Below are 72,089 nucleotides of genomic sequence, written 5' to 3'. Positions count from 1 at the left end.
CTTCCTATCCGGCGCCACCGAGTTTCATTTGACATAAGCCACTGCCAAACCCTAGCAAATCGGTTCTACCGATAGGGATCTCGGTCTCACCGAGATGGGGTTGCAAACTCTCTGTTTCCCTTTCGTAACTTTTCGGTCTCACCGAAAGAGCGAATCGGTCCCACCGAGATTGCAATGTAAATTCAGTGTTTCCTTTTTGTAACTTTTCGGTCTCACCGAAAGAGCAAATCGGTCCCACCGAGTTTGCCTGACCAACTCTCTGGTTAGCTAATTACCAAATTCGGTCCCACCGAGTTTGTGTAATCGGTCTCACCGAGATTACGTTATGCCCAAACCCTAACCATATCGGTCCTACCGAGTTGCATGTCAGTCCCACCGAAAATCTCTAACGGTCACTAGGTTTACCTTTCCGGTCCGACCGAGTTTGTTGATTCGGTCCCACCGAGATTGGAAAACTGTGTGTAACGGTTGGATTTTGTGTGGAGGCTATATATACCCCTCCACCTCCTCTTCATTCGTGGAGAGAGCAATCAGAACACATACACAATTCCAACTCATATGTTCTGAGAGAGAACCACCTACTCATGTGTTGAGACCAAGATATTCCATTCCTATCATATGAATCTTGATCTCTAGCCTTCCCAAGTTGCTTTCCACTCAAATCTTCTTTCCACCAAATCCAAATCCTACGAGAGAGAGTTGAGTGTTGGGGAGACTATCATTTGAAGCACAAGAGCAAGGAGTTCATTACCTACACACCATTTGTTACTTCTTGGAGAGTGGTGTCTCCTAGATTGGCTAGGTGTCACTTGGGAGCCTCCGACAAGATTGTGGAGTTGAACCAAGGAGTTTGTAAGGGCAAGGAGATCGCCTACTTCGTGAAGATCTACCGCTAGTGAGGCAAGTCCTGTGTGGGCGATGGCCATGGTGGGATAGACAAGGTTGCTTCTTCGTGGACCCTTTGTGGGTGGTTGCTTCTTCGTGGACCCTTCGTGGGTGGAGCCCTTTGTGGACTCGCGCAACCGTTACCCTTTGTGGGTGGAGCCCTGTGTGGACTCGCGCAACCGTTACCCTTTGTGGGTTGAAGTCTCCATCAACGTGGATGTAGGATAGCACCACCTATCCGAACCACGGGAAAAACATCCGTGTCTCCAATTGCGTTTGAATTCTCCAAACCCTTCCCCTTACATTCTTGCAAGTTGCATGCTTTACATTCCGCTGCCAATATACTCTTTGCATGCTTGCTTGAATTGTGTGATGATTGCTTGACTTGTCCTACAATAGCTAAAATCTGCCAAGAACTAAAATTGGGAAAAGGTTAAGTTTTTATTTGGTCAAGTAGTCTAATCACCCCCCCTCTAGACATACTTTCGATCCTACAAGTGGTATCAGAGCTTTGGTCTCCATTTGCTTTGATCTCCATAGCTTTTGGTAGTCATAGCCTTGGTTTCACAACCTAGGAGAGTATGGCGTCTAGCGAGGGAAATTATCACCGTAGAGGTCCTTACTTTGATGGTACTAATTTTGCTAGTTGGAAGCATAAAATGAAAATGCATATTCTTGGACATAACCCCGCCGTTTGGGCTATTGTGTGTGTTGGTTTGCAAGGTGACTTCTTTGATGGGAAAGAACCAAACCGTGAAGCTACCGCGGATGAGTTGAAGATGTTGCAATACAATGCTCAAGCTTGTGATATTCTCTTCAACGGATTGTGCCCCGAAGAATTCAACAAAATCAGCCGTCTTGAGAATGCAAAGGAAATTTGGGACACTTTGATTGATATGCACGAAGGTACCGACTCCGTCAAGGAATCCAAGTTGGATGTGCTTCAAAGTCAACTTGACAAGTTCAAGATGAAGGATGGTGAAGGTGTCGCTGAAATGTACTCTAGGCTTGCTCTCATCACAAATGAGATTGCCGGCTTAGGAAGTGAAGAGATGACCGATAGATTCATCATCAAGAAGATCCTAAGAGCCTTGGATGGAAAATATGATACCGTGTGCACATTGATCCAAATGATGCCCAATTACAAAGATCTCAAGCCAACGGAGGTGATTGGAAGAATTGTTGCTCACGAGATGTCACTTAAGGATAAAGAGGAACTTCACAACAAGTCAAGTGGTGCCTATAAAGCCTCATGTGAAGCCCCCACATCATCAAGTGAGAAACAAGACTTCAATGAAGAATTGAGCTTAATGGTGAAGAACTTCAACAAGTTCTACAAGAGTAGAAGCAAAGATAGAAGCTTCAAGTCAAGGTCCTACAATGACAAAAGATCTTCTAGTCGAGAGCGAAACTGCTACAGTTGTGGAAGACCCGGACACTATTCCAATGAGTGTACGGCTCCCTACAAGAGAAGAGAAGATTCTCCAAAAAGAAGAAGCAAAGAATCACCACCAAGAGAGAGAAGGAGTAGAGATGATCGTTATGAACGAAGATACTCACGGAGAAGCAAGGATTCGGAAAGGAAGGAAAAATCATCAAGGAGCTACACAAGACGAAGACATCAAGCTCATGTTGGTGAATGGGTATCCGGCTCCGACTCCGACAGCCACTCCGAGAGAAGTTATCACTCCGACTCCGAAGATACTCAAGATGAAGGTGTTGCCGGTCTAGCACTTGTGTCAACCAACTCCTACGACATATTTGACTCACCAAATGAAGGAGTTGGAAGATGCTTCATGGCCAAAGGTCCTAAGGTAACACATCCCGAGTATGTTGATTTCAATAGTGATGAAGATGACTTGTTAGGTGATGATTTGCTTGTTGACAACTCTAGTGATGAATACTATGATGAAAGACCAATTAATCATGCTAATCAAGATAAAACGAATGACAATGATAAGGAGAAGATTGAGGCTCTAACTAAAGAATTAAACACTCTTAAGTTAGCTCATGAAACTATCTTCGAAGATCATCGAGAACTTTTAAGAGCTCATGAGAAATTACGCTTTGAAAAGCTCAATCTTGAGCAAGAGCATGAGTTCTTAAAAGCAATCAATGATGATCTCCGCAAGAAAAGTTCTTCTCACATTGCCAAGCGTTTACTCTTATCCACTTACATGCCTCAAGTCAAGTCTAGTAACAAGAACAAGAAAGATTCTTCCTCTAGCAGTAACAATGATCATGCTAAATCCAATATTGTTGCTTCTAGTAGTTCTCTTGATTCCACTAATGATTCTCTTAGCCAAGTTACACTTGAGCAAGAAAATAGTTTATTGAAGGGAATTATAGAGAAAGGAGTGTACAAAAGCCTTGCCGGGAGTAAGCAATTCGAGGAAATTGTGCGCAAGCAAGGAATGCACCGGAAGAATCAAGGTGTTGGTTTTGAACGAAAGTTCAATGCCAATGGAGTTGAGTGGGAAGAAGATCAATACCCCAAGACAAAGTTTGTTCCTCAACAAGAGAAGTATGATACTTCTTTCAAGGGGACACAAGCTCAAGATGATCTTCCACCACAAGACTACAAGCAAAAAGGCAAGGACAAGCTTCAAGAGGAAATTGATGCATTTGAAGAAGCTCCTAAGACCTTAGTCAAGTGGATTCCCAAGACTACTTCAAGTTCCACTTCATCAAGTACGACTACAACTCCAAGGATTCCCATCAAGATGGTGTGGATCCAAAAGAAGAAGAACTAGAGAGTTCTTGAGGGTGACTCCGCCAACATACTTCACTCTTATTATTTTGGCAAGAACAAGTGCAATCAACTTCCACATCTTGCACTAGTTCAAGGAGTCACAAACCCTCTTGTTGGTAAGACAAGGGACAAGGTAACCTAAAAGTTTTCATGGACATCATCTTGTGTGTGCATCACTCTATGTCTATGGATATCCTTGTTTGTTCCTTGTGGGACTAACCCATGTAGGTATTGAAAGTGCAATTCACTCAAATGGATAGCTCCAAGTGATCTACATCAACATTGAGCGTCCACATCTTCAACATCTACATGAAGTCATCATCGACAAAACCCAAGGTTAGTTCATCCCTCTTAGGGGGGATATCACATCTAGGGGGAGCTTTACTCTAAGACTTGAGCTAAAGCAACTCTAAAGATGTGAACACAACAATGCTTTATGTAAAAGTGGTAACCCCACTTGAGCTTAAACGATGAGTATGACCTATGATCAAGTGTTCTCACTTGACTCCTAAGTCAATATACTCATATATAGATGACCTAGTCATCGCAAATTGCTTGATAGATGCTAGAATTGGTTGTGCATGCCTTGTCACATATTTCATTTGCCATCTTATTGTGTGAGCATGCTGGTTGCATATTTTACTCATTCGAGGACATCCACTTGTTGTTTTGATTGTTCGGTTTTATTTCTTTTTGCCAAGTGGATGGACAAGAATGCCTAAGAACCTCCTCTAGCTATCTATGCTTTTCTCGTCTCAAACTCTTTTCATGCTACATCACAAAATTTGATCAAGTCAGATTCGAACCACTCTGTGTGAGGAGCGCTCGGAGTCCCCGATTCGTCATAGACTTAAACTTCCAAAACCTCTTTATGATTCTCGGTCTGACCGATACCCCACTTTCGGTCCTACCGAGATCATTAAGTTGATCTAGGTTTTCGATCTCGGTGCAACCGATTTGAACTTTTCGGTCACACCGAGTTTCAGTAACTGCTTACAGTTATGAATCTCGGTGCCACCGAGTTGTTCCACTCGGTCACACCGACAGGGTCGGGCTATATATAGTCACGGGCAAAATTTGGAAATTTCTCCGAACCCCTTCGCCCGCGCGATAGCCTGCTCTGCCAACGTGGTCTCCGGATCGTCTTCTCGCCGCCAGCCGCCTCCAGTCGCTGGTCTCCGTCGCCGTCAACGGGAATTCTGCCCCGCCGTTGCCGCCGTAGCGAGTCTCCGCCGAACTAGGGTATGGACTCGATCTTTGTGCTATTCTCCAATCCGATTCTTAGCACATTGTGATCATCATGATTCTTGCCACGATTGAAACACTCCTATCCAGTCAATACGCTCGTAGATTAGGTTTGATTCGAAAATTTTAGGGTTAGGTTTCCGCCGAAACCATCTCGGACCCACCGAGTTGAAAAACTCGGTCCCACCGATTTGGCTTATGCCATTGCACAAGTGAGACTCGGTCTGACCGAGAATTACTTATCGGTGTGACCGATTTTGGAACTCTGTGAAACCCTAGCAGTCTCGGTGCCACCGAACTGTGACTCGGTCTGACCGAGTTCACTAGTTTAGGTGCCAAAACTGCTTCGGTATCACCGAGTTTAAAAATCGGTAGATCCGAGATGATTTCAGTGGGAAACTAAAACTAAGTTTTTGGATCATTCTTTTGCAAAAATCTCTGCATTTTGTGATGCTCATCTATTCTACCTCATCTATAATCTGTTCACAGGGTCAGCAGTCAGCTTGTTCATCATGTCAGACCAGAGTGACAGCCAGAACATGTCAGAAGAGCAGGTGCAGATGAGTGAGGGCACTAGTCCCTCAAGTTCTTCAGATGATGGCAGCAGGAGTACTCCTAGCAATTTGCCAAAAGCTGCCACCAGACAGAGGAAGAAGAGAACTTCTGATTCTGAAGATGAAGATTATGTGGCAGAGGAAGAGGCCACATCAAAGAGAGTTGAGCCAGCTCAAGGCACAAAGCCAGGTTTGAAAATCAAAAGGCCAGCAGGCAGGCAGCCCATGTCAAAGGCAAGAGCTTCAACTGAAAAGCCTGCACCCAAAGAGCCAGTTGCTGCTGAAGGCAAGAAGAGGAAGGAAAGGGTCAAGAAGACCGTGGCCAGAGTGCTTGGAAAGGCTTCCATCATGGAAGAGGAAGAGGAAGAAGAGGTAGCTGCACCAGCACCTAAGGCACCCAAGCTGATGGGTGATGCTATCAAATCAGGGGCTGCTGCATCTAAGCCCAAAGAAGCACCCAAAGCTGCCTCCAAGCCAAAACCAAAGAGGAATACAAGGAACATACCTGCAGCTGAGAAGAACAAGGCCCCAGTGCCTGAGACTGTTGCTGAAGAAGAGGATGAAGAGCAAGTTCTTAGAAAGCTCAAGCCCAAGATCCCAGACCACAACGATGCTCATCCTGTGGCTGAGGATATGAAGCTCAGGAGAGACTCAGGGCTGAGGAAGTGGAGAGAAGCAGACCCGTATGCTTCAAGGAGGAGGACTGCTGTGGACTACAGATTTCACACCAAGGAGCAGCAAGATTTCTATGAGACAGTGCTGCTTGATAAGAAGCCAATAGTCTGTGATATGAGATGGGTTGACTGGCAATACATCAAGGACAATGAGGAACACTACCCTGGAGTGTATGACAGCTTTAGTGCTTGTGGAGTTGCAGACTTTGTTGGGCAGAAGCTCACAAAGTGGAACGAGGAGCTCATTATGCAATTCTACTCCACGGCACATTTTTATCCAGATGGAAGGATCACTTGGATGTCTGAAGGTACGAGGTACCAATCTACTGTTGAGGAATGGGCAAAGTTGATCAATGCCCCAGAGGAGCAAGCAGATGACTTGGACATTTATGCCAAGAAAAAGATGGATCATAACTCAATGTCCAACATGTACAAGGAAATTCCCAATGAAGCTCTTGACACCTTCAAATTTGGGTCTGTGCATTACCTTCTGTCAGGGCTGCCAACTATAAATTGGATATTGAGGCACACTCTCTTGCCCAAGTCTGGAGATCACAAGATGATCAGAGGCCATGCAATCAACTTGCTTCATGTCTTTGATGTGCCACAGAAGTTCAAGGTCATGAGCCTCATAGTAGAAACTATCAAGAGGACTGCAGCAGATCAGAAGAGGAGCTGTGGATATGCCCCTCAGATTCAGGAGCTCATCAACTCTAAGATGGGCACGGGCATATATTTATTGGACAAGGAACACCTGCCCATCCGTCCAGATTTTGAGGACAATCAAGTTGTCATGACTGAGAATGAGCCATCGTCTGCCCAAGCACAAGCAAAGAAGGAGAAGGCAAGAAAGGAGAAAGCTGCCAAGATGCCAACTCAAGAGGAGGCATCTGAGTACTTCTTGAAAACCAAACAAGAGCAGCTTGGTTACCTGATTGCATCCACCCTGCGGATTGAGAAAGGACTAGCCACCCTAACTCAGAACCAGGCAAGCCTAGAGAGAATCATGGAACAAAAGTTCTATGACTTGGATGTCAAGGTAACAGAGATTCAGACTGCAGTGGAGCAGCTCCAAGATGACATGCAGGAGAGGAGAGGCAGGACTACAACTGATGCCTTTGCCAGAGTGCCAAGAGGTCCGAGGTCGTCTGCAGTGCCAGTTCCTGACACAAGAGCAACTGCCTCAGCTCCAGCCACAGCCTCAGTTCCACCAGCTCCAGCATCTACTTCAGCTCCAACTCCAGCGTCTACTTCAGCGTCTACAGAAGCCTTCGTCCTTGGAGTGATCCGGACTCCACCACCACCTGAAGATCAAGCCTGAGCGTCGATCTAGTACTATGCATTTTCTAGGAACTTTTTGGTAACTTGTTGCCAAAGGGGGAGAAAAATGTATAGATCATAGGCTTCGAGAGAGAGAGAGTGTTGCCTTTTTCTCTCTTGCTTTATTTGGTGGTTTTTCGAACTTTGTTTGCTTTTGAGTGCTTGAGATACTACGTCATTATTTGTGAGACATTGATGATCATGTGTTTGATCATAAGCTACACTTAATGCTTGATGAATGCTATTATCTTATCTATCTTATGTGATCATTCACTATTCTTGGTGATGAGTGCATGTATTTCATTCTTATCATTTTAAGCGCTCCACCAAGATGTATGTGACATGGAAGAGTAACCCATGACTCTAACTCTTTGTGCATTTGCAGTCCAAAGCAAATTTTAAATATGCACAAATTTAGGGGGAGCTCTTACTTGTCACATACTTCTCAAAGCGACGATATATTTCATGCTTATTATCATTTGTCGAAGCTTTGATCTATATGTTGTCATCAATTACCAAAAAGGGGGAGATTGAAAGTGCAACTATCCCTAGGTGGTTTTGGTAATTCATAACAACATATAGCTCATTGAGCTAATGCTATTCCAAGATGATTATTTCAGGAAAGCTCAATGATTGGCATGGCATGGATGTGAAAGTGGAACCCTCAAAATGCTAAGGACAAAGGATTGGCTCAAGCTCAAAAGCTCAAGACTCTTCATTTTACATTTTAGTGATCCAAGATCACATTGAGTCTTTAGGAAAAGCCAATACTATCAAGGAGGGATGAGGTGTTGCTTAATGAGCCTCTTGCTTCATGTGCTTAGTGATATGCTCCAAAACCCTCAACTACTTTCCCATATCCACATATGACCAAAACCCTAAGCCAAACTCGGTCCTACCGATTCTTCCTATCCGGCGCCACCGAGTTTCATTTGTCATAAGCCACTGCCAAACCCTAGCAAATCGGTTCTACCGATAGGGATCTCGGTCTCACCGAGATGGGGTTGCAAACTCTCTGTTTCCCTTTCGTAACTTTTCGGTCTCACCGAAAGAGCGAATCGGTCCCACCGAGATTGCAATGTAAATTCAGTGTTTCCTTTTTGTAACTTTTCGGTCTCACCGAAAGAGCAAATCGGTCCCACCGAGTTTGCCTGACCAACTCTCTGGTTAGCTAATTACCAAATTCGGTCCCACCGAGTTTGTGTAATCGGTCTCACCGAGATTACGTTATGCCCAAACCCTAACCATATCGGTCCTACCGAGTTGCATGTCAGTCCCACCGAAAATCTCTAACGGTCACTAGGTTTACCTTTCCGGTCCGACCGAGTTTGTTGATTCGGTCCCACCGAGATTGGAAAACTGTGTGTAACGGTTGGATTTTGTGTGGAGGCTATATATACCCCTCCACCTCCTCTTCATTCGTGGAGAGAGCAATCAGAACACATACACAATTCCAACTCATATGTTCTGAGAGAGAACCACCTACTCATGTGTTGAGACCAAGATATTCCATTCCTATCATATGAATCTTGATCTCTAGCCTTCCCAAGTTGCTTTCCACTCAAATCTTCTTTCCACCAAATCCAAATCCTACGAGAGAGAGTTGAGTGTTGGGAAGACTATCATTTGAAGCACAAGAGCAAGGAGTTCATTACCTACACACCATTTGTTACTTCTTGGAGAGTGGTGTCTCCTAGATTGGCTAGGTGTCACTTGGGAGCCTCCGACAAGATTGTGGAGTTGAACCAAGGAGTTTGTAAGGGCAAGGAGATCGCCTACTTCGTGAAGATCTACCGCTAGTGAGGCAAGTCCTGTGTGGGCGATGGCCATGGTGGGATAGACAAGGTTGCTTCTTCGTGGACCCTTTGTGGGTGGTTGCTTCTTCGTGGACCCTTCGTGGGTGGAGCCCTTTGTGGACTCACGCAACCGTTACCCTTTGTGGGTGGAGCCCTGTGTGGACTCGCGCAACCATTACCCTTTGTGGGTTGAAGTCTCCATCAACGTGGATGTAGGATAGCACCACCTATCCGAACCACGGGAAAAACATCCGTGTCTCCAATTGCGTTTGAATTCTCCAAACCCTTCCCCTTACATTCTTGCAAGTTGCATGCTTTACATTCCGCTGCCAATATACTCTTTGCATGCTTGCTTCAATTGTGTGATGATTGCTTGACTTGTCCTATAATAGCTAAAATCTGCCAAGAACTAAAATTGGGAAAAGGTTAAGTTTTTATTTGGTCAAGTAGTCTAATCACCCCCCCTCTAGACATACTTTCGATCCTATAAGGACGCGTCATCACCCCACTCGACATTGGTAGGCATGGATGGAATCTTATGAACATCCACCACCAAGTCCTTGCTTCCGGTCATATGATTAGTGGCTCCACTATCGAGCAACCATGATCCCCCACCGGAAGCAAACACCTACAAGAGATCAATGCTTGGTTTTAGGTACCCATTTAGTAATGGGTCCTTTGATGTTAGTAACGAGGGTCTTAGGAACCCAAGTAGACCATTCAATGTACTCATAAGGAGAGGCAACAAATTTGGCATAAACATGTCCATCACTAGCACGGCACAACACATAAGAAGGGTTAATGTCGCCGGCTTGGTTGGGAAGGGAAGTGTTGCCCTTCTTGGCATCACCACCCTTCCCGGTGTTCTTCTTCTTCTCCTTAGTAGCACCCTATCCCTCCTTCACAAAGGTTTGCTTGAGAGGGGGAGGTCGTTTGTCCTTGTCATTCTTCTTCTTGTTCTTGGACTCGAGTGCGTACCCAATCCCTTCCTTGGCCACAACTCCCTTTTGATTGTTCAAAAGGTCGTTGAGGTTTTTCTCGCCTTCTATGCAAGAAACAAGGCCTTTCGGAAGTCGCTCCTTCAACTTAGCATTCATCTCAACAAGATGCACATGCTCACAACATGGCTTAGTAGCATTTGCATTATCAATTAACACCATATGAGGAAATGTGGCTTTCTCCTTGGTTAGCTTTACTTGAAGTTGATCATGAGACTCTTTGAGGCTAGCATGAGTACCCTTCAAGACCTTGTGAGCCTTGTCAAGTAGGTCAAACTCCTCTTTGAGTCTAGAAATATCAACCCCAAGCTTGGCCTTCTCGGAGTTTAGCACACAAGAAACAACAATGGCATGATCAAGATCTTTCTTTAACTTAGCGTGATCATCGTTGTGTGACTCCTCAAGACCCAAACAAAGACCATGCTCTTTCTCAAGAGCATTGGATAGATCTAAAATCTCATCAGCATAGTCACGTCTATGCCCCTCCATCTTAGAGATGGTATTTTCGTGAGCTTCGATCATGTCATTGGCTTCACCAAGTTGTTCCAAGAGAGCAACAAAGTGCTTCTTGGATTTACCCTTGAGTTTGCCCATAAAGGACTCAAACTCATTCTCCTCCACATTAGTTCCATCATGTTCATCAATGCAATCCGTCAAAGAAGGATTATTAATTATGGTAGTTTTGATGTTGGGGGTTACCTTGTTGGTGGCTTTAGCCATGAGGCACTTGGCGGTGATGCTCTCATTGGGTGAGTCGAAGAGTGACACTCGTGGAGTTGTCGCAATGGCAACAGAGGCCATGGCACTAACTCATCCTCATCATCATCATCCTCATTGTACTCTTCTTGTACCACCAACGCTTTGGGAGGAGTCTTCTTGGTGAAGTTTCTCTTGTTTGGGAAACACTTGGGTTTGTCTTTTCGGATGAGCTTGCCACCATTGTCTTCCCTCTTCTCATATGGGCACTCCGCAACAAAATGGCTCACATTAGCACAAATAGTGCAAGGTTGGGCTTCTTTGCTTTTTGAGAATGTAGCACCGCATTGTCGGTGGTCTTGTCCAAGATGCTCATGGCCACAAACTCATCCAACACTTAATTTAAGGACAAAGTGTGGAAGTCCAGCCTTTGACAAATGACGGAGGACATGGCCTTGTGGTAAGGCATCATTGCCTTGAGGAATTTGCGCTTGATCCAATTTCCATTCGTGTCCTTGCTCCCATGATCTCGGAGTGAGACCGCGAGTTTGGTTACTGTTCAATAAAGCTCACGAGGTTCTTCATCTTCTTTCATTGCAAACTCATCGGCTTCATCTTGCACTACTTCATAGTTGGAGCATTGAATGCTTGCGCTTCCCCGATAAAGGGAGACAACACAAAGCCATGCATCTTTGGCCAAGGCGAAGGGCCGAAGATGAGGGAGATCTTCGGGTGGAATTGCATCTTGGATGATGAAGAGAGCATTCTCATTGAATTGACTATCCGCGGCATCTCTAGGGGTGAAGTTGCTTGGGTCATGCGGATAGAAACCTTCTTCAATGATTCTTCAATGATTTAAATGACGCTTAAAGCGATAAACCCAATAATCAAAGTCCTCATTTTTCACAATCTTAGGGGGAGGACCGGCATGATTCAAATGAGTAGAGGGAATCGGTCCACCATAAACAAGTGGAGGTTCCACATGGGCAAAGATGCCGGTGCCATTCTTACCACTAGAAGAAGGAGCTTTTCCACTAGTAGCATCCCCCTTGTCAGAGTTAGCATCCGTCACCTTGTTAGTGGGATCACCCACTTTCAATGGTGCGGTGGATAGTTTAAGCCCTTCAATGAATTTATTAAACATGCTTTCAACCTCAGTCATCATGGAGGTTTTCAATGTCTCCAAGGCCACATTGAATTCCTCATGAGAGACCGATGTACCCCCATCGCCCATAGACGAGACCAGATTCGCACCGGAGTACTCCTCCACACCATCTACAACGTCAACCATACTCTTCGGATGGCAAAGTCCTTAAAAAGATACGAGGCTCTGATACCAATTGAAAGGATCGATTTAGTTGACTACAGGGGGCTCACTTCTATTGTCGGAGAGGTATCTCTGGGCCCTCTCGGTAATGAACATCACTATAAGCCTTGCAAGCAATGTAACTAATGAGTTAGTTACGGGATGTAGCATTATGGAACAAGTAACGAGACTTGCGGGTAACGAGATTGAACTAGGTATTGAGATACTGACGATCGAATCTCGGACAAGTAACATATCGATGACAAAGGGAACAACGTATGTTGTTATGCGGTTTAACCGGTAAAGATCTTCGTAGAATATGTAGGAACCAATATGAGCATCTAGGTTCCGCTATTGGTTATTGACCGGAGATGAGTCTCGATCATGTCTACATAGTTCTTGAACCCGTACGGTCCGCACGCTTAACGTTCGATGACGATCGGTGCTATGAGTTTATGTGTTTTGATGTACCGAAGGTAGTTCGGAGTCTTGGATGTGATCACGGACATAACGAGGAGTCTCGAAATGGCCAATAAATAAAGATTGATATATTGGAAGGCTATGTTTGGACATCGAATTGGTTCCGGATGAGTTCGGGCATTTACTAGAGTACCGGGGGGTTACCGGAACCCCCCGGGGAGTCAATGGACCGTATTGGCCCTTAGTGGAAGAGAGGAGGAGACGACCAGGTGGAGGGCGCCCCCAAGCCCAATCCGAATTGGGTGGGGGCGCCCCCCTTTCCTTCCCTCTCTCTCCCTCTTCCTTCTTCTCCAACTCCAACTAGGGAAGGGGGAAAACCTACTCCTAGTAGGAGTAGGACTCCCCCTTGGGCGCGCAATAGAGAGGGCCGGCCCTCCCCTCCTCCACTCCTTTATATACGGGGGAGGGGGGCACCCCATAGACACACAAGTTGATTGTTTAGCCGTGTGCGTTGCCCCCCTCCATAGAATTCCACTTCGGTCATATTGTTGTAGTGCTTAGGCGAAGCCCTGCGTCGGTAACTTCATCATCACCGTCATCACGCCGTCGTGCTGACGAAACTCTCCCTCGGCCTCAGCTGGATCAATAGTGCGAGGGATGTCACCTAGCTGAACATGTGCAGATCGCGGAGGTGTCGTGCGTTCGGTACTATATCGGTTGGATCGCGAAGACGTTCGACTACATCAACCGCGTTTCATAACGCTTCCGCTTTAGGTCTACGAGGGTACATAGACATACTCTCCCCCTCTTGTTGCTATGCATCTCCTAGATATATCTTGCATGATCGTAGGAAAAAAATTGAAATACTGCTTTCCCCAATAGTGGCATCCATGCCAGGTCTATGCGTAGATGTTATATGCATGAGTAGAACACAAAGGAGTTGTGGGAGTGGGTATATACATATTACTTGCTGTCACTAGTTGATTCTTGATTCAGAGGTATTGTTGGATGAAGCGGCTTAGACAAAAATTATGTGTGTGCTTACGGGAGACTGATTCTAACGACGTGCTTCGCACACAGGTGGCTAGTGGGTGTCTTTTTCTCCAACTTTAGTTGAATCAGATTCAACGAACAGGCTTCTTTCTGAAGATCAAAAAGCAATCACTATACCGTGTTGTGGTTTTTGATGCGTAGGTAAGAACGGTTCTTGGTAAGCTCGTAGCAGCCACGTAAAACTTGCAACAACAAAGTAGAGGACGTCTAACTTGTTTTTGCAGGGCATGTTGTGATGTGATATGGTCAAGACGTGATTATATAAATTGTTTTACGATATGATCATGTTTTGTAACACAGTTATGGACAACTGGCAGGAGCCATATGGTTGTTGTTTTATTGTTTGAAATGCAATCGCCATGTAATTGCTTTACTTTATCACTAAGTGGTAGTGATAGCCGTAGAAGCAATAGTTGGCGAGACGACAACGATGCTAGGATGGAGATCAAGGTGTCAAGCCGGTGACGATGGTGATCATGATGGTGCTTTGGACATGGAGATCAAAGGCACAAGATGATGATGGCCATATCATATCACTTATATTGATTGCATGTGGTGTTTATTCTTTATGCATCTTATTTTGCTTAGTACGGCGGTAGCATTATAAGATGATCTCTCACTAAATTTCAAGGTATAAGTGTTCTCCCTGAGTATGCATCATTGCTACAGTTTGTCGTGCCAAGACACCACGTGATGATCGGGTGTGATAAGCTCTACGTTCACATACTATGGGTGCAAGCCAGTTTTGCACAAGCAGAATACTCGGGTTAAACATTACGAGCCTAGCATATGCATATATGGCCTCGAAACACTGAGACCGAAAGGTCGAGCGTGAATCATATAGTAGATATGATCAACATAGTGATGTTCACCATTGAAAACTACTCCATCTCACGTGATGATCGGACATGGTTTAGTTGATATGGATCACGTGATCACTTAGATGATTAGAGGGATGTCTATCTAAGTGGGAGTTCTTAAGTAATATGATTAATTGAACTTTAATTTATCATGAACTTAGTACCTGATACTATTTTGCATGTCTATGTTGTTGTAGATATATGGCACGTGCTGTTGTTTCGTCGAATTTTAATGCGTCCCTAGAGAAAGCTAAGTTGAAAGATGATAGTAGCAATTACACGGACTGGGTCTGTAACTTGAGGATTATCCTCATTGCTGCACAGAAGAATTACTGAAAGGATCGATATAGTTGACTAGAGGGGGGTGAATAGGCAACTAACAATTTTTAGCTTTTCTTTACCAAATTAAACTTTGCATCAAAGTAGGTTTTCTAAATGTGCAACTAGGTGAGTAACCTATATGATGCAACAACAACAAGCACACAAGCAAGCAAGGGAAATAACACAAATAAGCTTGCACAAGTAAAGGTACGAGGTAACCAAGAGTGGAGCCGGTGAAGACGAGGATGTGTTATCGAAGTTCCTTCCTTTTGAGGGGAAGTACGTCTCCGTTGGAGCGGTGTGGAGCACAATGCTCCCCAAGAAGCCACTAGGGCCACTGTATTCTCCTCACGCCCTCACACAATGCGAGATGCCGTGATTCCACTATTTGTGCCCTTGGAGGCGACGACCGGACCTTTACAAACAAGGTTGGGGCAATCTCCACAACTTAGTCAGAGGCTCCCAACAACACCATGAAGCATCACCACAATGGAATATGGCTCCATGGTGACCTCGACCATCTAGGGTGCTCAAACACCCATGAGTAACAAGATCTGCTAGGGATTAGTGGGGGGATCAATTTTCTCTTGGTGGAAGTGTAGATCGGGGCCTTCTCAACCAATCCCGAGCAAATCAACAAGTTCGATTGGCTAGGGAGAGAGATCGGGCGAAAATGGAGCTTGGAGCAATAATGGAGCTTTTGGGGGAAGAGGTAAATCAACCTTGGAGAAGAAGCCCCCTTTTATAGAGGGGGGAACAATCCAACCATTACCCCCCAAAACAGCCCCACAGAGGACGGTACTATCACAGGGGGCAGCGGTACTACCGCTCCCCCTCACGGTACTGCCGTGCAGTCTGGGAGGGCTGACGAATGAGCAGGAGTCAGTATTGGGGAACGTAGTAATTTAAAAAAAATTCCTACGCACACGCAAGATCATGGTGATGCATAGCAACGAGAGGGGAGAGTGTTTTCTACGTACCCTCGTAGACCGTTCGCGGAAGTGTTATATCAACGTGGTTGATGTAGTCGTACGTCTTCATGTCCGACCGATCCAAGTACCGAAAGCACGACACCTCCGAGTTCTACACACGTTCGGCTCGATGACGTCCTCGCCTTCTCGATCCAGCAAGAGGGGCGAAGTAGTAGATGAGTTCCGGCAGCATGACGGCCTGGTGACGGTGTTGGTGAAGAACAATCTCCGCAGGGCTTCGCCTAAGCACTATGAAAGCTATGATGAAGGATAAACTAGAGGGGACGGGGTTTCCGGCACACGGCTTAGTGTTTCTTGATCTGTCTTTGGTGCTATCCCTACCCCTCTTTTTATATGTTGAGCCCTGGGGTTGAAACTTGGAGTAAAAGCCTCCTCAAAGTCGGTTTCACCCAAAAGGCAAGAGTCCTTCTCGGACTCCAGGGCTAGACGCCAGGGTTCCCGGCGTCTACCCCCTAGACGCCAGGGTTCCTGGCGTCTAGCCTCTGGTCTCCGCAAAACTTCCTTTTGCACTTTCCAAAAGCCTCGTGGGCTTTCCCCTTTGGCCTAGATAAAGTGTTCTCGTGCCCAAACATTTCGGGTAACATCCGGAACCACTTCCGGTGAATTCCGGAACCCTTCCGGAGATAAAACACTACTATCCACATATCAATCTTTACTTCCGGACCATTTCGGAGTTCCTCGTCATATCTGTGATCTCATCCAAAACTCCGAACAACATTCGGTCACCAACATACATAACTCGTAGTACTATATCATCAACGAACGTTAAGCGTGCGGACGGGTTCGAGAACTATGTAGACATGACTAAGACACCTCTCTTGTCAATAACCAATAGCGGGACCTGGATGCCCATATTGGCTCCTACATATTCTAGGAAGATCTTTATCAATCAGACCGCATAACAACATACGTTGTTCCCTTTGTCATCGGTATGTTACTTGCCCGAGATTCGATCGTCGATATCTCAATACCTAGTTCAATCTCGTTACCGGCATGTCTCTTTACTTGTTCCTTAATACATCATCCCGCAACTAACTCATTAGTTGCAATGCTTACAAGGCTTATAGTGATGTGCATTACCGAGTGGGCCCAGAGATACCTCTCCGACAATCGGAGTGACAAATCCTAATCTCAAAATACGCCAACCCAACAAGTACCTTTGGAGACACCTGTAGAGCACCTTTATAATCACCCAATTACGTTGTGACGTTTGGTGGAACACAAAGTGTTCCTCCCGTAAACGGGAGTTGCATAATCTCATAGTCATAAGAACATGTATAAGTCATGTAGAAAGCAATAACAACAAACTAAACGATCAAGTGCTAAGCTAACGGAATGGGTCAAGTCAATCACATCATTCTCCTAATGATGTGACCCCGTTAATCAAATGACAACTCATGTCTATGGTTAGGAAACATAACCATCTTTGATCAACGAGCTAGTCAAGTAGAGGCATACTAGTGACACTCTGTTTGTCTATGTATTCACACATGTATTATGTTTCCGGTTAATACAATTCTAGCATGAATAATAAACATTTATCATGAAATAAGGAAATAAATAATAACTTTATTATTGCCTCTAGGGCATATTTCCTTCAGTCAGACCCAGCGCGGTACTACCGTGGTGGTAGGGCGGTACTACCTCTCTCGGGCGGTACTACCGCTTCTACTGCCACTGCTTAGTGCCGCACAATCCGACACGAGAGGCGACCCCCTTGAGTCGACATGGTAGGAGCCCGATACTGCAGTGGTACTACAGCTGAGGGCCCATAGGCGGTACTACCGCTGGGACCAAACGATACTCATAAAACAGGGAATGAAACCTCCATCGAAGCGGGAACGCTCAGAGGGTGTGAAAAGGAAGTGTACGTGTTGATTCCACCCTAGCCTTACCAAAGCGGACCCTCTCTTGATAGTACGGTGACTCCTACGAAACAAGTCCGTTAAAACAGAAACGAAAAAGCTACACCATCTTGATTAAAACCCCGAGGGGAAAGAATCGTCTCGTGCCAAAGGATGAATCTCTGAAACACTCAAAGCACACTATTAGTACGCAAAAGCATTGTCATCAATCACCAAAACACCTTAGGGATAAATATGCCCTTACAATTATGTCATGGAAGCACCGTTGGGTGACAAGCCTGCTGCAGATGCTGCTGATAATGCTAAGAACGTCTGGCAGAGCAAAGCTGATGACTACTCGATAGTTCAGTGTGCCATGCTTTATGGCTTAGAACAGGGACTTCAACGACATTTTGAACGTCATGGAGCATATGAGATGTTCCAGGAGTTGAAGTTAATATTTCAAGAAAATGCCCGGATTGAGAGATATGAAGTCTCCAATAAGTTCAATAGCTGCAAAATGGAGGAGCATAGTTCTGTCAATGAACATATACTTAGAATGTCTGGGTACCAGAACCACTTGACTCAACTGGGAGTTAATCTTCCTGATGATAGTGTCATTGACAGAATTCTTCAATCACTGCCACCAAGCTACAAGAGCTTCGTGATGAACTATATTATGCAAGGGGTGGATAAGACAATTCCCGAGCTCTTCGCAATGCTAAAGGCTGCGGATGTAGAAATCAAAAAGGAGCATCAAGTGTTGATGGTCAACAAGACCACCAGTTCCAAGAAGAAGGGCAAAGGGAAGAAGGGGAACTTTAAGAAGAAAACCAACCAAGTTGCTACTCAAGTGAAGAAGCCAAAGTCTGGACCTAAGCCTGAGACTGAGTGCTTCTACTGCAAAGGGACTGGTCACTGGAAGCGGAACTGCCCCAAGTATTTGGCAGATAAGAAGGATGGAAAAGTGAAAGGTATATTTGATATACATGTTGTTGATGTGTACCTTACTAATGCTCGCAATAGCGCATGTGTATTTGATATTGGTTCTGTTGCTAATATTTGCAACTCAAAACAAGGGCTACGAATTAAGCGAAGATTGGCTAAGGACGAGGTGACAATGCGCGTGGAAATGGTTCCAAAGTCGATGTGATCACAGTCGGCATGCTACCTCTACATCTACCTTCGGGATTAGTTTTAGACCTGAATAATTGTTATTTGGTGCCAGCGCTAAGCATGAACATTATATCTGGATCTTGGTTGATGCGAGACGGTTATTCATTTAAATCAAAGAATAATGGTTGTTCTATTTATATGAGTAATATCTTTTATGGTCATGCACCCTTGATGAGTGGTCTATTTTCTGACCATCACAAATGATTTGAGCAGATATGGGTATATCTACTTGATGAAACATAAGTCTGAAACATTTGAAAAGTTCAAAGAATTTCAGAGTGAAGTGGAAAATCATCATAACAAGAAAATTAAGTTTCTACGATGTGATCGTGGAGGAGAATATTTGAGTTACGAGTTTGGTCTTCATTTGAAACAATGCAGAATAGTTTCGCAACTCACGCCACCTGGAACACCACAACATAATGGTGTGTCCGAACATCGTAACCGCTCTTTATTAGATATGGTGCGATCTATGATGTCTCTTAGTGATCTACCGCTATCGTTTTGGGGTTATGCTTTAGAGACGGTTGCATTAAAGTTAAATAGGGCACCATCGAAATCCGTTGAGACGACACCTTATGAACTGTGGTTTGGCAAGAAACCCAAGTTGTCGTTTCTTAAAGTTTGGGGCTGCGATGCTTATGTGAAAAAGCTTCAACCTGATAAGCTTGAACCCAAATCGAAGAAATGTGTCTTCATAGGCTACCCGAAAGAGACTGTTGGGTACACCTTCTATCACAGATCCGAAGTCAAGATATTCGTTGCCAAGAATGGATCCTTTCTAAAGAAGGAGTTTCTCTTGAAATAAGTGAGTGGGAGGAATGTAGAACTTGATGAGGTAACTGTACCTGCTCCCTTATTGGAAAGTAGTTTATCACAGAAATCAATTCCAGTGATTCCTACACCAGTAAGTGAGGAAGCTAATGATGATGATCATGAAACTTCTAATCAAGTTACTACCGAACCTCGTAGGTCAACCAGAGTAAGTTCCACACTAGAGTGGTACGGTAATCCTGATCTGGAAGTCATGTTACTTGACCATGACGAACCTACGAACTATGAGGAAGCGATGATGAGCCCAGATTCTGCAAAATGGCTTGAGGCCATGAAATCTGAGATGGGATCCATGTATGAGAACCAAGTGTGGACTTTGGTTGACTTGCCCGATGATCGGCATGCCATAGAGAATAAATGGATCTTCAAGAAGAAGACTAACGCTGACGGTAATATTACTGTCTACAAAGCTCGACTTGTTGCAAAAGGTTTTTGACAAGTTCAAGGAGTTGACTACGATGAGACCTTCTCACCCGTAGCGATGCTTAAGTCCGTCCGAATCATGTTAGCAATTGCTGCATTTTATGATTATGAAATTTTGCAAATGGATGTCAAAACTGCATTCCTTAATGGATATCTTAAAGAAGAGTTGTATATGATGCAACCAGAAGGTTTTGTCGATCCAAAAGGTGCTAACAAAGTGTGCAAGCTCTAGCGATCCATTTATGGACTGGTGCAAGCCTCTCGGAGTTGGAATATACGCTTTGATAGTGTGATAAAAGCATATGGTTTTATATAGACTTTTGGAGAAGCTTGTATTTACAAGAAAGTGAGTGGGAGCTCTGTAGCATTTCTGATATTATATGTGGATGACATATTGCTGATCGGAAATGATACTGAATTTATGAATAGCATAAAAGGATACTTAAATAAGAATTTTTCAATGAAAGACCTTGGTGAAGCTCCTTATATATTGGGCATCAAGATCTATAGAGATAGATCAAGACGCTTAATTGGACTTTCACAAAGCACATACCTTGATAAAGTTTTGAAGAAGTTCAAAATGGATCGAGCAAAGAAAGGGTTCTTGCCTGTGTTAGAAGGTGTGAAGTTGAGTCAGACTCAATGCCCGACCACTACAAAAGATAGAGAGAAAATGAAAGTCATTCCCTATGCTTCAGCCATAGGTTCTATCATGTATGCAATGATGTGTTCCAGACCAGATGTGTGCCTTGCTATTAGTTTAGCAGGGAGGTACCAAAGTAATCCAGCAGTGGATCACTGGACAGCGGTCAAGAACATACTGAAATACCTGAAAATGACTAAGGATATGTTTCTCATTTATCGAGCTGACAAAGAGCTCGTCGTAAACAGTTACATCAATGCAAGCATTGACACTGATCCGGATGACTCTAATTCACAAAATGGATATGTATTTTTATTGAATGGTTGAGCTATCAGTTGGTGCAGTTCCAAGCAGAGCGTCATGGCGGGATCTACGTGTGAAGCGGAGTACAGAGTTGCTTCGGAAGCAGCCAATGAAGGAGTCTGGATGAAGGAGTTCATATCTAATCTAGGTGTCATACCTTTCACAAGAGAACCAAGCACATCAAGAGACGCTACAATTCCATCCGCGATCAAGTCAAGGAGGGAGACATAGAGATTTGCAAGATACATACAGATCTAAATGTGCAGACCGGTTGACTAGGCCTCTCTCACGAGCAAAACATGATCAGCACCAAGACTCCATGGGTGTTAGAATCATTATAATGTAATCTAGATTATTGACTCTAGTGCAAGCGGGAGACTGAAGGAAATATGCCCTAGAGGCAATGATAAAGTTCTTATTTATATTTCCTTATATCATGATAAATGTTTATTGTTCATGCTAGAATTGTATTAACCGGAAACTTAGTACATGTGTGAATACATAGACAAATAGAATGTCATGAGTATGCCTCTACTTGACTACCTCATTAATCAAAGATGGTTAAGTTTCCTAACCATAGACATGAGTTGTCATTTGATGAACGGGGTCACATAATTAGAGAATGATGTGATTGACTTGACCCATCCATTAGCTTAGCACTATGACCGTTCAATTTATTGCTATTGCTTTCTCCATGACTTATACAAGTTCCTATGACTATGAGATTATGCAACTCCCGAATACCGGAGGAACAATTAGTGTGCTATCAAACGTCACAACGTAACTAGGTGACTATAAAGATGCTCTACAGGTGTCTCCAATGGTGTTTGTGAAGGAAATATGCCCTAGAGACAATAATAAAGTTATTATTTATTTCCTTATATCATGATAAATGTTTATTATTCATGCTAGAATTGTATTAACCAGAAACATAATACATGTGTGAATACATAGACAAACAGAATGTCACTAGTATGCCTCTACTTGACTAGCTCGTTGATCAAAGATGGTTATGTTTCCTAACCATAGACATGAGTTGTCATTTGATTAACGGGATCACATCATTAGGAGAATGATGTGATTGACTTGACCCATTCTGTTAGCTTAGCACACGATCGTTTAGTTTGTGGCTATTGCTTTCTTCATGACTTATACATGTTCCTATGACTATGAGATTATGCAACTCCCGTTTACCGGAGGAACACTTTGTGTGCAACCAAACGTCACAACGTAACTGGGTGATATAAAGGTGCTCTACAGGTGTCTCCAAAGGTACTTGTTGGGTTGGCGTATTTCGAGATTAGGATTTGTCACTCCGATTGTCGGAGAGGTATCTCTGGGCCCTCTCGGTAATGCACATCACATAAGCCTTGCAAGCATTGCAACTAATAAGTTAGTTGCGGGATGATGTATTACGGAACGAGTAAAGAGACTTGCCGGTAACGAGATTGAACTAGGTATTGAGATACTGACGATTGAATCTTGGGCAAATAACATACCGATGACAAAGGGAACAACGTATGTTGTTATGCGGTCTAACTGATAAAGATCTTCGTAGAATATGTGGGAGCCAATATGAGCATCCAGGTTCCGCTATTGGTTATTGACCGGAGACATGTCTCGGTCATGTCTACATAGTTCTCGAACCCGTAGGGTCCGCACGCTTAAAGTTTCGATGACGATTGTATTATGAGTTTATGTGATTTGATGTACCGAAGGTAGTTCGGAGTCCCGAATGAGATCGGGGACATGACGAGGAGTCTCGAAATGGTCGAGATGTAAAGATCGATATATTGGACGACTATATTCGGACATCGGAAAGGTTCCATGTGATTCGGGTATTTTCGGGGGTATCGTAGAGTTACGGGAATACGAGGAAGAAGTAATGGGCCTCATGGGCCAAGTGGTGGAAGATAGGAGGCAGGGCGCGCGGCCCCCTAGCCCAAACCGAATTGGACTAGGGGGCCGGTCCCCCTTTCCTCCTTTTCCTCCCTCTCCTTCCTTCTCCTTCTCCTCCTTCCTTTCCTCCTCCTAGTAGGAGTAGGAAAGGGGAGTCCTACTCCTACTAGGAGGAGGACTCCTCCTCCCGGCGCGCCCATAGAGGGCCGGCCGGCCTCCCCCCTTTCTCCTTTATATACAGGGGCAGGGGGGTACCTCTAGACACACAAGTTGATTAGTTGATCTCTCCCAGCCGTGTGTGGTGCCCCCCTCCACCATATTCCACCTCAGTCATACCGTAGCGGTGCTTAGGCGAAGCCTTGCGTCGCTAGCAACATCATCACCGTCACCACGCCGTCGTGCTGACGGAACTCTCCCGTGAAGCTCTGCTGGATCGGAGTTCACGGGACGTCATCGAGCTGAACGTGTGCTGAACTCGAAGGTGCCGTGCATTCGGTACTTGGATCGGTCGGATCGTGAAGACGTACGACTACATCAACCGCGTTGTGCTAACGCTTCCGCTTTCGGTCTACGAGGGTACGTGGACAACACTCTCCCCTCTTGTTGCTATGCATCACCATGATATTGCGTGTGCGTAGGAATTTTTTGAAATTATTACGTTCCCCAACAGTTTGTTGAGTTGGCATAGATCGAGATTAGGATTTGTCACTCTGATTGTTGGAGAGGTATCTCTAGCCCTCTCGGTAATGCACATCACTATAAGCCTTCCAAGCAATGTGACTAATGCGTTAGTTGCCGGATGTTGCATTACAGAATGAATAAAGAGACTTGCCGGTAACGTGATTGAACTAGGTATTAAGATACCAACGATCGAAACTCGGGAAGGAACATACCGATGACAAAGGGAAAAACGTATGTTGTTATGCAGTTTGACCGATAAAGATCTTCGTAGAATATGTAGGAACCAATATGAGCATCCAGGTTCCTCTATTGGTTATTGACCGGAAGTGAGTCTCGGTCATGTCTACATAGTTCTCGAACCCGTACGGTCCGCACGCTTAACGTTCGATGACGATCGGTACTATGAGTTTATGTGTTTTGATGTACAATAGGTAGTTCAGAGTCTCAGATGTGATCACGGACATGGCGAGGAGTCTCGAAATGGTCGAGACATAAATATCGATATATTGGAAGGCTATCACTACAAAAAAAGACACATCCGTGACATTTTGGGCCGAAAGAAATTTTTTCTGTCATACTTATGACACTTCTATGAAGATAATTGTGACAAAACCCGGTTTCATCATAGATGTGGTGGGGTCCTACTTCTATGACAAAAAATCATGACAGAAAATGGGCTTTTCGTCCTGGGCGGGCCGGAGACGCAGCTGCATGACATTCTTTGGGCCGTCCATGACGGAAAAACCGTGGTAGAAGCGAGGGCGAGGAAAATATTGGGGTGTTCCCGGTTACGGTGGGTGGTCGGGGCCGAGCAATGCACATTTCTCTCGTACACGCACGTGCGTGGGTGCGAGGCATTGGGCTCTAACTGAACCCGAGCGATTGCACTGCAGGCTACACATTACTGAACCCGAGCGATCAATTGATGGCGTTAACTGAACCCGAGCGATTGATCGATGGCTACTGCTGCTAAGTGAAGCCGATCGATGCTGCCTATGGATGAATAGTGAGCGTTGCTGGGGGTTTGGATGAACAGTTCCTGGTGGGGTGGATGAACATGACCCCGTGCTGTTGCCTCTGGATGAACAGTGAGCTTTTCTAGGGGGGTTTGGATGAACAGTTCCCGGTGGGGGTGGATGAACACGACCCCGTGGTGTTGCCTCTGGATGAACAGGACCACGATCGATCGAGCCGGTTAGGGCTGGATGAACAGGACCCCGTGGAGGGCTGAATGAACAGGACCACCCCATGAAGGGCAGGATGAACACTAGACGGTGGAGGGTTGGATGAACAGTAGCCCGTGGAGGGGTGGTTGAACAGGAGCCCGTGGAGAGGGCTGGTTGAACAGTAGCCGGTGGAGTAGCGCACGACGGAGGCTGGATGAACAGGAGCCCGTGGATGAACAGTCGCAGGTGGAGGCTGGAGGAGGTCGATGGTTGATGAACAGTAGCCCGTGGAGGCTGGAGGGGGTCGACGGTGGAGATGAACAGTATCCCGTGGAGTCCCATTTTGCGGTATGCCACACCCCTCCCGATGAACAAGACCCCCGTTTCAAACGTAGCGCTCCAACACAAGTCTGTTTCCTCCGTTTCGTGGTACGCCACACCCCTCCCGATCAACAGGACCCCCGTTTCGACCATAGGAGGTCCATTTCCTCCGTTTTGCGGTACGCCAGACCCCTCCCGATGAACAGGATCCCGTTTCGAACATGGCCGGTTGAACATAAGGCCGCTTCCTCTGTTCTACGGTATGCCATGCCTCGTTTCCATCGGCTATTCCGTCCAAACCGGTTGGCTCCCACGCGTTTCGTTACCTCCCGATGAACACGATGCATTCCGTTGCCTCCCCATGAACACAATGACGATGCAGTTTCTCCGTTCCGACCCAGCCATGTCCACGAGCCCTGGCCGTACGTATGCGTGAGTAGGCGTTCGAGACCCCGCCCATATGTACGTACGTGGCCATATTTTATTTCTTGCACACTGGCTGCTGTATATACGTGTACATGCTACATGTGCGCCTCCACTACGACACGTGCGCGCTCTATATCGACCAGTATGTACGTACACGTTCGCGACCAGAATGACAACGCGACGTACGCTTCGACCAGGTGGGTCCTGACTGTCAGGAACTTCCTTACATGTGAAGATATAGCTGGTGGGTCCCAGCAGTCAGGGGGGCAAATCATTTTTTTCAGATGCACTTCCTTGCGTGCGAAGATGTAGCTGGTGGGTCCCAGCAGTCAGGGGGAAACATTTTTTTCGTGAAATACGGTGGCCCATCTGGTGGGTCCCCGCTGTCAGGTACAGGAATAATTATTTTGCGCGTAATAAGGAGGCACTTCCTTGCGGCTGTCGTGGACCCAGCTGTCAGCCGCTCCACGTACAGTACTCTTCCGATGGAAGTCGGCCGTTGACCACATTGACCACATCGCGTCGAGAGCACCAAGGCGGTGTACGACGGCGAGGCCTAGGAAGGCGACGATGTAGAGCCAGGGAAGACGTGGGAGTGGATGCCCACTCGTACAGGAGTATGAGGGTTCACTGGTTCGCTGTGGTGTGAGGCTGTCATCACCGCAGAATAACAGGGGGTGTGGGTGAGTAGAGGGATGGTCTGGCCAGTGGTGGGAGTAGTAGGGGGCAGTGAGGCCTCCGCCGCATCGCAGCCGGCCACGGGAGGCAGGAGCACGAGGCACGACTGGTGCTAGTTCTAGCGGCTGGAGCAAGAAGACCAGAGGTTGAAGAAGCACTACGGCCGTTGGATAGACATCGTACGGTCACTGGAGCTAGAATCGTGCATATTGACTAAGTTGACAAAGCCCTTCGTCCCCGTCAACTTAGTAGGCCCACAAGTCAGCCTCCCATTGTGGTGGGCCCACAAGTCAGCATGCCACTATACTGGGTCCCAGCTAGCAGGGGGAGTATTCATTTTTTGTGCGTAATGAGGAGGCACTTCCTTGCGTGTGAAGATATAGCTGGTGGGTCCGAGCTATCAACGACGGTAACGTTTTTTTTTGTGAAATACAGAGGCCCTTCCGGTGGGTCCCAGATGTCAGGTGGAGGAATCATTATTTTGCGCGTAATAAGGAGGCATTTCCTTGTGTGCGGCCGTGGACCCAGCTGTCAGCCTCTCCACGTACAGTCCACTTCAGATGCATGTCGGTCATTGACCATGTTGACCAGGCCTCGTGGAGAGCACCAGGGCGGTGGACGACGGTGAGGCCTAGGAAGGGAACGACACGGAGGCAGGGAAGACTCGGCAGTAGTTTCCCACGCCGAGGGGAGTACGACAGTACGAGGGTTTACTGGTTCGTCTATCATCGATGGAGAATAACAGCAGGTCTGGATGAGTAGAGGGATGGCTAGGCCAGCGATGGGAGTACGGTGGGGCGGTGAGGCCTGCGCGGCAGCACAGCCGGCCATGGGGAGGAGGGAGCAGGCAGTCCCACCGGTGCTTGTTTGAGCGGCTGGAGCAGGAAGAGCAGAGATTGAAGAAGCACGACGGCCGTTGGATGGAAATCCAACAGTCACTACTTGTGCGTTAATCTTTTTTTAGGAAATCAAATCTGTGGAAAACAGCATACAGCCCATCTGCCATTATTTCTAATAATTTACAGCCCATTTGCTAATTCTTAAGGTTTTTTTGGAGACCATATTCTTTTTGGTAGCATTACAGCCCATATTGTGGCCACGGTTAAAAAATTATACGAAATTTTGCATATTTTGGTGCGGTCCGAACTGTTTTTAATCCCAAAATTTTGAGTCACATTCAAACTAATTTTAAAAATAAATGTATATCAATATAAAATCCAACAAATTGTCCACGCATAAAAATCAATGCAATTTAAAATCTCGAAATGAAAAAAAAGAAATTTGAAACTAATTGCCGGTTTGATGTGTTTTAAAAATGTACAGCCCATTTCTCATTACTGATAGGCCATTTTCTCGGCCAACCGAATGAAGCTCTGCTCGTCTTGAAAGATTTGTAGCCCAACAGGCCTGACAAAGCGACTGTCGACCCAGTTGTCAGCCTCTCCACGTACAGTACTCTTCCGATGGAAGTCAGTCGTTGACCACATTGACCACACGGCGCTGAGAGCACCAAGCCGGTGGACGACGGCGAGGCCTAGGAAGGGGATGACGCGGAGCCGGGGAAGACGCGGCAGTGGATGCCCAGGCGGAGAGGAGTACGAGAGTTCACTAATTTGGCTGCGGTGTGAGGCTGCCTTCGCCGCAGAATAACAGGGTGTGTGTGTGAGTGGAGGGATGGCCTGGCCAGCGGTGGGAGTAGTATGGGGGCGGTGAGGCCTCCGCGGCAGCACAGCCGGCCACGGGAGGCAGGAGGAGGTGGCACGACCGGCACTATTTTGGGCGGCTGGAGCAAGAAGACCAGAGGTTGAAGAAGCACTAAGGCCGTTCGATGGACATCGTATGGTCACTGGAGCTAGAATCGTTCATATTGACTAAGTTGACAAAGCCCTCCATCCTCGTCAACTTAGTAGGCCCACAAGTCAGCCTCCCATTGTGGTGGGTCCCAGCTGGTAGGGGGTATTCATTTTTTTGTGCGCAATAAGGAGGCACTTCCTTGCGTGCGAAGATATAGTTGTTGGGTCCGACCTGTCAGCGGAGGGAACGTCTTTTTTGTGAAATACAAAGGCCCTTCCGGTGTGTCCCAGATGTCAGGTGGAGGTATCATTATTTTGCGCGTAATAAGGAGGCATTTCCTTGTGTGCGGCCGTGGACCCAGCTATCAGCCTCTCCACGTACAGTCCACTTCCGATGGATGTCGTTTGTTGACCACGTTGACCATGCTGCGCCGAGAGCACCAGGGCGGTGGACGATGGCGGGGCCTACGAAGGGAAAGACACGGAGCTAAGGAAGACACGGCAGTGGTTGCCCACGTGGTGGAGAGTATGAGGGTTGACTGGTTCGGCTGCCACCGCCGGAAAATAACAGGAGGTGTGGGTGAGTAGAGGAATAGATAGGCCAGGGATGCGAGTATATGATGGGGCCGTGAGGCCTCCACGGTAGCATAGCCGGCCAAGGGAGGCAAGAGCAGGCGGCACGACAGGCGATGCTTTGGGCGGCTGGAGCAAGAAGACCAAAGGTTGAAGAAGCACTATGGCCGTTGGATGGACATCGGACGATCACTAGAGCTAGAATCGTTCATATTGACTAAGTTGACAAAGCCCTCTGTACCTGTCAACTTAGTAGGCCCACAAGTCGGCCACCCACTATGGTGGGTCCAGCTAGCAGGGGGGATTCATTTTTTTGTGCGTCATAAGGACACACTTCCTTGCGTGCGAAGATATAGCTGGTGGGTCCGACCTGTCAGCGGGGGGAATGTTTTTGTCGCGAAATACAGAAGCCCTTCCCGTGGGTCCTAAATGTCAGGTGGAGGAATCATTATTTTGAGCGTAATAAGGAGGCATTTCCTTGCGTGCGGCCATGGACCCAGCTGTCAGCCTCTCCACGTATAGTCCACTTCCGATGGATGTCGTTCATTGACCATGTTGACCAGGCCGCGCCGAGAGCACCCGGGCGGTGGACGACGGCGAGTCCTAGGAAGGGAATGATACAGACCCAGGGAAGACTCGGCAGTTGTTTCCCACGCGGAGGAGTATGAGGGTTTACTGGTTTTTCTGCCGTCCCCGGAGAATAACATCAGGTGTGGGTGAGTAGAGGGATGGCTAGGCCAGCAATGGGAGTACGGTGGGGCGGTGAGGCCTGCGCGGCAGCATAGCCGGCCGCGGGAGGAGGGAGTATGCAGTCCCGCCGGCGCTTGTTTGAGCGGCTGGAGCAGGAAAAGCAGATATTGAAGAAGGACGACAGCCGGTGGATGGACATCCAACAGTCACTACTCTCGTGTGCATTATTTCTAATAATGTACATCCCATTTGCTAATTCTTAAGAATTTTTTTCGAGCCCATCTTCTTTTTGTTAGCATTACACCCCATATTGTGGACATGGTTAAAAAGTATACGAATTTTTGCATATTTTGGTGCGGTCAACTATTTTTAATCCCGAAATATTGATTCACATTCAAACTATTTTGAAAAATAATTTATATAAATATAAAATCCAAATAATTGTCCACGCATAAAAATCAATGGAATTTAAAATCTTGTAATTAAAAAATATTGAAACTAATTCCCGGTTTGATGTGTTTTAAAAATGTACAGCCCATTTCTGGGCAAACCGAATGAAACTCTCCTCATCTTGAAAGATTTGCAGCCCAGCAGGGCTGATAAAGCAAGTAGGCCTCGTTTGGGTATTTCTTTAAAAAATAGAACTAGGCTAGCCATTTTCAGCAAGAAAAAACACAACTGGGCTCATGATGTGGTAAACATAAATAAAACACTGGCTAGACGTGACACAGCCCCCGCACAGCCCCGTTGTTACCCTGATCCGTCGCTAAAACTAGTATAAATAAGAACTGCTTGTTCCTCGAAAAAATAAACTGCGCGACCTGCTGGGTCCCTGGTGTCAGCCACTCATAGTATAATTCTCTCGTTTATTGACTACATTGACAATGGCATGAGCCCCAGATGTCCAACCACTAGGAGGAACCATATTTTTGGGCTTGTAATATATAGGCACTTGCTTGCATACTGCCATGACGCTGGTGGGTCCCTACTATCATCCTCTCCACGTACAGTCATCTCCTTGTTCCTCTCGGTCGTTGATGACGTAGACAACACAAGAGGGCGGCGCACCGCGCACGGCGAGCGAACCAAGGCCGCAAGGCGGAGGACGACGGCGAGGCCTCGGACGGAATGAACAGGAGCCGTGGAAGATGCCCCGGTCTAGTCGCAACCCCAGTTCATCCTACTTTAAACCATGTCTCTTTATCCTTAGATATCAACGAATGTGAGGAAATAGACAATACAGTAGGCATGCTACATGGACATATGTTCCGAAAGTGATTTTATTATGTAGTTGGCACTACAATACATGCTAATGTATTACATTAGTTCACCAAAATAAGTTATGTATAAACGTGTAACCTACTTTGTTTGTTTTTGTCTCATTAGTAACTTATCTGGTACACTAATCTACAAGTTCAAACTTTCAGGAAGCTATGGAAAAATGATTGAACAGCCACAACCACCTGAAGGTGACGAGGCTACCACAGGCACAATGTCACCTCTTGCTGCAGTGCATCAGTATCTCTCCACTAACAGTGCAAAGAGCACCTTCCTACGTAATTCTGGGTTGGTTGTCAAGGTAACCTCGTCCAAATCACCTACTGAACAAAATCTTCCTACTAGACAGTGTGATACATCTGTGCTCCAGACGCAAGTCCAATCCCTAATGGACATCATTTTGGAAACAAGAATAGTGGTTGACAAATGTCATCAAGATATGAATGGTTTTGAAACCAGACTATCAGACATTCACTTTGTTGTTCAAGATCAATGGCAGAAAAAGGTGAAGATCGTGCTGCTCCATCAGATTCTAAAGCCTGAAACATTAGCACTGAGGTCAAATGATTTGTGCTTCTATACATCTGATGGTGCTTTTACTTGCAAGGACTGTAAACTTTATGCCAACAGGCCTTTTGTTGTATGGTTGGAATTTATTTTGTTGTGATACAACATTTATGATGCTGCCAAAGGCTGCAATAATTACGACACTATTTTTGTATAGTGTAGGTTTATCTTAGTAATGTATTCGGCCGAAAGCTTTGTAGGAGCCCAACATGCCAACATTCGTCGGGCCCATTCCAATTGGGCTAAAAACGATTATGGTCCAAAATTTGCATGTAGCCACTAAAAATATCTGGGCCTAAATCAGCATAAGATTTCATATTTTTATGGTAGGCTTGTGCCCATAGTGGGCCTTTAACAGGCCTAAACATAATTTGGGCCCTGAATAACAATAGGCCATTTACAGGTGTGAATATCTCGAGCCCATAAAAAACATGGGCCTTTAAAAGACCGAAAGTGAGATTGGGCCCTGATTGTGCCAAATAACCCACTAGTCTCAGCAGGCCGAAATGGTGGCCCATTTACGATGCGGATCTTTCACAGGCCGAAATTTGGACGGGCTGTAAATGCGCCGACCTAATACACGGGCCTTTAACAAGCCGGAAGTTCGGTCGGGCTAGATTATCGTCATTTTTATATGGGCCTTTAATGGGGCCTATGTGAGGTTGGGCCACATATGGCCCATCGATTTCGTCCGACGTTAACAGGACGAAAATCTCAACAGGCCGAAAGTGGCCCAAACCTATAGTGGGCCTCTAACAGGCCGAATGTCAGACATGACCGAATATGACCCAAATCTTTCATGGTCGTTTATGGGCCGAAAGTTTTAATGGCCTGTAAATGGGCCCAAATGAAGCAGGACCTTTCACAGGCCAGAAATACACCGGGCCGTAATTCGGCCCATATACTTAGCGGACTGTTAACGAGCCAGAAGTGACCATGGGCCGCGATGATGACAAGTTTAGGACAGACCATTGACGGGCCGATTTGACACTAGCCATACGGGCCTTAACAGAGAATGCTGGGCCTTTAGCTGGGCCGGCCCATTATGGTCTGCAAAATCTTGTGGGCCTTTAGATGGGCCGGTCTATTATGGCCCGCTGAGGGAGTCCTGGATTAGGGGATCTCCGGACAGTCGGACTATATCCTTTAGCCGGACTGTTGGACTATGAAGATACGAGATTGAAGACTTCGTCCCATGTCCGATGGGACTCTACTTGGCGTGGAAGGCAAGCTAGGCAATATGGATATGTATATCTCCTCCTTTGTAACCGACCTTGTGTAACCCTAGCCCCCTCCGATGTCTATATAAACCAGAGGGTTTAGGTCCGTAGGACAATAGACAATCATACCATAGGCTAGCTTCTAGGGTTTAGCCTCTCTGATCTCGTGGTAGATCTACTCTTGTAATACTCATATCATCAAGAACAATCAAGCAGGACGTAGGGTTTTACCTCTATCAAGAGGGCCCGAACCTGGGTAAAACATCGTGTCCCCTGCCTCCTGTTACCATCCGCCTTAGACGCACAGTTCGGGACCCCCTACCCGAGACCGCCGGTTTTAACACCGACATTGGTGCTTTCATTGAGAGTTCACTGTGTCGCCACCATAAGGCTTGATGGCTCCTACGATCATCGCTAGTGATGCGGTCCAGGGTGAGGCTTTCTAATATTCGGCGGCTTTGCACTGCCGGCCAATTCTCTTGGCCATCTGGAGCAGATTGAGAGCTATGCCCCTGGCCATCAGGTCAGATTTTGGAAACTTGAACTACGCGGCTGACATCCGCGGAGACTTGATCTTCGACGGATTCGAGCCCATGTCGGATGCGCCGTACAGTCTTGACGAGCATGACGTAACTCTGCCATTGGAAAGTATTCGGAAGATCGCATCCGCAGCTACTCTGTCCATCAATCCGGAGAAAGTCGCGCCATCCGAGAGCGGAGGGATGGACCCCACCATGGAGGTCGCACTCTTAGTGGCGATAGAGCCGGATACTGACTTTACCCCTTACGAGAGCCATGTATCCAAACCACTGGATTCATCCACGGCCACGGACTCCAAGCCGCTCATATCCGTGCCCGTCGAGTCCGACTGGGCACCGATCATGGAGTTCACCTCCACGGACATCTTTCAGCACTCACCCTTCAGGGATGTGCTAAATTCATTAAGGTCTCTCTCCCAGTCAGGAGAACCTTGGCCGAACTATGCCCGGGTAGAATGGGATGCGGGCGACGAGTAAATTCGCTGCCTACCCACCACCCACTTAGTAGCCACTGTCGACGACTTAACCGACATGCTCGACTTCGGCTCCGAAGAATTCGACGGTATGGACGACGAAGCCAGAGACGAACAGGATCCACCACCCTCAGGGCACTGGACCGCCACCTCCTCATATGATATATACATGGTGGACACCCCCAAAGAAGCCAATGGCGATGAGAAAGCAAAGGATGACCCCTCCAAAAAGCAACCCAAGCGCCAACGTCAGCGGCACCGCTCTAAGTCCCGCCACAGCAAGAGCAGTGATACCGACACAGGAGATAATAACACACCGGATAGTGCCGAAGACAACAACAATCCCCTCCAGCACGGTGCAGAGCTAGAGGACGAACAAGCTAGCCCCCCAGAGCAGGCAAGAGATGGAGAACCAGAGGAGGACAATTACATGCCTCTCTCCGAAGACGAGGCGAGCCTCGGCGACGACGAGTTTATCGTGCCTGAGGACCCGGTCGAGCAAGAGCGCTTCAAGCATCGGCTTATGGCCACGGCACGTAGCCAAAAGAAGAAACAGCAACAGCTTCAAGCTGATCAAGACTTGCTAGCAGATAGATGGACCGAAGTCCTTGCGGCCCAGGAGCATGAATTCGAGCACCCGACCAAGAGTTACCCCAAACGCAGGTTGCTACCTCACCTCGAGGAGGAAGCATTGAAGCCTCATTCACCAGTGTACGATGCAGTTGACCGGCCACTACGCGGCCGAGCCAGAGAGGCGTTTCAGCCTAAAGTTCAGTCTGCACCCCGTCGCCACTCAGTCAAAGATACTAAGGCCTAGGGCACCACAAAGGACCTGCGAGACATCTTGGGAAGCAAGGCAAAATCGCAAGGTCAATATATGGGACACAAACACGTGCGCCCACACGGGACGATGATCGTCGTGTCGGATACACCAAGAGTAAATCCGGCCGGGCCGAATACAGCAGACAAGACTCATACGAACTACGTCGGGATATAGCCCGGCACAGAGGCGCCGCACACCCCCTATGCTTCACCAATGAAGTTATGAATCATGAATTCCCGGAGGGTTTCAAACTCGTAAACATCGAATCATACGACGGCACAACAGATCCCGCTATATGGATTGAGGATTTCCTCCTTCACATCCACATGGCCCGCGGTGACGATCTACATGCCATCAAGTACCTCCCACTAAAACTCAAAGGACCAGCTCGGCATTGGCTGAATAGCTTGCCAGCAGATTCCATTGGCAGTTGGGAGGATTTGGAAGATGCATTTCTTGACAACTTCCAGGGCACTTATGTGCGGCCACTGGATGCTGATGACTTGAGCCACATAACCCAGCAGCCAGGGGAATCGGCTTGACAATTCTGGACACGGTTCCTGACTAAGAAAAATCAAATTGTAGACTGTAAGTATGCAGAAGCCCTAGCGGCATTTAAGCATAACATCCGCGACGAGTGGCTCGCCCGCCACCTCGGCTAGGAGAAGCCAAAAACTATGGCAGCCCTCACAACACTCATGACCCACTTTTGCGCGGGCGAGGACAGCTGGCTGGCTCGCAGCAACAACACATCAAGGAATCTGTATACCTCGGATACCAAAGACGTTGACGGTAGGCAGCATCGTAATAGACCAAAGCGCTGCAATAACGGCGATAACTCCGAAGATATGGCAGTCAACGCTGGATTCAAAGGCTCTAGATCCGGTCAGCGGAAAAAGGCATTCAAAATGTCAGGACCCCGACTCGATGCCACATAGATCTAGCATGTAACACTTCATATCACTTTGCGGCCTCACGCACGGTATTCCCACGGGTGTCGCCTTACCTTTACCCGGGACCGTTTGCGCCTTTTGGCACACGTATATGACAGTGTCGCTAGCATCCATATGATAAGGAGCCCGGGCTGACATGGCTAGTCGTAAACCCAAAGTGGCACAAACTTACAGGGACAGGCATCCATGACCCAGCATCGTACGTGTCGGTCATCAGCGAGTGAATCCAGGCTGTAGCACTGGGCTAGCAGGACTCCGGTGAACCGGGCTGTAGCGGGCTAACAGGACTCTGGTATTCATCGCGTGACATTTCCCCGAAGGGACAGACACAGGAATGAAGAAGGACACATGCCGGCCAGCCTAAGTGTTCCAGAGCAGTAGCAAGCTACCATGGCTCAGCGGTAACACTAGGAGACATTTCCCGGTAAGAGAGGCTACTAAAGATAAACAACTAGATAGTCAGATCCCACACATACCAAGCATTTCAATCATACACACAATATGCTCGATATGTGCAAAAACAACGAAGCATCACAACATGACTCTACGACACAAGTACTTATTCAATAGGCTCCGAGGAGCGAGATATTACAAACAGGGGTCTCATGACCCAACATTCAGAGCATACAAATCAAAGCACAAGCGGAAGCTATCATGTCTGGGTACAGACATCTATAAATGAAAAAGGCTGAGAAGCCTGACTATCTACCAATCCTGCCGAGGCACAAGATCGTAGCTGAGGTAACAAGCTAAACGTCGAAGACCACACGGAATTACTAGTGAGACTGAAGTCTCTCTGCAAAACATAAAATAGGCAAACGTGAGTACAAATGTACCCAGCAAGACTTACATCAGAACTATCTACATATGCATCATTATCAACAAAGGGGATGGTGGGGTTTAACTGCAGCAAGCCAGCTTTGACTCGGTGGCTATCCTGAACTACGACTGCAGGTAACTCTTTTGAGGTGGCGCACACGAGTCCACATATTCACCATATCAATACACCACTATGGATCCGCTCCCGTCTCCCTACGAGAACGCCATCCATAGCACTCACGCTTATCTTGCGTATTTTAGAGTATCCACTTTCACTTGTCTATGAACTGATATAAGCAACCCAGAGGTCCTTTTCCGTGGACACGGCTATTCGAATAGATGATGATAACCCTGCAGGGGTGTACTTCTTCATACATGTTTCCACCACTTAGCGTCTGCACACGACATGTGCTCGGCAGACTTCAAGCGAAAGCCGACGTGGGTGTAGACCACGACCTACCTAAACACTCAAGTCTCTAGTCCAGGTTTATCGCCTATTCGGGTTCCATCCATGAGGAGATCTGGCCGGAGTTTCGCTCACAGCCCCAAACGATGTGAACAGGGTTCCGTGACACCAAACGGGCGCCCGGTTTACCCGGCCACGTGCCTACCGCATCACAGCCCACCCCTACGGTCAGCGCTGTCCACGGCCTCCAGCATACTACAAACACCAGAAACTACTTGCAACTCCTGGACAGAGGACAAGGGTGAATAAGAAGTCGAGCGGGGTCATATTTCAGGGCCCAATGTATGGTAGTAGCTGAATCATGGATCACAAACACAGAACTCAGTTCTTGAGGACGGCTGCAATGAGACAACCCACCATGTACTCCTACATGGCCTCTCACCGCTACCTTTACCAAATCGTGTTCACACACTTAGCTCACACACAGTAGGACAGGTTCACACGCCTCTGATTCATCCCCGATGAATCAGACCTGACTCAACTCTAAGCAATAGCAGGCATGACAAACAAACATGAATGAGTAGGCACATCAGGGCTCAAACAACTCCTACTCATGCTAGTGGGTTTCATCTATTTACTGTGGCAATGACAGGTCATGCAAAGGATAAAGGGGTTCAGCTACCGCAGCAGGTAACAGATGAATCGGTGTTGTCCTAATGCAGTAAAAGAGAGCAGGAGCGAGAGAGTAGGATTGTATCGGAATGAACAAGGGGGTTTTGCTTGCCTGGCACTTCTGAAGATAACATTGAGTCTTCATCAGTGTCAACGATCACATCATCGGTATCACGTCTATCAAGAGGGGACAAATACCGGCAACACAGAAAGGAACACAATCAATGCAATGCACAATATGATGCATGATCATGACATGGCAAAATGAATGTGTTTTGGGCTAATGCAACTAGCAACAGATTAAATGAAGTTGGTTTGAATACAAGATTCAAATTCAAACTCCATATGTGATTATTTAAATGCCCTTTAATTGATTTGCCCTAAACAGTAGTGATAAGTTGTTCTAACATGCATGAAAATGGTACAGATGGATTCCTTGAATTTTTCTGATGATTTTTCATATATAATTTATTAAATTTGGAGTTACGGTTAATTTTCTATGAATTTTAGAAGTTTTAGTTATTTTCTGGAATTTATAAATCATTTAATAATTATCTAAATTCCAGAAAGGAATTATTGCGTCAGCACTAGGTCATGCTGACCTCAGCATAGTCAACAGGGGCTGGTCCGGGTCAAACCTGACCAGTGGGGCCCACTGGTCAGTGACAGGGGGTTAACGGGGGTTTATTTAGTTTAATTAAGGATTAGGACAAAAGGGCCCACATGTCATTGTCCGCAGGGGGGTTATTTAATTAAATTAAACTAACTAATTAACAGGGGGCTGGCCCCACCTGTCATCGACCCAGGGGGGTCAAACCTCGGTCAAATGACCCAAACAGGCCGGCGGCTCAACGCCGGCGGCAACAGGCACGGCGGAGGGCTTCAGAATCGCTCCTCCGGCGTCCAAATGGACGGAGGAGAGCGGCTACGGGGAGCTGGAGCTCACCCGCACCCGTTTCAGCAAGCAGCAGCAGCTAGGGCGGCCGGGGACGATGGCCCCGAGCTCGGCAGCGGCGGCCGGAGCTCGGGCGTGCTCGGGTTCGGCGTTACACGGCACGGCGAGGTCAGCTGATGGGCTCTACGGGATGCTGGGGTCACTAGGAACACCCGGAGACAACGAGCGCAGGCGGAGGAGCTCGGGAGCACGGAGCTCACCGGCCATGGCGGACGGCAGCTTCGGGTGCTCGTGGGGCGGCGGCTACAGGGTGCACGCGAGGGAGAGAGATGAGGGGAAACGAAGGCAAGCTCACAGGGGTTGCGACGGTGGCCTCGGGGAGCTCGGGGAGGCACCGGAGCCGACGAATTTGACGAAGATGGCCGGTGGGTCCGAGGTAGAAGACGACGGCGATGGCGGTGATGCAGGGGCTCCCGCGGTGTGCTTCTCGGCGAGGAGGAAGAGGGGGTCGGGGCGGATCTCCTGGGTACTTCGGGTGGCAGTGAGGAGCACGGTGGCTACGGCGAACGGCGTCGGCGACGACGAGCTCCGCTCGGGCGCATGCAGGGAGAGAGCAGAGGAGGGAACGGGGTCCAGGGGAAGAGAGGGGAGGTGCAGGGGGCGAGGGGGAGTGCGTGGCGCCCTCGGGTGCCTCCAGCGGCGAGCGGGTAAGCAGGAGGTGGCCGGAGCGTGCGCGCGCGCGTCGGGCACACGCCCTCCTGCCTACTGGCAGGAGGTTGAAGACGGTGGCGACCGGGGTGGGCTGGGCCGCACAGTGCTGGACCAGCACAGGAGCTGGGCCGGCTCTGGTGGGCTGCACAGGTAAGCTTTGCTCCTTTTATTTTTTTCTGTTCTGTTTCCCTTTTTATTTTATTTTGCCACTGTTTTCAAATTCAAAATAATTTCATACAGTGCCAAAACATTCTGAAATATTTTATGTTACCTCTCTGGACTATTCCAAAAGTACATAAAATATTTCAAAGCATTTGAAAATATATTCATTATATATTATGAATATATCCCCAAATTCAAATAGATTATTGATTTAAATTCAGAGACCAAATAATTCCTTAAAAATATTCCAGAATTTTGGTTTGATGTATAACCCTTGCCAAATTTCACAAAACTATTTTTAGGGCATTTTGGATTCACAGAATGCAATTTAAGGGTTGCTTGCCCTTCTTTTAATTAGGGTTTTGAGGCTTCTGAATTCCTCAGTTCAAATTTCGTTTGAATTTAACATGATGCAGCAACCAAGCTAGTACAAGGCCAAGGTAGAGCTAGGGATGTGACACAAAAGAAATACTCCGGCTCCGTCCAATATGGATCGCATACTGGATCGCTCGTGACAAATCCACGACACCCCCGACAAGCCAGTCAATCACACCAACAGAGAGTGTTGGGTGTTCAAGCAGGCCGGCAAGTTAAATGCCCAACACAAGGACAAGGGGTTGCATAGCGATGACGAGGAGGAGCCACGGCCGCCGAACCCAGGAGGACAGAAGGGGTTTCCCCCACAAGTGAAGACAGTAAACATGATATATGCAACCCACATTCCCAAGAGAGAGCGGAAGCGTGCACTAAGGGACGTCTACGCGATGGAGCCCGTCGCCCTGAAGTTCAACCCATGGTCTGCTTGTCCGATCACCTTCGATCGCAGGGACCACCCCACTAGCATCCGTCATGGTGGATCCGCCGCACTGGTGCCAGACCCCATCATTAACGGATTTCACCTCACTCGAGTCCATATGGACGGCGGCAGCCTGAACCCGCTTTATCAGGATACAGTGCGAAAAATGGGTATCTATCCCTCAAGGATCAAACCCAGCAAAACCACCTTTAAAGGCGTCGTCCCAGGTGTAGAGGCCAATTGCACAGGCTCAATCACACTGGAAGTGGTCTTCAGATCACCAGATAACTTCTGAAGTGAAGAGTTAATCTTCGACATCGTCCCGTTTCACAGTGGCCATCATGCACTGCTCGGACGAACATCATTTGCAAAATTCAATGCAGTGCCGCATTACGCATACCTCAAGCTCAAGATGCTAGGACCTCGCGGGGTCATAACAGTAAATGGAAGCACAGAACGCTCACTCCGTACGGAAGAGCATACTGCGGCCCTTGCAGCAGAGGCACAAAGCAGCCTATTCAGACAGACCACTCATTCGGCCCTACAGCCCCCGGACACCTTCAAGCGCGTCCGGAATAATCTGCAACATGATCGCCTGGCGCGATCTATGGTCGCCTAGCAATTCGGCCCCCGTCCCAGTCCCAGTGCAGCAATGAAATTTGTGTCGTGTGTACATAACTACGCATTGAAAATACCATGGACATAGGCGGGGGCACAATCAGGACATGCCCCGCATTGTGGCTTAACCACACCAAGGGCTGTATACCTTTGACATTCACTCTCTCTTTCAGGGCCTAATTCTTCGGAAGGCCTTTCCGGCAGTTCAACGGCCGGACACATTCCGGAAGCAACAACCAAGGCGGCAAGAAGCTAAGATGAACACGGGAACCGCCAGGCGGTCTCTAGTAATACTTGATATACCCGCTTTTCACTATTATTGCATAGCTTGCCTTGGATAGGACATTTCGAATTGTCCTACTTTACGCTTATTGCACTACTTGTACCAGTGCGCTTCGACGTATTATTCAAATAACAATGCATATTATTAAACTGTTATTGCATTATTTAAGTTTTTATCTTTCTCTTATATGTCCATTTACGACATTCCGCACCTGCACGCTCGGGTACGGTTAGTACACCAGGGGCTTTCGTTCACCCCGTAATACGGTGCAAGAAGTCTGAACACTTCCGACAATGCGGCACCCCGAACTTATAGCATTATATGCATCAACTCCGAATCATGTCTTGGGTCAAATGTTGTGTTGCCCGGCTCCCATGCTTTGGTACCTTACGTTCCGCTATATCGGCTAAGGTAGCGGTGGGAGAACTACTGCGATTGTGTCCCAGTTCTTCTGGACGAGCACCTCATTAGAGAAAGCCAAAAACTGACTATCATGATAAGGCGAGAGACTTGTCGCTATTCGAGAGGTCTCAAGTCCTTAAAGACTTTTTCTGCTTCGGGCGAGGAGTCAGCCTTGTCCGGCTTAGGCGTGTATAGCACCCCAAATTCGGCCCTCCGAATACCAGGGGCTTTGCCAAAAATTTAAAATCATAGACTTCTATGGCTAAGTGAGAGTGATAAATCATTATAGTCTGATTGCCTGGTTCGTTGCGCTGAGCACCTCGCTTGAAGGACCCAAAATTGGGGTAAAGAGTGTTCAGATTTACCCAGAACACCCTAGTACTAGCTACATGGGGATAGAAGCCGACGATTGGCCAACTCTCAGATTTTATAAACGGCCACACAGAAGGTAATATTTTAAATTAAGAAAGCGCCGCATGGCGCAAAAGAACTTGTTTTATATTACAAGATCACATGGGCATGTTCATTCAAAAATTACATCCTTGGCACACTCATCCGCCACTAAGAGGGAACCCTTCAGGACGCTCTCATAGTAATTCTCGGGGCAGCAATGCTCCTTGCCCTCCGGCGGCACCACCTTCACAAGCTTCATGGTGTCCAGCTTCGCCCAGTGCACCTTCGCCCGGGAAAAAGCTCTGCATGCACCTTCGATGCAGACGGATCGCTTGATGACTTCAAGCCGTGGGCAGGCTTCCACCAGCCGCCTCACCAGGCCGAAGTAGCTACCGGACAAGGGCTCGCCAGGCCACATCCGGACAATAAGGCCCTTCATGGCCTGTTCGGATGCCTTGTGAAGTTCGACCAACTGCTTTGGCTAGTCGCTCAAGGACACGGGGTGTTCGGTCCCAGTATACTGAGACCAGAACAACTTCTTCGTTGAGCTCCCCTCCTTAGCCCGGTAAAACTCTGCGGCATCCAGCACACTGCGGGGAAGATCTGCAAACGCTCCTGGAGAGCTCCGAACTTGGGTAAGAAAAAGGAAAGTCTCCTTCACATGCTTGCTTTGCATATTGAATGCCTTACCCGCTGCTATCTTCTTTGCCGCATCAATCTCCTGGAGGGCCTTGTGGGCTTCGGCCTTGGCGCTCCAGACACTTTCAAGTGCCCGCGCGAGCTCGGACTCCTGTGTCTTGGAGTCAAGCTCCAAGGACTCGTGCTTCTTGGCAAGAGCCTCAAGCTCTTGCTGCACCTCGCCCACTCGGGCTTCTTGTTTCTCCCGTTCAATACGTTCTTTGGCCGCTTTGTTTTCGGCCACGGACAACGCCTTCCTTAGGGTCTCCACCTCGGTCGTGGCCCCTGACAAATTCATGATGATCCTATTAATTTGCACAGAACTTCTTTTTAACTATATAAAATGGGGTATATCTTACCTTTGCTCTCTTCGAGCTGCCCCTTGGTAAGGTCGAGCTCGTCCTCGGACCGCTTCAGGGCCTGCTTCAGCACAGAGACCTCTGCAGTGCATGCGGCAGCGGCAAGCAGGGAAGCATGCACATACACATCGACATACTCTGATTAGACTCCTGAGTTATCATTTGATACTCCATTCGGCATTTCTTCGCGAACGCCCAACATAGCATCAGGGGCTACTATCTATGCGGTAATATTTTTATCTTTTGAATGCTTACCTCAAATCCTATTAGGAGGCTGGCGCAAGCTTCGGTCAGCCCGTTCTTGGCGGACTGAACCTTCTTAACCACTGCACTCATGATAGTGTGGTGTTCTTCATCGATGGAAGCGCTGTGAAGCGCTTACAGCAAGTTGTCGGGTGCCTCTGGTTGGACAGAGGACATCGGCACGGATGGTTGGCCCCCTTAATGGGGGACCACCTGCCGAAGTCTGGAACCATTGAAGGTTCCGACGCGGCGTCCGGCTGGGGCCCGAACTCGAAGCCCATAGGAGCCTCGCTCCCTTGGTACCCAGGGTCCGGGAGGCCGCCGTGAGGTGCCCCCAGGATCGCCTCCCCTTGGGATGGTGCCTCTTGAGACACCACCTCGGCTTTGTCCATAGGGCGAGGTGTGGAAGCCGTCGGAGGAGAACCACTGTTCATATTCAACAAGCCCAAAGAGCCGCTCGACGAGGGTACGTCGAGACGAGCTCGGGCCGGACTACATAATCAGGTTCGGCATGAGCAAAGGCAGTACAATAAAACATACCATGAAGTACTATGGTGTCCGGACACTTACGACTTCGCCAGGGGCTTGTCCCTGGGTAGCCACTCGTCGCCGCTGTCGGTGGATGTCGTGGCACAGTCCGGAGGGAGGGTCTTTCCCTTCTTGGACTCTTCGGCCTCCCCGGATGGGTCGGCCTTCCTTTTCTTGTCTCCCCCGGCGGGGGGGGGAGAACTTTTCTACTCCTCCTCGTTTCCATGGGCGGAGTGCGCGTCGGACTCATCAGACGATGAGTCCGATAGAACCATCTTGCGCCGGAGACCCTTTTGGGTCCCCACGGCCTTCATCTTGGCCGTCTTTTCCGGCACCTCGTAAGGTGCCGGAGTCAGCATCTGCGTTAGAAGAGCATTTGCAGGATCTTCGGGCAGGGGGGCTGGGAAATCAACCTGCTCCACTATCTTTATTCAGTCCTGTTAATAACATGAAAGCTTAGATCCAGCACATAACTAAACCAGGGAACATAAATACCCTGAGAGATATAAAAGCCTACCGAATGGGCGAGGCGCTTTGCGTTGAGTCCGCGGTCCTTGGTGAGGGAGGGAGGCATCTCGACGACCTTGAACAGCACCCTCCAAACGTCCTCGTGCTTCGTGTCGTAGAGCTCTCGCAGCGTCTGGTGCTGGGCCGAGTCGAACTCCCACAAAACAAATGCCCGTTGTTGGCACGGAAGGATCCGGTAGAAGAGCATAACCTGGACCACATTGACGAGCTTGATTTTCTTGATCGTCATGTTCTGGATGCAGGTCTGGAGTCCGGTCAGCTCTATAGAAGAACCCCAGGACAGGCCCTTCTTCTTCCAGGAGGTGAGCCGCGTGGGGATTCCGGATCGAAATTTGGGGGCCGCCACCCAGTTGGAGTCGGGCGGCTCGGTGATGTAGAACCACCCCGATTGCCACCCCTTTACGGTATCCATGTAAGTACCCTCAAGCCAGGTGACATTGGGCATCTTGCCCACCATGGCGCCTCCACATTCTTCTTGCTGGCCTCCCACCACCTTCGGTTTGACATTGAAGGTTTTCAGCCATAGGCCGAAGTGGGGCCTGATGTGGAGGAAGGCCTCGCACACGATGATAAACACCGAGATGTTGAGGATAAAGTTGGGGGCCAGATCATGGAAATCCAGCCCGTAGTCGAACATGAGCCCGCGGACAAACGGGTGGAGAGGAAATCCCATTCCGCAGACGAAATGGGAAAGAAAAACTACCCTCTCATGGGATTCGGGCGTTGGGACGATCTGCCCCGCATTCGGCAGCCAGTGTGCGATATTCGCAGGTAGGTATCCGGCCTCACTTAACTTTTTGATGTTTTCCTCCATGACAGAGGAAACCATCCACTTGCCTCCTGCTCCAGACATGCTTGGAGTGGTTTGAGAAGAGGAACGCGAGGTTGGGCGCTAGAGCTCGAGTGTGCGGGAATGGGAAAGCGAGAAGGAAGAAGGCATGAGTGCAAAAAGTAGATCTTTGTCCCTTTTATAAGGGCGGAGGAGGCAATGAGTCTCCCCACTTGCCTGGCAAAACCGCTTGTTACCCAGGCGCCATAATTGATGGCGCGGTTGGGTTACCCACGTCCGTATTAATGAGAATCCCGTGATAAGGGGAACACGATCTCTGCTTTGACAAGACGTATTGAGAAAACCGCCTCGCGATATGTGCGGAGCTGGTTGAGAAAAGAGGTTTGAATATTAACCGGCCCATGAAGTGATGTCATACTATCAAAACATGTCAGCAGATTGGATTTATGGAAGTATTATTCTCTCTATGGTGGTATGTGGAACTTATTTTACAGGGTCGGACACTATCCTTGTATTCAAACTCTTCAATGGTGTATTCGGAGGAGGAACCCGCCTTGCAATGCCGAAGACAACATTGCGCGCCGGACTCATCGTCATTGAAGCCTAGTTCAGGGGCTACTGAGGGAGTCCTGGATTAGGGGGTCTCTGGACAGCCATACTATATCCTTGGGCCGACCTGTTGGACTATGAAGATACGAGATTGAAGACTTCATCCCGTGTCCGATGGGACTCTACTTGGCGTGGAAGGCAAGCTAGGCAATACGGATATGTATATCTCCTCCTTTGTGACAGACCTTGTGTAACCCTAGCCCCCTCCGGTGTCTATATAAACCAGAGGTTTAGGTCCGTAGGACAACAGACAATCATACCATAGGCTAGCTTCTAGGGTTTAGCCTCTCTGGTCTCATGGTAGATCTACTCTTGTAATACTCATATCATCAAGAACAATCAAGCAGGACGTAGGGTTTCACCTCTATCAAGTGGGCCCGAACCTGGGTAAAACATCGTGTCCCCTGCCTCCTGTTACCATCCGCCTTAGACGCACAGTTCGGGTAAAACACATAGCTACAGGTACATACCCTCAGCCCCGAGGGAGAACTACTCCCTCCTCGTCATGGAGAGCACCGGGATGATGAAGATGGCCACTGGAGAGGGATTCCCCCTCCGGCAGGGTGCCGGAACAGGTCTAGATTGGTTTTCGGTTGCTACGGAGGCTTCTAGCGACGGAACTCCCGATCTATTGTGATCCCCGGTCGTTTTAGGGCATATGGAGATATATAGGCGGAAGAAGTACGTCAGGGGTGCCACGAGGGGCCCACGAGGGTGGAGGGCGTGCCCAGGGGGTGGGCGCGCCCCCTACCTCGTGGCCTCCTCGAAGCTTCCGTGACGTGGACTCCAAGTCTCCAGGGCTTCTTCTGATCCAAAAATAAGTTCCGTGAAGTTTTAGGTTAATTGGGCTACGTTTGGTTTTCCTTTTCTGCAAAACCCTAAAATAGGCAAAAAAAACAGAAACTGGCACTGGGCTTTGGGTTAGTAGGTTTGTCGGTGGGAACGACACCTATGGGATCACAAGAATCCCTACTATTGTTGCGGGGCGCGGGGTCATGAGAAGAGCGGATCAAACAGATAGCACACGGTTCGTTTATCCAGGTTCGGGCCGCGAGGATGCGTAAAACCCTACTCCTGCTTTGGTGGATTGTATATCTGTGTTCTTGAGCTAGTTATGGGGCGTGAGGAGCTCTAAAAAGCCGAATCCTCCTCCTGGTCGCCTCGGGCCTCCTTTTATAGGAAAGGGGTTGCCACAGTGGCACATAGGAGGTGGAAAGGGTACAGTGATGTGAGGTTATCGCTCACATTACATGACAAGGCGCATTTAATGTGTCTTGCCCAGGTGTCCTTGCTTTATCGGGGACGGGGGAGAGCCCTGTCCCCTCCGTCGCCGCTCCCTCTCGTGTCGACACGCGCCCTGGCAAGCGGCGCCCGCGGTGCCATGTAGGCAGGCAGGCAGCTGAGGTCGCGCAGTGGTGGGTCTTCACGAAGATCCGCATGCCGCCACGCAGGTGCCTGCCCAGCTGGTTGGGTCGGCAGCTGCATGCAAACGGCGGTGGAGGTTTGACTGGTGTGGGCCTGATGGTGGCCCTACGGGTGTTCTTGGCAAGGGCCTTGCCGGGGCCCCGGCAAGGGTCTTGCCATGGTGCCTGCTGTCATCCCCGGCAAGGCTCTTGCCGGGGGCCTTGTGGTCCTCCTTGGCTGGGATCCCGCCAAGGATCATCATCTTCTTAAGGGTGTATCTGATCTTGAATGTCTTCACAAAGATCTGCAAGCCACCACAGGGATGTCTCCCGAATCCTTGCCCCCATGGGGGCAGTGGACTCAAGGGTGACTTGCTCCGTAGGTGTGGGGCGAGCTGCCACGGCAAGGGTCTTGCCGGGTTTGCTAAAACCGCCTCCCGGCAAGGATCTTGGCGGGGGGGGGGGGTCTGCTTCATCCCCTTTGCTCTTTGTGGTCTTGGTCTTGGCGTCGTTCTGCTTCTCCTGAGCTTCGGCCTTACCTTGGCTCACCTCCCTTGCCTTGCTCAGTGTGGTGGCGCCCGTGCATAGTTATAGGGGTACAAAAAGTGTACCCCTCTTTTTGTACACCGACAAGAGCCCCCGGGGCTGGGCCACACGTAAGCTCAATCGCGCCGTTGGGCTAGGCCCAAAAACGGTGCGCGGGCAGGCGGGGCGGTTTTTACCGCGGTAAGTTTCTTCGCGCGTTGTGCTTCCCACGCTTCCTGCACGTGGCGCGGCGTGGGGAGGCGTGTGTGACTTGGGCGGCATGCATGGGGTTGGTTCCCGCAGGCATGTGTCATGTCATGGTAAATTTGAAAGGAGGCGGCCCGTTGTTTTCCCCCACAAGAAAGGAATAACCGCGGGCGCGCTGCTCACTTTCTCCTCTTTCCTCATGCCTTTTGCAATCTCAGAGCCGCCGTTTCCTCTCTTCCTTCCTTCCTAAGCTTCCGTCGTCGCCCGCTGTCGTTGCTTCGCCATCCCCCATCCTCAGCCCTCTGAACTTCTTGGTCGCCATGGCTCCCAAATTCGCCAAGGGCAAGGGGGTGGGTAATGGCGCCGGGACGGTGGAGCCACCGAAGAGCGCGCTGTCAGGGGACCGGACGAAGTCCGCCTTCTTCTTCCCCTTGACGGTTGATGTTGAAGAGCTCCGGGCCTCCTTCTGGCCCCTATGGGGAGTGAAGACGGGGGGAGAGGATTCGGGACACCTAGCGACGCGCGTCATTCCTGCTGCTTGCGTTGATCCTGCCTCAAATCGGTACCCCTTCTTCATTGATTACTTTTCTTGCGGGTTATGCCCCCCTTTCTCCGATTTCTTCTACGACGTTATGCGCACCTTCAGCTTTCGCCTCTTGGATTTTACTCCGAATGCGGCGGCGTGCATGGCTTTCTTTGCGCATCTTTGAGAAGGCTTTGCCGGGGTGCAGCCCAACACGGCGCTCTTCCGCCATTACTTCTTCCCTCGAATCCAGCCGGGAGGATCCGTCTCCGGTTGCGTCACCTTGATCTCAAGATCCAACGGGGCGTACCCGGATGGTGCCGTGAAGGAGAGGTGGGAGGAATGGCATGGCCGGTGGTGCTGGATTGAAGATGAAAACCCGCCGGAATTCTGCAAGGTCCGCCGAGTGCCGCCGGTCCATGGCAGCGATTGGAGCAACGTCGAAGCCGCCGACGGGAGGCTCACCGTCGCCACCACCAGGATTCTTCGGCTCACCCAGGCCGGACTCACCCTTGAGATGATCGGGGCAGACTTCATTCGCCGCCGGATCACGCAGTTGCACAACAAGAGGAGGCCAGCTTGGCTCTTTACGAACCCGGCTGACATTATGCGACTCCGCCCCGGCCTCGATCACAACTTCACAGTGCTGGCGCATGCCCACTTCTGCCAGCGGCTTTTCCAGCTTGATGTGGGTCGCGATGGTGAGGTCGAGCGGACCGGCAAGGCCGCGAGGGCTTCTGCAAAGGTTGGCAAGGCCCTCAAGGGGCCATTTTTCAAGCTGCCAGCGGGGGTGGTCCCATTGTGCAACAATTCGCGTCGATCCGAGATCATCGCCATGATGCTGGACTGTAATGCGCACAGCCCTGTCCCGAGCTGGGAGGAGCCGAAGGACGAGGACGTGCAGCAATTCTTCAACACCCTGATCGAGGTGTACGTCAATGCCGACACCGAGCGGTGGCTTATCATGGACACCACCGAGGCAGAGCTGGACTACATCGCCACCAGGGCGAGGGAGGCACAGCTTGCCATGGAGGCCGGCAGCGCCGGGGGCATGGAGGACAAGGCCGCAACGGCGGCGGAGGAAGAGGAGCTCACCCGGTGGGCGGCGGCCTCCAGGAGGGTCAGCAGCGCCGACACTGGATCTCCGCTCGTCGAAGACGCGGTCGACGAGTCGTCGGGGGAGGAGGAGGATGTGGCGGCGGGCTCGACGGCAACCAGGGGAAGAGGGCGAGTCCCGCGGCGGGCTGGCTCCGGTGAGCCGGTCCGGCCCGGCAGGGCTCCGCGGCCTCAATTGACCCTGGAGGGGTCTGGGCGCCACACGAGGGCTATGGCAGCCAAGAGGCTGACGAAGGCTGCTGAGAAGAAGAAGACAATAGCCCCTTCCTCATCCGGGCGCACACAAACCCCGCCGCCTCCTTCGCCTCCTCCAGCAGGCGTCGACTCGGATGATGATGTGGAGCTCCCTTTTGATCTCGGGCCTCTCAGCCCGGAGAGGAAAAGGAAACTGGTGGAAGAGGAGGAGACAAATGATGAGTAAGTTCTCCTTTCCTTTCTGTTATTTCCATTTCCTCGAATTGTGTCGCTTGTCTTGATCCATTTTTGCTTCCGTAGAGAGGCAGAGACGTTGGCCCAGAGGGTGAAGAGGGCGAGGACCTCGGCGAGCAGCCAACCCCCGGCTGGGGCTTCAAAGACACCACTGGTGGTGCTGAGCAGCCCGGACAGCAGCCCCCGGCGCAGCCCCCAGCGTAAGTTCGCCACCCTCTTCTTACTCAACATGTGGTAGGCGCTCGATGCTATGATGCTGACCTTGTCGGGTTTGCAGGAGGGGAGCGGCAGCAGGAGGAGCCACAGAGGGCTACTCCTAACACACCATCCCCATCGACTATGCCACCGCGGGGGGCGTCCCCGGCAAGGGCATCAAGCACGAAGCCCACACCCATGGAGGAAGAGGGGAACTTGGGCGCTGGTGGCTCTGCCACGGCGCCAAATGCTGGCAGAGAGGGGACTTCTGCTTCACAGCCTGGCACTGGTGAGTCTCCTGTCCTTCGTCTCTGTTTTTCCCTTATTATTTTCTTGGCTTCCATGCTCCCACTACTACCCAGATCCTCCTTCAACAGGTATGGAGGACGTGGATACCGTTGCTGGGAACATTGCTGAGGAGGCCGCCAAGGATGCTGCCGAGGTCGCCGCTGATGAGGCCGCCAAGGATGCTACCGAAGACACCGCAGTTGGGGCCGCCAAGGCGACCGAGGAGGCTTCTGCCGAGGGCGCCAACGGTGGGCCTACCGGGGAAGCCGGCAAGGCCACCGTCGAGGAAGAGGCGGTTGATGATCAGCCTCCCTCCTCCTCAACCTCGGGCCCCGGCAGGTATCTGAAGGTGGGCGATGATCTTTTCGTCCACCTCCCAGGGGCGTCAAGTTCCTGAGCGCCCGTCGAAGGGGAAGTCTTTGACGGCGAGGTGCTTGCCGCCACCGGGCTTGAGGTTGTCGGTGAGTCGGGCGTTGGCGGTGACGGTTCTCCGGAAGAGCAGCTTTTCCGCGCTATGGAGGCCAACTTCCGAAAACTCCAGGCGCTCTACCGTGTCCGTCTGGACAAGGTTAAGTCCAGGATGGCAATGGTGGACCAGGCGGAGGTGGATTTCAAGGCGCGCGTTGCTGAGACGCAGACCTGGTTCCACTAGACTCGCCAGGAGCAGAGGGCCCTTCAGGAGGAATTGGCCAAGCGCAATGTCGAGCTCACCATGAAGATGGCTGACATCGAGAAGGCCCAGGAACAGGCGGCGAACTTGGCTGCCGCGGCCGAGGCCGTCCGGAACCAGCATCAAGCCGCACTGGATTCCCAGGAAGAGGACCTCACCGCGCGTGAGGCGAAGCTTTCCGCAGCGCTCCGTGGCAAGGATGAGGAGCTCGAGGCCCTTGTCGCGTGGCAGACTCGTGAGCTGGAGCAGAGGCACAAGGAGGCACTCGATGCCCAGGCTCTGGCCCATGCCGACAAGGTAAGGGAGTTGGAGGTGGCGCAGGACGAGCTGAAGGAGCAAGCCCTCAAGCTGTCCAACGAGAAGAGCACGCTCAACAATGCCTTGGTGGAGGCGCAAGGATCGGTCATCAGCAGGGCTGGGGAGCTCTCCGAAGCGCAAAACTCCGTCAGAGACCTCAAGCTGAAGCTGGAGGATCTCGAGAAGATGCTGTCGGAGAGCAGGGCTCGGGAGGAGACCTTGACCAGGAGCCTGGAGGAGGAGAAGCAGCTGCGGGCGAACGAGGCCGCCTCCCACCAGGATTATGTGGCGGGCGAGAACAGATGGATCAGCCGTCTGGAGGAGGTCGCCGGCAGGTTCACCTCGCAGTTGGCCACCATGGGGATGCCAACCGTGAGGTACGCCCCTGAGCGCAGCGGGACCGTCAACACCAAGTTGACCCTGTTCTTCGAGGGCGTCCTCAGAGCCTTGGCTTATCTTCACTCCAATAGGACGGCCACGCTGGCCGAGGAGGCCCGGCTAATTTGCCGGAGGGTCGTTACCAAGGTCCTCAACAAGATGGCGTACTGGAATCCCGATCTTGACTTCGCGGCCGCGATGAAGAGCTTGCCGGATGGTGCTGACCTCACGATGCTCAAGGAGCGCATCAAGCCCATCACCGACTGCATCGACGAAATCAAGAGGGTGGAAGGCTAGCGCCGGGATTAGGCAACCCGTTCTTCTTCGCCGCTGTGGGCTCCCGACCAAGACAAATTTTATCTTTAGTTAGAACCGCAGCTATGATGTGATGTAATATAACTTTGAAGTACTCTCAATTTTCATGCATGTTATTTCCCCGTCCAATTCCTCTTTGTATGCGTGCCCTACACTACTAGGAAAAGGGCTATAGATAGGATTGATACTAATGGTGCACCATGGAAGCAGTGCGCCACTACTATATACTAATGGCGCACCGGTTGGTGATGCGCCATTTGTGTGGAAGACACTAATGGCGCACCAGAAACAGGGTGCGCCACTAGTATTAAATTTTTTTTCCAGTTTTCCATACAAACTAATGGCGCATCAGGTCGAAGTGCGCCATTACTAGTTCTAACTAGTAATGGCGCACCAGGCAGACAGTGCGCCATTACTGTAAAAAAATTATTCTTTTTTTTGCAAAACTACTAATGGCGCACCGTTTCACAGTGCACCATTACTAGTTTAAACTAGTAATGGCGCACTATTACCCAGTGCGCCATTAGTATATATATATATATATATATATATATATATATATATATATATATTACTTTTTTGCAAAACTACTAATGGCGCACCACCTGCAGGTGCGCCATTAGTAACCAGGGTTACTAATGGCGCATTTGCTGGTGGTGCGCCATTAGTAACCTGGGACCCCAACAAGATATTTTGGACAGCCCCACACCTACCCACTCACTTTCCCCACTTCATTCCCTCCACCTCCTTCTCCAAGCTTTCGGCTGCCTCCTCCTCCTCACCTCATTTCCACCATAGATTCATCAAAATTAAGTGGTGAAATTACCTTTTTTGATAGGTAAGTAAGGGGAAAGCTATCTTCATGATGTAGATCTACTTTTTTCTCCCTAGCTCGCTCCAACAACGTGCACATGCACTTTTTATGGCCTAGCTAGATCTATGTATGTTTGTGCTGTTGCATGTGTTTGTGGTGTTGCATATATGTTTGTGTTTGAAGGTACCAGTATTTGAAATGCGATAGTTGCCAATATTTTGCCGGAATGTTTTGATTCATTTCCATTTTGGCGAGAATTTTGGCACTATGCATTCTTTTTGGTCCTATTTTTAGGGAAGGTCATGCCAAATTTTTTCTTGGTTCTAAAATATCGTTTTGCTCTACCCCGCAGGCGACCATGGTCCGCACGATGACTGAAGGCATCGTGAATAGGGTTTTGAGCTCCATGAAGGCCGAGATGCTTCAAAAGAACGAGACGGCGATAAGATGTCTGTGTCAAAGATGCAAGCTGAAGAGCCTTATTACGGACCCGAATTCCGGGCAGGTGCGGGACCACCTGCTCTTGCGTGGTTTCATGGATGGCTATCGGTGGCAAGGTGATGAAGATGACTATGAAGTCATCCATGGGGGCCGGGCAAGAAATGAGGAAGGGCAACAAGACAAGTACCACCGCGGCGAGGGCAGGCGAGAAGACGAAGAATCTCCAGGACATGATCATGATGGTGATGCTATACACAGTCATCATGTAGAAGATGTCGTACATGATGATGAGCAAGATCAAGACGAAGGGCATGATCATGAAGATGAAGATGTCGGAGCAGACGACGATGGAGGCTGGGTGCAGGACCCTCATATTCAAGAGCTGCTTCTCAAGCAGACGGATAACGCAAGAGCTGCCGCCCGAGAGAAAGCCAAGCTGGATCAACTGGAGATAGACGCGGTTACTCCATTGTATGAAGGATTCAGGCCCGAGGATACCCGCATGAAAGTAACGCTCATGGCTCTGGAGATGAAGGTAAAACACAAAATGACCGACGCATGCTTCGACGAGAACATGTCATTCTGGCACGAACGTCTTCCCAAGGGGAACAAGTGCCCGACCAGTTTCGAGGAGGCGAAGAAAATCATGTGTCCTCTGGATTTACCGCACATGAAATACCATGTGTGCATGAACAATTGTATCATTTATCGGGACGAGCATGCGGAGTCTACCATATGTCCGGTGTGCGGCGTCACTCGATACAAGAAGAGGAAGAAAGCTCCTCGAAAATCGGTGTGGTACTTTCCGATCACTCCTCGTCTGCAGCGCTATTTCACGGACCCTAAGGTAGCAAAGCTCCTGCGTTGGCACGCGGATAGGGAGGAGAAGAAGCGGGAAGATGACGGAAATGATCCGGAGATAAATAGAAAAGACAAGATGCTGAGTCACCCTAAGGATGCGAGCCAGTGGCAAGCGTTGAACTTCCCGCCCGCATTCTTCGACGTTATGGTGCATCTGCTGGTCCATATCGTGGAGGATATCATCCAACTCGGGCCGACGTTCCTGCACAGCATGATGACGTTTGAAAGGATGAATGGTGTCATCAAAGGATACGTTCGCAACATGTCACGTCCAGAGGGAAGTATAGCCAGGGGCTTTCTGACCGAAGAGTGCATCTCCTACTGCACGAATTATCTAGGCATCGAGAACCCTGTTGGTCTGCCCGTCAACAGGCACCTCGGCAGGCTCGTTGGATGGGGTCACCGTGAGGGTCGCCGCGGAATGCATGTCAACTTCGATGGTCGACTCGCCGACTTTGAAAGAGCAAACCTAGTCACGCTACAACACATAGACGTGGTCGATCCTTGGGTGGTAGAGCACAAAACCTTTATTGAGAAGACGTACAATGACCGAGGCCAACAGAGGAGGGACGGATATATACTCAAAGAGCACAACTCATGTTTCACACGTTGGTTCAAGCAGAAGCTTCTGTCGTACCCTTTACATGAGGATTCTTCCGCGGAAGAACAACTCATATTCGCCTTGTCACAGGGCACCGAGCACAACCTGATGACCTATGAGGCGTACGATATCAATGGCTACACATTCTACACCGAGGACAAGGACATGAAGAGCGATGGTTATCAGAACTCCGGGGTAACGATGGAATCCTACACCGGTAATGACAAGGACAGATACTACGGAAGGATCAAGGACATCTGGGAGCGGAGCTACGCTGGAGAGAAGGTCCCGATGTTCCGTGTTAGATGGGCCAAGAGCGTCCTAAAAGAAGACCGGTATTTCACCACCATGGTTATACCCGAAGCCAAATCCAAGACCGCGGGCGCAAACGTCACCGCGAAAAATGAGCCATGGGTACTGGCTTCCCAAGTGGACCAATGCTTCTTCATTACCGACCCGTCAAAGCCCAGTCGTGTTGTCATGAGGAGAGGCAAAAGGAAGATCATCGGAATGGATGGAGTAGCCAATGAGCAAGACTTCGACAAGTACGGCGACCCGAAGATCAAACATTACGATGACGATGAAGTAGCAGCACACACCACAAGAAGAAGCAGGACCACCGTACCTAAAGGACGTCCGTTCCACAGAAGAACTCCATTTGCGAAAAAGAAGGGCAAGAAGATTGTGAACAGATAGCTAGCTAAGATCGATTGTATTTAAATCGTAGTCTTCATTTCTCGATTGTATTTCATGGGCACTTTTTGATATCATGAATATTTTTAAATTTCATGGGCACTTTTTGAATTCATGAGGACACTTGATCTCGATCCCCCTACATCTCGATCTCGATTCCCCCTCCATCTCGATCTCGTTCCCCCTCCATCTCGATCCCACCCGCACCCTCCCCCGCTCCACCGTCACAAATGAATGCAACTAAAAATCCAAAAAAACAAATTTGATTATATTTTTAAATAACAAATTTGATGATATTTTCAAATAACAAATTTGATGATATTTTTTAAAAATTATTACTGTTTTTATAAAAATTTATTACTGTTTCATATTGATATGCATTTTCTAAAAAATTATTAGATGCAACAAAAAAAATAAAAAATACTTATGGCGCACCGCTGGCTGGTGCGCCATTGCTTTGCAAAAAAAAAGATTACTTATGGCGCACCGCTCGGGGGTGCGCCATTGCTATCAAAAAAACATTCTAATGGCACACCGCCAGGGGGTGCGCCATTAGTAATGTCCCCCCTAGCTAATTCGCCCGATCCCTTCGTCCCTCCCTCGCGGGATCCACTTCCCCCCTCGCCACACCCTCACGTGCACCCCCTCCTTCCACCGCCCGCCCCACCGTCGCCGCCGTGCCTCCTCGGGCTCCACCGCCGTCGCCCTGCCTCCTCGAGCCGGGCAGCCACACGCGCCCAGCCTCTGCGGCCCCGACTCCGGCACCACAACACCTCCCTTCCTGTCCCCGGAGCAGCCGCCCCCGCCCAAGAACACCGCCGCCGAAGCTACGTCAGCGACCGGTCCATAGGCAGGTAGCCACCACCCCTCCTTCCTCCTCCCTCCCCCTCCCTCCTTCCCTATTGCATCCTATGCCCGCTCAAAATCCCCCCTAATTTCTGCACTGGATGAGCACCTGCCCTGCTGCTGCCCGCCCTCGCCCCGCCTGCACCGGCCCCCGCCTCTGCTCTCGCCCCACGCATCGCGCTCGGCCTACTGCCGGCTGAGCCCCGACCCCGCCCGCGCGACCCTGCTGCCGCTGCTATGTCGTGGTTGCACGCCTTCGCCGCCGCGCTGCTCTGCTGCTCTACATGCTGCTATCGCCGTCTCCTTTCCTCGTCCTTGCTGCTCCTCTCCCCTCACCCCTAGTGCTGCTACTCCACTTCTCTAAATCCTTCTTGCGGCCGCTCTCTACTGCTTCTACTCCATCTTTATGCTATGACAAATAACTGTCATCGAAATCTTGCTTTGTGATTGAGTAATCTGCTAGTATAATTGTGTGTTCACCTTGTTTACTAGTCCATGTACTAGTTATCTTTGTACGTGTTTGACTTTCAGTCCTTGCTCACTATTTGTTCATCTGCACGTCAAGGAGCTAGAGCTGCATCTGCACTCCAAGGAGCGGCTGGTTAGTACTGCTTGTTCTTGTACCCAGAGCAGTTGGTGATGTTGCAAATAGAAGTAGAGTGCTGCTTGTTGTACTTGTGATCTTGCAAATAGGAGTTGGAGTAATTTAACTTAACTGGAGTAATTTGTTGCATCTGTTGTAGGTGGTCTAGTGCTGCCCATCTACTTCCCATTTCCTCTGGTACCGGAGTTGGAGTTTAGTGTACTGGACACTTTCATAGATTGCTAGGGTACTTCCTCTCCTTTCTCTCCTTTAGTGTACTAGAAACTTCCATAAATTTCAGAAACTTCATATAAAAATTTTATTCACTTCTGCTGATGTACTACTTGTGATGCTGTTGCTGCTGTTGCACTACTTGTGATGCTGCTGCTACTTGTGATTTTGTCAACTTGTGATGCTGCTGCTACTTGTGATCTTCTGAAATGACCCCTTTCTCCTGAAATGTTGATTAATTTCCGTTTCGGTTGAGAATGGGGCACTCCTAGGTCAAGAAAATTAGCAAAGGTCATGCCCAATTTTCTTGACCTAGAAGGTGCCCGATTCTCAACCGAAACAAAAATTAATCAACATTTATAGTTTGACCTAGAAGATCCCAATTTGTTAACTCTAGTTCAGGTGTTGAATGTTAATCTGAGTGTGTGTGATGGTGACTGAACAGATAAATCATGTCTCCCAACATTTTCATCTAAGTGGACTCTCACACACACACTATCTAGCTTTACACTTAAGCAGTGGCGAGATCTGCTCCCTCCACACAATGTGCAACAAGCAAGCAGGTGGATCTAGGTAGCTTGGCTAGATTAGCTATGAGCCAATGTTGTCAAGTCAAAAGAGATGATGCAGATGGATGGATGGATAGATGGATGGATGGGGATGCAGCACCACTCCACCACCTTCACTTGTCTAGCTTGTGCTTTACCCCTCACTCTCTCATGCACCAGAAGAATATGATACATACATCCACTTTGATAAGCTAAAACTAGTAAGAGAAGCAGGGCAAAAAATAATTTTTGTATTTATTTTAGATCACATACACAAAATAACCTACCAGCAATACAAATCTAGTTTCAGAAACATGTGATACATACATCCACTTTGATAAGCAAAAACTAGTAAGAGCAACAGGGCAAAAAATAAATCTATGTACGATATAGGGGTGCTACAGCTATATCCTCCATCCCGTCCCACCGGAGCAACCAAACCTACAAGCTGCTCCTCATGTTTTTCCCTCTACTAGTAGACTAGAACTTCCCAATGCTGGCTAGTTTGCACCCTCTACAAGTTGCTACTGCTTCCGAATAACCTAACAGCCATCGAAATCTAGTTTGAATCAGAAAAATGTGAGAAAACCCATCGATTGAGGCGGACAACTAGTTGTAGATGAGGAAGGGAATTTGAGGCCCCATCGAGTCTATGAAGATGTGATGGGTCCTGATATATTGACTTGCGGATTTATTTTTTCCTAGACTGCCTCAGTGTCGACAAACCCTAAATGATGAGACCATGATCTTGTTCCTTGACAATAACCAACTTTTTGACCAAACTTTTTTCCTATTTAGAGCGAAACATGGCCCACAACGATGAGGCCGGCGGTTCAGGCGGCAAGCAATTCTGGGAGCTGTCCCAGGAGATGGAGGAAGAACCTCACCGCTATGAGGACGCCGCGGAAGACACCGATCCTGACTACACAACCCCTAGTGGCGTCGGGGATGACACCACTGATGGTGCCGCTGAGGATGCCACCACAGATGATGGTGGCGCACACTGATGGCAGCCAACCGAAGAAGCAAAGGAAGGACCAGCGTCCGAATGCGCTCCGCACCCTCAAGGAGGAATTCACTCAAGTGGACTCCGACGGGAATCCAACGGAGCCCAAACATATAGTCAAGGGGTACTCGGTTCAGCTCGGGTGCATTCTCCGGAGCACCGTCTCGATCAACACCGAGAACCTTAGGCATAAGGACCGAGGGAATTTGCGCAACCTCCTCTTCACGAAGCTGCACGAACGATACAAGTTCCCCGCCGAATTTGAAAACACACGCCTCTCAGGGAATAAAGTGAACAGTGCCGCCCTCACGAAGATGAGCACGGCCCTGTCTACTTGGAAAAGCACGGTGAAGAGAGTGATTGATAAAGGTGATAGTTATGAGAAGATCAAGGCAAAATATCCTTTGATGAGCGAAGATGAGTACAAGGAGTTCAAGATCAAGTGCGAGAGCAGTGCAACCTCCGAATCAAGTCAGTGGGGGAAAGAAATGCGGGAGTTGAACTTAGGGGAACACAAACTCGGTCCCGGCGGTTACAGAGTGGCAGAGCCTATATGGGACAAGGAGGACGCGGAGCGTGCCGAGCAAGGCCTACCGCCCCGCTTCGAGAAATACAGCGGTGACAAGCAGACCAGGAACTATGTCAGGGCCCGGTACAAGGAGGACCCGATAACAAAGGAGCTTACCACGGATCCGAACACCAGGGCGCTTGAGCTTCTTCTGGTAAGGAATACACCCCCGCGTAATTAGCTCCATATGGTTGCACTCTAATTAATCCCCAATATTTCTAAATGGTTCACGTTCCTTTCGCAGGACACTGAAAGCAGTAGCGCGGGGTCGTCTAAGAGCTCCCCTTTCGACACCCCTTTAAATAGGGCGTTGAACATAATGAAAAACAAGGATAAGCTCACTAAGCCGACGTCAGCTGGTCGTGTGGCCAGCAAAGGCTTGTCCACAAAATGGGGGTCATACTATACCGCTAGTGTGCGGAAGGAGAAAAAGACCAGCTCGGAAAGCCAGACGCACGAGGTTGAAGAACTCAAGGCACAAGTGGCATGGATTCCGGAGCTTGTCCAAGAGCAAGTGCAACAACAACTTGGAACAACGCTCAACGCCATGGTGCCTACGTTGATTCATGGGCTGATGACGTGGATTGCGGGCGGCCAACAGGGGCCTCCCCCGGTTCCCAGCTTCACGGCCAGCAACTCGCACAGCGTGCAGGCGGCACCATTGGTGTCTCCGGCGACGGCGCCATTGGTGTCTCTGGCGGAGGCGGTATTCGTGTCTCCGGCGCTGGCACAGGCGTTGGAGCTTAATGCACCTGGGTGTACGCCGGCCGGCACCTCGCCAACAAGCGCCCCCTCCATCAGTTGCACGCCCGCCGTTGGCGGTGCCTCGACATTAGCCGAGCTCGACGGCATCACGGTAACTAAGCCTCTCGGCCGATGACTCCATCTCCTTGCCTTTGAATGGGCATCCCTGACACCCTGTACATGTTTTCGCAGGGCACCGCCGACGTTCCTTGCACTCTTCTGCACTTCGTGGGCGCCGAGTTGGTCGATGTCGCCAAGGGCAGAATCGTTCAACCGGGCAACCCCATGTTCCACAGTAATCCGATGCCACCCACAATGTATAGGGTTGAAGTGGTTCGGGTGCTGCCAGGCTGCGACGAGCTATTACCTCCGATTCGACCCGCTGGGGCCGACGAAGAAGATGAGATGACCCTCAGCGCCTGCGTAAACTGGCCCCTGCTTTGGCCGAAGAGCCAGATTCGTTTGGGGGCGGGGGACACCACCCCACAGACAAGACCGCCAGTCGTGCCGGCGCCAAGCCATGGCAAGAACGCCGCAACGCTACCGGACCTGCCGGACATCCCTATGGCACAGGATCCGGACAGCCCTATGGCACAGGATCCGGATGGTGACGACAACGACGACGGTACATTTACCAACGTTGATAAGTACTTTGCCGAACATGGGTACGCTGATGAGTTCTGCGGGCCTCTTTCTCAAGAACCCAACCAAGACCACCGCGATCTAGCTGGTACGGCGGAGAATTCCAATTGCAACAGGCGTCGTCTGGCGTTCAGTTCTCAGGACAAGCCTCCAGCTCCCGCCTTCACCGAGCCTCAGATAGCTGAGGTGCGAAATATTATCAGCCCCAACACGCTCAAGAAGGCGGTCTGTGAGCAGAACTCGGTCCCATTACAGGAGATCAAGAAGAAGGGACGGAAACGAAAGACTAACAAGGGCGCCGGTGCGAGCCAGCCGGCACCGAGTTCGATCCGTGCTCAGGACGGGCCACCTTCACCTAAGGATATCTCGAGGAGGGTGCATGTGGCGGGTAGGGTGATGCTACCGCCAAATATGCTGAATGCTGCAACCGGTGCTATGCGGAGTCTGCACGACAGTGTTCTTTCTTTGGAGAAGCGGCGTCTCAGAGAGAAGGATGTGGCATACCCGGTTTTCGTGGCCAAGGTGCCAGAGGGCAAGGGCTTTGTGGATGGCGACATCGGGGGTACGATCGTCCTGAAGTTTGATGACATCTTTGCTATGTTTAACCTTCATCCGCTGCACTACACCTTCGTTCGGCTGTTTTCGCTGAGTATGGAGATGCGGATCATTAGAGACAAGACCCCGGACATCGTGATAGTCGACCCCTTCTACATGCGTGCCAAGCACTTGAGCAGCGCTGGGGACCGCCAAGTTGCGAGGTCACACCTCGAAGGCGTCATTCTGGCAAACCCAGATAAGGATAACTTCCTTGTGGCTTACTTTCCCGAGTAAGTCATCCCTTAACCGCCCCGTAACATATGATTTGTTAGATTTCGATCGTTCTTTTTTTCTAACATTTCGTGTTCTGTGCAGTGACACACATTGCACACTCATCCTCTTAAGCCCGAAATATTCCATGGCCACGTATTTCGACCCGAACCGTAACTCCAACATAGACTACACAAATGTCAAGAAAGTTCTTGATGATGTTCTCCCCGGCTACACCAAATCTGGAGGCACCTTCACCAGGGCAGTTCGTAAGTACGGCAAGCACATGTTCTCACACAATACGAAGTTCTGCTGCGTCAAGCAGCCGCCTGGCGGTCAGAAGGATGCCTACTACGCCCTCCATCACATGCGGGCGATCGTAAGGGACCATCATCAACTTCTGCTACCAGATAATCTCAAAGATTGGGCCGCGAGCTTGTCGGCAGTCCAGGACGCGGACCTCAGACAAGAATTCTTTCGCATCCAGTCGGAGTTTGCGGACATCATCCATCAAGATGTCCTTCATACCTCGGGGCAGTTCTTCCTCAGATATCAACCGTCCAACAGTGAGATAGATGAAACGCTACAAATGCAGGGTGACAACGACCGCGATTTCATGACCATCACGACAGACGGCGGCTTCATCCACGTTCCTGTCCGATGAGTCGAGTCGAAAGTAGTGATGTGTAGTTCTGAAACATTGATTGGCTCATGTTGTAATTATACTTTAATGAATTCGTATGTCTCTTTGGTTTGGACAGTCGTTCAACTTAGATGTAATCGATGCTATTTATTAGTAGGACCATGAATCGTGCTATTAATGTCTTGCTTTTCTCTTCCGATCCTTTTGTTGCATACTTACATATTGCTTATGTATTGTCTGTTGTTTGGCTTGTGCATAGAGATGCCGTCGTATGTCGTGTACAAGGGTAAGGTTCCCGGAGTCTACGACGACTGGGAGGAGTGTCGGAGACAGGTTCACCGTTTCAGCGGTAACAGTTACAAAGGGTACACCACTAGGGCGGAGGCCGAATGTAGATACGCCCGCTATCTAGCGGGAGAGAGGAGGGAGCGTTGGAGGAACCGGATGAAGACCAGTTTGATCGCGATGATGCTCATCGTGATGACCACAGCTCTCTTCTATGTGATGGTAGTTTAGATGATCGATATCGACTTGTAATGTGAAGGCAAACTCGATACTCATGGTCTTGAGACTTGTAATGTTTTATCTTTGTTCGGTCTTTTGAATTCGGAGACTAATATGATGAATTGTATTCGGAGACTAATCTTCTATTGTATTCGATGAATCTGATGTTGTTGTGTGCTGCTGTCTATATTCTGTCCAATAATATATTTTGTAACTTGTGCAAAAATCAGAAAAGCAAAAAAATAAAACCTAATATTCATACTAATGGCGCACCACACAAGACACTAATGGCGCACTGTGATCATCACACTAATGGCGCATTAACTGCTGGTGCGCCATTAGAATGCCAAAGCACATGGGTACATATGGCCCCCGGGGAGGCATTCTAATGGCGCACTGTAGGCTATACTAATGGCGCACTACTTGGTGCGCCATTAGAACACCAGATACTAATGGCGCACCAGTGGTGCGCCATTAGAATTTAATTCTAATGGCGTGATGCCAGTGGCGCACCGGTAGTGCGCCATTAGAAGGCAAATTCGGTGCGCCACTAGCATGCCTTTTCCTAGTAGTGCTAGGTCGATCGGGAAGGCTTGCCGGCGCGGAAGCCCCTAGCGGCATTTTGTGGACGGATCCCCATGGCCAGGCGGGTACGCATGCTGCCGAACGAGCCACCTTTCCGTTCTGAACGCGGCCGCGCGAACTGTCGAGCTTGACTCGAGTCAGAATCGGGGGCATTGCTGATCGCGGAAGGCTACTCTGCCATTCTCGACGCAGCCGCTTGAGCTGTTGAGCAGACTCGAAACAGGCCAAGGGCGTTGCCGATCGTGGTAGAGCCCCCTGGCATTCAGGTTTCTCATACAAAGCAAATATCTCCGGGGGGAATAACCTCAAATAAGAAGGGTAGCATAAATAAGGGTTCAGTGCAACTTAGCTTCTGTTTGCGATCGCTCGAGTGTCGATTTTCTGGCCTCCTTTCTTCTTCAAGGGTCACGAAGATGAAGGAGTGCCGGGCTAACTGCTAGAGACGATTCTCACAACTGCGCCCCATACCTGGCGCGCCAAAGATGTCGGTGGGAACGACACCTATGGGATCACAAGAATCCCTACTACGGTTGCGGGGCGCGGGGTCGTGAGAAAAGCGGATCAAATAGATAGCACACGGTTCGTTTATCCAGGTTCGGGCCGCGAGGATGCGTAAAACCCTACTCCTGCTTTCGTGGATTGTATATCTGTGTTCTTGAGCTAGCTATGGGGCGTGAGGAGCTCTAAAAAGCCGAATCCTCCTCCTGGTCGCCTCGGGCCTCCTTTTATATGAAAGGGGTTGCCACAGTGGCACACAGGAGGTGGAAAGGGTACAGTGATGTGAGGTTATCCCTCGCATTACATGACAAGGCGCATTTAATGCATCTTGCCCAGGTGTCCTTGCTTTATCTGGGACGGGGAGAGCCCTGTCCTGTCCGTCGCCGCTCCCTCTCGTGTCGACACGCGCCCTGGCCAGCGGCGCCCGCGGTGCCATGTAGGCAGGCAGGCAGCTGAGGTGGCGCAATGGTGGGTCTTCATGAAGATCCGCATGCCACCACGCAGGTGCCTGCCCAGCTGGTTGGGTCAGCAGCTGCATGCGAATGGCGGTGGAGGTTTGACTGGCGTGGGCCTGATGGTGGCCCTACGGGTGTTCTTGGCAAGGGCCTTGTCAGGGCCCCGGCAAGGGTCTTGCCGTGGCGCCTGCTGTCATCCCCGGCAAGGCTCTTGCCGGGAGCCTTGTGGTCCTCCTTGGCTGGGATCCCACTAAGGATCATCATCTTCTAAAGGGTGTATCTGATCTTGAATGTCTTCACAAAGATCTGCAAGCCACCACAGGGATGTCTCCCGCATCCTTGCCCCCATGGGGGCAGTGGACTCAAGGGTGACTTACTCCGTAGGTATGGGGCGAGCTGCCACGGCAAGGGTCTTGCCGGGTTTGCTAAAATCGCCTCCTGGCAAGGATCTTGCCGGGGGGATCTGCTTCGTCCCCTTTGCTCTTTGTGGTCTTGGTCTTGGCATCGTTCTGCTTCTCCTGAGCTTCGGCCTTACCTTGGCTCACCTCCCTTGCCTTGCTCAGTGTGGGAGCGTCCGTGGCTCAGACTGCCGATGCACAATTATAGGGGTACAAAAAGTGTACCCCTCTTTTTGTACACCGACAGGTTAGTCCCAAAAATCATATAAAAGTGTCTAATAAAGCCCATAAACATCCAAAACAGAATATAATATAGCATGGAGCAATCAGAAATTATAGATACGTTGGAGACGTATCAGCATCCCCAAGTTTAATTCCTGCTCGTCCTCGAGTAGGTAAATGATAAAAACAGAATTTTTGATGCGGAGTGCTACTTGGCATAATTTCAATGCAATTCTTCTTAATTGTGGATTGAATATTCAGATCCGAAAGATTCAAGATAAATGTTCATATTGACATAAAAATAATAATACTTCAAGCATACTAACTAAGCAATCATGTCTTCTCAAAATAACATGGCCAAAGAAAGCTATCCCTACAAAATCATATAGTTTGGCAATGCTCTATCTTCACCACACAAAATATCTAAATCATGCACAACCCCGATGACAAGCCAAGCAATTGTTTCATACTTTTGATGTTCTCAAACTTTTTCAATCTTCACACAATATGTGAGCGTGAGCCATGGATATAGCACCATAGGTGGAATAGAATGGTGGTTGTGGAGAAGACAAAAAGGAGAAGATAGTCTCACATCAACTAGGCGTATCAACAGGCTATGGAGATGCCCATCAATAGATATCAATGTGAGTGAGTAGGGATTGCCATGCAACGGATGCACTAGAGCTATAAGTGTATGAAAGCACAAAAAGAAACTAAGTGGATGTGCATCCAACTTTCTTGCTCACGAAGACCTAGGGCATTTTGAGGAAGCCCATCATTGGAATATACAAGCCAAGTTCTATAATGAAAGATTCCCACTAGTATATGAAAGTGACAAAACAAGAGACTCTCTATCATGAAGATCATGGTGCTACTTTGAAGCACAAGTGTGGTAAAAGGATAGTAGCATTGCCCCTTCTCTCTTTTTCTCTCATTTTTTTATTTTTTTATTTGGGCCTTATCTTTTTTTATGGCCTCTTTTTTTATTTTTTTTATTTGGGCTTCTTTGGCCTCTCTTTTTTATTTAGCCCGGAGTCTCATCCCGACTTGTGGGGGAATCATAGTCTCCGTCATCCTTTCCTCACTGGGACAATGCTCTAATAATGATGATCATCACACTTTTATTTACTTACAACTCAAGAATCACAACTCGATACTTAGAACAAAATATGACTCTATATGAATGCCTCCAGTGGTGTACCGGGATATGCAATGACTCATGAGTGACAAGTATGAAAGAATTATGAACAGTGGCTTTGCCACACATACGATGTCAACTACATGATCATGCAAAGCAATATGACAATGATGAAGCGTGTCATAATAACGGAACGGTGGAAAGTTGCATGGAAATATATCTCGGAATGGCTATGGAAATGCCATGATAGGTAGGTATGGTGGCTGTTTTGAGGAAGATATATGGTGGGTTTATGGTACGGGCGAAAGTTGCGCGGTACTATAGAGGCTAGCAATGGTGGAAGGGTGAGCGTGCGTATAATCCATGGACTCAACATTAGTCATAAAGAACTCACATACTTATTGCAAAAATCTCAAAGTACTACGTGCATCCTCCTAGTGGGATAGATTGGTAGGAAAAGACCATCGCTCGTCCCCGACCGCCACTCATAAGGAAGACAATCAATAAATAAATCATGCTCCGACTTCATCACATAATGGTTCACCATACGTGCATGCTATGGGAATCACAAACTTCAACAGAAGTATCTCTCAAATTCATAACTACTCAACTAGCATGACTCTAATATCACCATCTCCATATCTCAAAACAATTATCAAGTATCAAACTTCTCATAGTATTCAACACACTCATAAGATAATTTCATTATTCTTGAATACCTAGCATATTAGGATTTTAAGCAAACTACCATGCTATTTCAGACTCTCAAAATAATCTAAGTGAAGCATGAGAGTTCATCTATTTCTTCAAAATAAAACTACCACCATGCTCTAAAAGATATAAGTGAAGTACTAGAACAAAAGACAAACTACTCCGAAAGATATAAGTGAAGATCAATGAGTAGACGAATAATTATGCAACTATGTGAAGAATCTCTAACATTTAAGAATTTTAGATCTTGGTATTTTATTCAAACAGCAAGCAAAGCAAAATAAAATGACATTCTAATAAAGGCAAACATCATGAGAAGAAGCAAAAACTTAGGATCAATCAAAACTAACCGATAGTTGTTGAAGAAGAAAGGTGGGATGCCAACCGGGGCATCCCCAAGCTTAGACGCTTGAGACATCTTGAAATATTATCTTGGGGTGCCTTGGGCATCTCCAAGCTTGAGCTTTTGTGTCTCCTTAATTCCTCAAAAGCTTCATCCACACAAAACTCAACAAGGACTCTTGAGATAAGTTAGTATAAACCATTGCAAAAACCTTATCATACTCTACTGTAGCAAATCACTAAAATTATTATTCAACATTGCATAATAAATGCCTCTGCATATTTAATAGTCCTATCCTCAAATAGAATCATTAAAGAAGCAAACATATGCAAACAATGCAAACATAACAGCAATCTGCCTAAACAGGATAGTCTGTATGGAGTGCAGCAAGATCCATACTTCCCTAATTCCAAAAATTATCAAAGAAAATTCCCATTGTATTTGTAGCGACCCGACCTCAAACGGTCAAGTCTGTGTGCTTCAGTGTCATCCCTGGATCGGTAATGCTGACACACACAGTACTCGAGGATTTATAACAGAGTAGCAATCACACACTTATTACATCGAATGTCTCCAAAGAGAACTTATTACATTAAATATGGCTTAAGGCCATCTAATACGATAAGAGCGGAAGGCTTGGAAGATAAAGTGAGTCCATCAACTCCAACGACATTGCTGAGCTGCACATCAATGACCAAACGAACCTTACTCTTCGTCTGAAAAGTCTGCAACATAACACGTTGCAGCCCGAAAACGGGCCAGCACATGGAATATGCTGGCAAAGTAACACAGTAGAGCAAGAACAGAATAATGCTATCACTACATGCATATTTGGCTGGTGGAAAGCTCTATGGTTACATTTTTGCGAAAAGCCAAATTTTCCCTACAACAAAGGAATAGATTTTAATTTAAGTATCATGATAGTTGAAACATCAAACATCATTGAGAAGGTTCCTCCAACTCAATCCCAATTAAAGTAATTATCAACCCGACAATATTAATTTAGAGTGATGAGATACTTAAGATACTCCAAGTACTAGATACTCAAGATGTCCACAACCGGGGACACGGCTAACCATGATTAGATTGTACACTCTGCAGAGGTTTGCGCACTTTTCCCCACAAGACTCGATCTCCTCCGTTGGATTTCTCGCACTACAGGATGTTTGAGAAACGGATGACCAAGACATAGCCTTTCAGAAACATTAACTCTCTACTCCAGGCAGACCATGCCAAACCTACAACCCACTACCTGTTGATCTACCTCTTCGAGAGCTTCACGTAACTTACTCAACTATGCTAGAGCCCGTAATAGCTTGTGGCTGCACATGGAAGTTTCTAGCATGAATCATCTCAGTTCCCTTTGAGCCTGGGTGGCAGTCCATAGGAAGATCACACGGGTACTCCGGGATTTCCAAAAAATACAAGCAACACTGGGTACTCCGGGTGCCTCAATCCACCCAGATGTATATTTAAGTTGCCACCTTAAGTTGAACCATTAATTATCAATCTCACATTTGTCATGGATTTCACTCACCCAAACCATGTCTACAAGCATAGCATAGCATATAAGCAACACGTAGAAGTAACTCCCAAGGGTTTGAATGTAACAGGGCAATAGGTTCTACCTCATCAACTACTTCCCAACCCACATATTAATAACATCCTAATCATGCAATGTTTGAGGACTGGAACTAATGCATAAAACTGGGAGATAAAGGGATATGATCAAAGTGTTACTTGCCTTGCTGACGATCCGTGTAACCTAGAGACTCCAAATAACACGCTTCACACTCCGGGAATTCCATCACAAACAAACAATAGCATACATAAGCAAAGAAGAACGGGTAGAACTCAAATAAGAAGGTCTAACCAGAAAGTTCAACTTAAGAACTCCGGTTTGCAAAAAGAATCAAATCGAACAGAGCAACGAAACTCAAATGGCGAAAGAAACAAGATTCGTCTACTAATATGGACCTAGGTCAAATTTTACAGTAGCAAAAGCTTGTTCAAGTTAGTTAAATGAAAAGAGGGTCTCGAGACGAAGATCTCGGCACTTGAATCGCCTGATTCCAAAAAACGAGCGAAAAGATAAACTAGAACGAAAATCGGATCAGAAATCACGATCAGAAATAACCGCGGGAAAATCCGATAAAAGAAAACCGACGAACAGGCTAACGAACGAGCGTTTGTTGTCTGTAACTAACGAGTGAAAATCGTTCATTAAAACAAACATATGGACGGGCGTCCGCTAAATAGAAGAACCGGGAAAACCGGTGAACCGATCTTAAAAAACGAACTAGGTTTTTTTTTTCAAAAACTGAATTGGTTTTCTTTTAAAAAAACGGCAGCGACGAAATGGTGTGGTACCTCCGGCGAGGCGGGGCTCGGGTGGCGGGCTACCGGGGCAGCGGGGCGTCGGCGGCGCGGCGCGACGAAGCGGCGGCGGCGGCGGCTTGCGGCGACACGTGGCTCGGCTCAGGAGCGGGCGGCAGCAGCGGCGGGGTTTGTGGTGGTGGCGGGGAGCTCGAGCGGCGTATATAAAGGGCGGCGGCGGAGTGGCTTGGAGGAGGGGCAAGGCGGCGGCGGTGGAGGAGTCCGGCTCGGACTCTGTCCGAGTCGATGGCAGCGGCACGCGCGGCTCCGCGCGGGAGACGGCGGCGGCGGGAGATGGGCCGGCCCGGCTGGGTTTCGGCCCAGTCGGCGCCCAAAGCTTTTTTAAACAATTCCACCGAACAGAAAATAATTCCTAGAAAATAAAATAAAAATCTAAAATTGCCAAAACAAATTTTCGCCGTCTAAATAGAATATTTACAACGAGGTGAACATTTTCTTGGCCCTAAATTGAAATTTTTAAAACGTGCAATTTTTCTAATGCAAATAAAATCCGAATAAAATAAAATATTTGATTTTAATATTTTTCCTCCAATATTTCAATTATTTTGGAGAAGTCATATTATCTCCTCTCATATACTTTAACTAGATCATTATTGGCGCGCGTTGCTACGCCCGTCTATTTCTACAATGGAATGTTATGAATTTTCTTAGATATATGAAGAAATGAATTTGCCTAAACCTATAGGTTTTGTTAGCACAATACATCAGATGAATGTCTTTTCTAGGGCTAGAGGAGGTAATGTTAATTGGTTTGCTTGGGAAGTGTCTATAAAATATGAAAGCTAATTTGCCTATATAAACATATATTAATTGGTATTCAAAGTCAACTGGCATTCAGTAAAGCAATATTGTAGGACTGGGAAATTTTCTTTGATCTAATGTGCTAAAGTTAGTTCGGGTTTGTGCTAAACTTTTGATTATTCTTTTAGTGAAACGCTGAACTTTTGATGGTAAATGTTTTGTAATTGATTAAGCACATAAGAAGGCAACCGCAAGGTAATGCTATTTGATTATTTTGTGAGACTTTGCAGCTAGGCCAAGCCCTAGACAAAGAAGTGCAAGTAGAACAGGAGATCTAGGAGGGACATACCTCTCGACTTTCTTCAGCACAATTACCCACGAGAGATAAAAATCAGAGGCTGGAGATGAAGAACAGAGTCCACCCAGCAGCACTTCTTCAATGAGCAAACTCTATCTTCTGGCTAGCACTCTCCTTAACCAAAGATATATAGTAGATATAGTGAGCAGAGAACTGAACTGAACATAAAGTTCTACTATTGCCACGCAAATGCTCTCGGTTATTTTGGTAGTTAAAGAACACACAATCAGAAGCTACATACCTAATCCTGGCAGATCACGAAATCCCTAAAAATCATGCATATAGCTACGTACACCACAGGACCATAGGGTCGGGATTCCTCAAATAGCTTCCACAAAAATCATGCAGGCCAGAAATTTATGCAATGAGGTCAGCGACGAAGAGATCAGAGGAACTCGCGCCCACGGCTGTACCTCAGAGGAGGTGTGATCGGTGGGCGGGATCCCACAGATAAGTCCTGTCAGGAATCGAACGCATGGCGAATCTGGCCTGCCAGGTTGGCGCGGTCAGTTTGCTTTGGCTCAGCATCAGGTACATGCTCGAGAGTGGCGTGGATCGGGCGGCGCGTGTTGGTGGGATATGGAAGCGGCCGGATGGATTGCAATCGCCGCCGCCGCCGTCGTACGCAGCATGTCACTCGTGGCTCGCCTCGCACACAACGCTTCACTGCGTGATTTTTTTCCTTCGGTCGCACATACACCAAAGGCCCAGTAGGCCCAAATAAGGGTAGATGTCCAATTTTGTTACTGGAGCAGCGGCTAAGCCCGTGTAGCTCTCTACAATGAGAAACCTAAGCCCAGGACTGTAGTTAGATTCAATGGCTAGAAACGTCCACAACTACAGATCGATGGCCGAAAACGCTGATAGGCTGAGAAGGCTGGAATAGTGTGCGGTTGTAATATATCTAAATATGAAATATTTTCGAAGAGAAAAATAAGTAAAACCAAACTCCTCGTTTCAGAATTCGATAAAAATCAAATTTGAAAATTGGGGAAATCCCCAACTCTCTCCGAGGGTCCTTGAGTTGCTTAGGATTTCGAGGATCGCGAGACGAGAAGCAATAAATTATGATATGCAAGAATGATCTATGTATAACATTCCAAATTGAAAATTTGGGATGTTACAAATCCTACCCCCCTTAAGATGAATCTCGCCCTCGAGATTCGGGTTGGCGAGAAAATAGGTGTGGGTGGTCTTTGCGAAGATCATCCTCTCATTCCCATGTGGCTTCGTCTTGGGTATGATGGCTCCACTGAACTTTGCAAAACTTAATGACCTTGCTGCAGGTGACTCGACTGGCAAACTCCAAAATCTTGACTGGCTTCTCCTCATATGTCAAGTCATTGTCCAACTGAATCGCCTCCAAGAGTACGGTATCTCTTAGCGGTATGTCGGCCATCTCAGCATGGCACTTCTTCAACTGGGAAACATGAAACACATCGTGAACTCCTGACAGTCATTCAGGTAACTCCAACTTGTAGGCAACTTCTCCCATCCATTCCAAAACACGATACGGTCCTACAAATCTCGGGGCTAACTTTCCCTTAACTCCAAAACATTTCACTCCTCGCAAGGGTGATACTCGCAGGTATGCTCTGTCTCCAATTTCATAGGTTACCTTCTTGCGTTTCGAATCTGCATAACTCTTCTGTCTGGATTGAGCTATCTTTAGTCTATCTCGAATCAGTTTAACTTTCTCCTCAGACTCTTTGATCAAGTCTGGTCCAAACAATTGTCGATCTCCAACTTCATCCCACATTAACGGTGTTCTGCACCTTCGTCCATACAGGGCTTCGAATGGTGCCATCTTCAAACTGGATTGGTAACTATTGTTGTATGAGAACTCTGCGTAGGGCAGATTTTCATCCCAACTAAATCCATAATCTAGCGCACAAGCTCTCAACATGTCCTCCAGAATCTGGTTGACTCTCTTGGTCTGTCCATGCGTCTGCGGGTGAAATGTTGTACCGAACTCCAATCTCGTTCCCAAGGTCTGGTGTAACTAATGCCAAAACTTTGAGGTAAACTATGTTCCTCTATCGGATACGATGGTCCTTGGAACTCCATGCAGACATACGATCCTGGACATATATATCTTGGCCAACTTCGCACTTGTATAAGTTGTTTTCACTGGGATAAGTGTGCCACTTTGGTCGAGCGGTCAACTACTACCCATATAGAGTCAGAGCCTGATTTGGTCCTTGGCAATCCGTGTGATAAAATCCATGCCAAGTTTATCCCACTTCCATTCGGGTGTCGGCACAGGCTGTAACAATCCTGCTGGCTTTTGATGCTCTG

This window comes from Triticum aestivum, chromosome 2A (assembly GCF_018294505.1).
Source record: "Triticum aestivum cultivar Chinese Spring chromosome 2A, IWGSC CS RefSeq v2.1, whole genome shotgun sequence".
Classification (NCBI taxonomy): domain Eukaryota; kingdom Viridiplantae; phylum Streptophyta; class Magnoliopsida; order Poales; family Poaceae; genus Triticum; species Triticum aestivum.
Note: the sequence above shows the minus strand (reverse complement) of the source record.